Below are 72089 nucleotides of genomic sequence, written 5' to 3' on the forward strand. Positions count from 1 at the left end.
TATGATTTTGGTCACTTTCTGGATGGTTTTATTGTACTAAATGTTGACTGTGATGATGTCAATATGTTATTCCCTTGTTTCACGTCTTCTACTTTATATGATAATGATGTGAATATGGTGGCATGCTAGACTTGGTCATATGGGCCAACAACATATGAAAAGACTAGCCAAAGAGGGCTTGTTGGGCAATATTGAAAAAGTCGATTTGCTCATATGTAAGCATTGCCTAGAAGGGAAAACGACAAGGAAACCATTTGAAAAAGGTAAAAGAGCTGAATTTCCTCTGCATTTAATCCATTCGACGTCGTGGTTCAATGAATGTGAGAGGAAGGCATGGGGCTGTTTATTTCATCACTTTTATAAATGATTCTACTCGATTCGGATATGTCTATTTGATTTCTCATAAATCTGAAGCATAAGTTGTTTCAAAATGTTTATGAACTTGGTAGAAAATCAATTAGACAAGAAAATAAAAGTATTTAGATCCGATCGAGGTTGAGAATATTTATCTGATGAGTTCAGAAAATTATGTGATGAAAAAGGAATAGAAAGACAATTATCTATTTTATATACTCCTCAACAAAATGGTGTTGTAGAGAGAAGAAACGAGAACCCTACCGGAAATGGTTAGGTCCATGATGGCGCATGCTAACTTACATATCACTTTTTTGGAGTGATGCGTTGTTAACTACGCCTATATACTTAACCGGGTGCCTTCCAAATCGTTAGTTCCACTCCATATGAGTTATGGACAGGTAGAAAAACCGGACTTAGGTTTTCTTAAATCATGGGGTTGTGCTGCCTATAATGAATCCTCTCACAAATTTGGGAAATATGGTCCCAAATGAAAGAAGAGTATTTTCATGAGATACTCCGAACACTCGAAAGGGTATGTGTTCGTAGGTGAGCAGGAAAGTGGGAGTATAACTAAATTTGAATCACGGGATGTCATATTCTTACTGGATGAATTTCCTAAGAAGGGCGAAATAAGGGAATATTACTCCTTATTTGAAACCTTGGATCAAGATAATGATATTAGTGGAGTTTGTCCAAGTGGGAGTAATATGAGAAGTGATGAATTGAATTCAACTCATTCTCAATTACAACCACATGATGAGATGATATCGTCATTATCTAATCCGAGTGGGAGCATAATTGGGAATGATGTGCTAAGTGTACTATCTCCCATACGGCGAACAAGTCGCCACTTTTATAATTGCTCCACAAGATGAGGATGAGCCAAGAAATATTAATGAGGCTCTGAATTGCTCTAGTAAGGAAAAATGGATTTATGCAATGAAAGAGGAGATTGAGTCAATGAAATCAAACCAAGTCTGGGAACTGGTTGATCTTCCAAAAAGGACGCAGAGCTATTGGGAACAAGTGGGTCCTCAAAATAAAGCAAAAGGCTGATGGCTCGATAGAAAGGCATAAGGCTCGCCTTGTGGCGAAGAGGTATAATCAATAGGAATGAATTGATTATTAAGATACATTTTCTCCTGTAGTAAGATTTACCTAGATTCGCATTATTTTGGCAATAATGGTTAGTATGGATCTTGAGTTACATCATATGGATGTAAAGACTGCTTTCCTCAATGGAGAATTAGAGGAAGAAATATATATGGAACAACCTGCTGGTTTCATAGTGAAAGGCCAAGAAGAAAAGGTATGTCGACTTTGGGGTCGATATATGGCCTTAACGATCGTCAAGACAATGGTATATACGTTTTCATAATGCCATAATGGCATATGACTTTACAATGATAGACAAAGGATCATTGTGTATATATCAAAAGATCCAATGATCAATTTGTGATCATATCATTATATGTTGATGATATACTGATTGCCGGAAGCAATATGGAGTTTGTTAATACTGTGAAGAATTGGTTATCTTCCAACTTTGATATTGTTGGAGAAATCTTTCCAGAATATTTTGAAGCTGACAAAACATTTCTATCGCCGGTCTAAGTCGGATATCGATAGTTAAAGTCTCAAGACTTTATAGTCTCAAGACTTTGTAATCTCAAGACTCAAGACTCAAGACTCAAGATTATTCTCACCGACGGTCTTTCTAATCCCAAGAGCGAAGGATATCCGGCCGAAGTATATGGTTGGGGATTCGATCCAATCCTCCGGAAAAGATCCCTTGGTTGGATAATCACTTGGATTTTTTGATTCTTATCTAAGAACAATAGAAGATCCGATGGTCGACGAAACATTCTTGGAATGTTCTATTCTTGGAAACCAAAATCCTGATTGTATGGGCGAACGGGATTGATGGGCTATCATCGATTCCTTAAATAGCTCGGATGATCTTCTTAATTGATTCCGTCCAACGGGTAGATTGGAGGAATTCCTTTGGTAAGTGCCAACGGCTATGATGGCATAAAGGAGTATAAAAGGAAGACGTTCTAGTTGTTTTATGTGTGTGATTGATAGAAAAATTCCAGTCCGAAGAACCTTGATTGTTAGTCAATACGGTTCGAGCGAAATTGTACACACAGAGTGTTTATACTTGGTGATACCTTGAGCGAGTGTAGTAGATCATCTACATCGAGAAATCAAGGAAGATCAACACCTGTAACATCTCTTTGTTCATAGTGGAATCCAGCCAATCGTTTGTCGGTGCGAAGAGTGGACGTAGGCTTGAATCAAGCCGAACCACTATAAACCTCGTGTTTAATTCTCTCTTTCCTTTACTTAGTCTTACGATTGATTTTTATCTGTTTAAGTATTGTGCAATCTTCAAGAAACTTTATAAACCTATTCACCCCCTCTAGGTACTCGTACTAGCATTATCAATTGGTATCGAGCCCGTGTTCTCACTTTATTTGAAGTGTTTTACTTCAGTAAAAGATCCATGGCTAGTATGCTAGCACCGGGGGCTGGTGGAAGGGCAAAGCAATACCGAGACCACCCTACTTTGATGGAAAGGATTACAACATCTGGAAAAACAAGATGAAAGCTTTTCTACGATCAAAGGATCCTCGGAATGGGATGTGGTGGAAAGAGGAATTACTCCTTGCTGCATCAGCATCCGAAAGAGGGAAAGAAACGTTGAAACCGGCGGAATGTCTCAAGAAGAGATAAACAAGAGACAAGCACTTGATGCAAAAGCAATTTACTCTTTATATTGTGCTTTATCACCAACTGAATATAACAGAATATCTTCTTGTGATACAGCAAAAGAAGTCTGGGACATATTACATATCACTTATGAAGGGACGGACCGAGTGAAGGAGACCAATTAACATTCTCCTTGGTCAATATGAAGCCTTCAAAATGAAACAAGGAGAATCTATAAGCGACATGTTTAGCCGTTTACGAGATATTGTCAATGGTCTTGAGAATCAAGGACAGAAAATTTCTGATCCTATGAAGGTGAACAAGCTCTACGTGGACTCTCCAAGGATTGGAATCATATAAAGACTTCAATAAGAGAGACGCAAAGAATTATGCCATTATCTCGTAGACTAGCTGATTGGAACTCTTGATCTTATGAAGTGGAACGAATTAATGAAGACGAAGATCCAAGAGGTAAGAAATCCATTGCATTAAAATCTAACGATGATTCTGATGATGAGACTCGAAGAAGATCTCGGACGATGAGGAGCTTGCTCTTATGATTAGAAGGTTCGAAAGCTGAATAGAAAAGGGAGAAGGTTCAACTCAAGGAAACAAAGTTTTCGAAACAGCAAACCAAGTTTGTTGATAATGAGGAACCAAACAAAGATGTAGTTTGTTTGAATGTAAGAAAAAGGGACACATCGACAAATTGTCCTCTCCGAAGAAGAAAAGAGGAAAAGCTGAAAAGTCTCGTAAAAGCTCTCAAAGCCGAAACTTGGAGCGATACGAGTGTGAAGAAAGTGATGAGGAATATGCCAACCTTTGTCTAATGGCACAATCGGACTCGGATTCCGGATCGACTCGACGGTGAATTTGAGGTAAGTGATTATAAAATCCCTGTCAAAGTCTCTAAATACATTGATGAACTATGTTTTAGTCTTAAAACTTCTCTAAAAAGGATTTCCGAACTTAAAAAGGAAAACTCAGTCTTAAAACAAAAGGAAAATATTTTAGAAGAAAAAGTGAAAAGTTTAGACTTGAATGTTTCTACTCTTAAGGAGAATGAAGATAAACTTTCAAAAGAAAATGCTTTCTTAAAAACTGACTTATCAAATATTTCAAAGAAATTTTCAATAGGGTCGAAAAACTTGAAAAAGTTCTTTCAGTCCAAAGACCTTACTTTAACAAGTGGTTTGGGTATGACAGCAGAAACAATTCCTTTGATTGATTTTCCAAAAGTAAAAGAAAGAATTAAGAAAAGACCGTCAAAAGAGGCTTACAAAAATCATTTCAAGAAAGTCTTTGTAAAGTCCGTAGGTCGAAGTGCTCTAAGATGTTCAAAGTGTAAAATCGGGATCATTTTGAAAAGAGTGTTCTATGGTTTGGAAGCCTGTCAAGAAAGTATGGCCTAGTAATGCTTATTCTACTAACGTGAAAGGACCCAAGAAAATTTGGGTACCAAAGAAAGCTTGAGACTCTCTTTTGAATGCAGGTCTCTGTCAAAAAGAAAATTAAGTGGTATCTTGACAGCGGATGTTCAAGACACATGACAGAAGACTCAAAATGCTTCATAAAGCTTGTTCAAGTGAATGGTGGAAAAGTTTCATTTGGAGGAAACAGCAAAGGAAGCATTGTGGGATTTGGAACTGTGAAAATTGGAAATCTCACAATAAGCAATGTCTCTCTAGTGGAAGGACTCAACTACAATCTTCTAAGTATTAGCCAATTGTGTGATACTGGTTTCAAGATCTCCTTTCAAGAAGGCATATGTTCTGGAATTAGCAAAGACTCAACTCAGTCTTTCATGGGTCGAAGGCATGGAAATATCTACCTCCTTGATGTAAAACCAAATGAAGCACAATGTCTAATCTCAATTCAAGATGAAGCAGTCTTATGGCACGAAAGCTTGGCCATGTCAACATGAAACAATTAGCCAAAATCTCATCAAAGAAGCTTGTTCGAGGTCTACCTAAATTGCCATACCAAAAGTCTGATTCATGCACTCCATGCATTCTGGGAAAGCAAGTAAGAAATTCATTTAAGCAAATAAACCATGTCTCTACTAATCATGTACTACAGTTGCTTCATATGGATCTTTTCGGACCAACCAGAACCCAGAGCATTGGAGGTAAGAAATATTGCCTAGTAATTGTGGATGATTACTCCCGCTTTACTTGGGTATACTTTCTTACAAGTAAGTTAGAAACCTTTTCGTATTTTGAAAAATTTGCCAAAAAGGTTCAAAATGAAAAAGGATGTGCAATCTCAAGCATAAGAACAGATCATGGAAGTGAATTTGAAAATCAAGATTTTACGAAATTTTGTGATAAATCTGGTTTTAATCATATGTTTTCCTCTCCATATACTCCGAGCAAAATGGAGTTGTGGAAAGAAAGAATAGATCTCTTCAAGAAATGGCTAGAACACTTTTAATTGAAAGCAAAATTTCTTCACGATTTTGGGCTGAAGTGTTTCAACAAAGATGCTATATTATAAATAGAGTCTTTTAAGACCTATTTTAGAGAAAACCCCTATGAATTGTTCAAAGGAAAAAAGCCTATTGTTTCATACTTTCATGTGTTTGGTTGCAAATGCTTTATGTTGAAAAATGCAAATGATCGAGTTGGTAAGTTTGAAGAAAGATCAGATGAAGGCATCTTCCTTGGATATTCTACATCAAGCAAAGCCTACAGAGTCTATAACAAGAAAAGCCAGTCGGTGGAGGAATCAACGAATGTTAAATTCCAAGACTCAATGCAAGATGAATCCAGCCAGACTCAGTATGAAGAGTCTGAACCTACCTGCACCTTCCAATGCTTACAACTCAAGAAGCATCTCGGTCTCCGGAAGTCCAACATCAAGAAGCACATGAAGATTCAAACAAAGAAAGAGATCATCAACCGGGCGGAACAACCAAGTAACTAGAAGCATAAATCCGGTCATCCTAAAGATCTCATTATTGGCGAAATCAATGAAGGAATCCGCACCGAGATCAAAAAGGCATGAAGAATCTAGTGCTGTGGCTCTCATTCTGAAATTGAACCAAAAAGCATAGAAGAAGCTTTATCGATGAAAGCTGGATCGAAGCTATGCAAGAAGAACTCGACAATTCAACATCAATGATGTCCGGGAATTGACATCTAAACCAAAAGGTAAAACCGTTATTGGAACCAAATGGGTATTCGGGAACAAGATGAATGAAGAAGGAAAAGTCGTACGAAACAAAGCAAGACTCGTGGCCAAAGGATATACGCAAGAAGAAGGAATAGACTATGATGAGACTTACGCTCCAAAAAGCAAGGTTAGAAGCTATTCGTCTATTACTTGCGTTTGCTTGTTATAAAAATTTCAGGTTATTCCAAATGGACGTCAAAAGTGCATTCCTAAATGGATTCATCCATGAGGAAGTTTATGTGGAACAACCACCTGGGTTTGAAGACCCAAAGAAGCGGACTCGGTCTTGATCGAAAAAGGCCTTGTATGGTTTAAAGCAAGCACCTCGAGCTTGGTACGACGGACTAAGTAAGTTCTTATTACAGAATGGTTTTGTCAAAGGTAAAGTAGATACTACTTTGTTTATCAAAAAGGAAAGCAAAATCTTTTACTTGTTCAAATATATGTGGACGATATTATTTTTGGATCACCTAATGAAAGTCTATGCAAGAAATTTTCTAAGTCTATGCAGATGAGTTTGAAATGAGTATGATGGGAGAGTTAACATTCTTTCTTGGACTTCAAGTGAAACAAATGAAGGAAGGAACTTTTATCCATCAAGAAAAATATGCGAATGATCTTGTCAAAAGGTTTGGATTGGAAAAGTGTAAAAGACCGACATACCAATGTCATGTTCTCGAGAAGATAGACAAGGATGAAGAAGGGAAGAAAGTAGATCAAAAGCTGCACGGGAGCATGATCGGTTCACTTCTTTATCTTACTGCTTCTAGACCTGATATTTTGTTGAGTGTTTGTATTTGTGCTAGGTTTCAATCGGATCCTAGAGAATCCCATCTCGGTCTTGTAAAACGTGTTATCAAATATGTTGCCTCATCTTCAAGCATCGGTCTCTGGTATCCCAAGAAGGGAGACTTTAATCTTCTAGGATACTCAGATGCAGATCTGGCCGGTTGCAGAATCGATAGAAAAAGCACCTCTGGAACTTGTCAACTACTTGGAAACGAACGGTGTCTTGGTTTTCGAGGAAGCAAAGCACCGTAGCTCTTTCAACGATAGAAGCGAGTATGTAGCTCTTGGAAGTCTTTGTTCGCAAATTCTATGGATAAAACAACAGCTACAAGACTTTGGGATTGAAGACTCATGCACGTAAATCAGATGTGACAACACCGGTGCGATTAATCTCACCAAAAATCCAATCCTTCATTCAAGAGCAAAGCATATTGAGATTCGACATCACTTCATTAGAGATCATATTCAAAATGGAGAAATCTCGATTCAATTTGTTGATTCAAAGAGTCAACTAGCGGATATATTCACAAAGCCTTTGGAGAAAAATCAATTCGACTTTATCCGTTCAAGACTCAACATTTTGAAGCCTGAAGAAGTTAAAGTCTAGAGACTCACCAACTCTAAGACTCTAATCTTTGGACTTTAAATCCTCGAGACTTCGAGACATTCGTGGCTATAGACTCGTAAGTTGTATTTCATCTAAAAGGTACTAATTGTCATTTAGTTATATTAACTCGAAAATGTACGATCTTTCGTTTAATAATTTTGGCAGTTATTGATTTTGAAAAGAAGTGATCGTTCACTTTCCTTGCACCGATTGAACTTCCTTTGCAAAACCGAGTTATATATATACAGTTTTTCTTTTCCCCAATCTTCAAAACCCTAAAAGGCACTCTCCTCCCGATACCTTTTTACTGCTTATTCGTCGTCGAGAAAGTGGTCATTTTTCTTGGGAAAGCAAGTGAAGGAATCTTCCAAACGACAAAGAAAGATGTCTTCTTCGAGGAAATCATCAAGAATCGCAAGTAGGGGACCACAAAGAATGGAGAAGGGACCGACTCATTTCGATCTCACCGAGGAAGAAGACTTAACAAGTCGCGACAAAGTCCGATTCGCTCTCATCAACGTCATTCATCGCCTCTTGCCCCACAAGGTGCAAGTCATAATCTGGAAGAAGAGATAATCGAGGATGCCGACCAGCAAGAGTTCAAAAGCCCTCCTTTTTGTATAAACTTTATCGTGCGTTGAAAAGCACGGGTACTCCATTGAATTATATAGATGACTTCCTTAAGGACAAAAATTATGGGAATGAGTATCTTTTCTGAAGAAAATGGAGGAATGGGGAATTGCCCCGAAAGGAAAAAGGAGGAAGCACTTGCGAACATTCCAAGTGATCCTCGTATGCAGACAAAATTTAATTGAAGGGAACGATGATGACAGAATGTTCCTTGAATTTCAATCGAAAATGGGAGTGGCAGCAAAGGTGAAAGGAAATCGGATGGATTTGTTCAAATCCAAGGATCAAGAAAAAGTGTATTCCAGGCTGTTGAAAAGAGGGGTGATAAACCCTAGAAGTGTCGATTTTGACTTCCTGGACGCCATCAACATAAACTTAAGAGAAAAGTTGAATTTGTTTCAACTTGAGAATTTTTGCTCTGACTCTACGGACGGGTATGCTCATTTGACTGCTTATTTCTATTCAAATCTTAGCTTTCTGGATGCGAATAGAATATCATTTAGTGTTCGAGACAAAGTCTACGTGGTAGATGTGAATATGTTGGCTGATATAGTTGGAGTTGAACGAGGACGCTATCTACCAATCAAAGTCTCACTGCTTTCGCACTACTGGAACCGGTCAAAGATAGGGACGCAGAGAAGAAAGTTACCTATTCGGGATGAATGCCATCAACATTGTGCTTCATAAGATTGTGATCAACCTGTCTTAGACCAAAGTCTACGTCAAAGACTTCGTGTCTCTTTCTGAAGCAAAGTTGATGTATGCGATCAACATAGGACGGAAGTTCTCTCTCCCGCACACTATTCTCTTCCATATGTACAGAGCAATGTCGAAAGACAAAGGACAATTGCCTTATCCTGGTCTGGTGACCAAGATCTTCAGACACATGAATATTGAACCACCTCAAACTCTTTGTGTTCAACTGTGTGATAAGATGGTGGTAGGTTTGAAGATGTTAACGAAGATGCATCTGCAAGAACTTTCCAAGGCAATGGAGAAATTCAAAGTGAAATCTCCCGTTGCCCGCTTCAAAGAGAAAAGGAAAGGAGGTCGTTGGAGCCTCATCGAAAAAGAAGAGAAGAACTCTCATCCTGGAGGATGAAGATGAAGAGGATGAAGATCCTACGATCCATGCACTGATAAGAACCAGACGTTCTGTGTCTCAGCCGAGAGAATTTCAGAAGAACCAGAGAGAAGAAGAAGAACTGAGAGAGAAGGAGAAGGAAGTGAAGAAGAGAAAGAAAAGTCCGCTGGCCAATGCGGAGAGAAGGGAAATGCGGAGCATGATCATCACTCTTCCCTTTGGATGTCCTAGAGACGGGGAGTTGGCGAGCAAGAAAGGTCTACACCTCATGCCGAGATAGTGAAGGTCCAAGACAATCTCCAGCGGACCCGGAAAGACTTTCGGGCTTCTCAATTGCTCGAAGAAGGTGATACGTCGACACCAAATCTGCAAGACTATACAGAAGTGCCATCATCTGAAAAAGCTCATGCCAGTGTGCAGACAGACAATTTTGCAGATTTTCATCGAATCATGGATATTCTTCTGGAAATGCGTGGCCAAATATATGCTCTGGAATGTGAAATTCAAGCAATGAAGAATGCTGGACAAGCATCTTGATCCAGCTGGAGGACAAGATGAAAGACCTCGCTCCGCAAATTCAAGCCAATGCCAAAGGAGAGGAGGTAGCTCATCTAAGGGAGGACTTGAAGAGGCTGGAAGGCGTAGTCCAGTCAATGGGAGAATTCCAGATCGTGCGCATTCCCAAGCAAACATGACTCCTTTCTCACCCTCTTTTTAATGATGACAAAAAGGGGGAGAACCAATTTGAACAAACAAACATCATTTTAAAACTTTATTTGACTTTTGTGTTTATTTTTGAGTATGACTTGAAAACTTGAGTGTTAGACTGAATTGGCTGTGGATTTTGATGCTTGACTGGTTGCATTTATATCAAGTATTGTTATATGGTATTACTCATGAAAGACTAACCAATTTGCTGTGGATGCAGAGTCCGGTTGTTTATTAATCTTTATGAGTTAGCCATATTGCTTGAGAAATGTTTTTGCAGGTCAAGGTTGTTCAAATCTACAAGAAAGTTTTGTCACCATCAAAAAGGGGAGATTGTTGGAGAAATCTTTCGAGAATATTTTGAAGGCGACAAAACATTTCTATCGGTCTAAGTCTGGATATCGATAGTTAAAGTCTCAAGACTTTGTAATCTCAAGACTCAAGACTCAAGACTCAAGATTATTCTCACTTGACAGTCTTTCTAATCCGATGCGAAGGATATCCGGCCGAAGTATATGGTTGGGGATTCGATCCAATCCTCCGGAAAAGATCCCTTGGTTGGATAATCACTTCGGATTTTTTGATTCTTATCTAAGAACAATAGAAGATCCGATGGTCGACGAAACATTCTTGGAATGTTCTATTCTTGAAACCAAAATCCTGATTGTATGGGCGAACGGGATTGATGGGCTATCATCGATTCCTTAAATAGCTCGGATGATCTTCTTAATTGATTCCGTCCAACGGGTAGATTGGAGGAATTCCTTTGGTAAGTGCCAACGGCTATGATGGCATAAAGGAGTATAAAAGGAAGACGTTCTAGTTGTTTTATGTGTGTGATTGATAGAAAAATTCCAGTCCGAAGAACCTTGATTGTTAGTCAATACGGTTCGAGCGAAATTGTACACACAAAAGAGAGTGTTTATACTTGGTGATACCTTGAGCGAGTGTAGTAGATCATCTACATCGAGAAATCAAGGAAGATCAACACTGTAACATCTCTTTGTTCATAGTGGAATCCAGCCAATCGGCTGTCAATGCAGAAGAGTGGACGTAGGCTTGAATCAAGCCGAACCACTATAAACCTCGTGTTTAATTCTCTCTTTCCTTTACTTAGTCTTACGATTGATTTTTTATCTGTTTAAGTATTGTGCAATCTTCAAGAAACTTTATAAACCTATTCACCCCCCTCTAGGTACTCGTACTAGCATTATCAGATATAAAAGACATGGGTGATGTTGCATACATTCTTGGAGTTAATATTTCAAGATTGCGAACCCATAGACACTCTTATTGCAAAATGTGAAGGATTGAGCCATAGGCGTGTCCAAGGTCTCCAAAAGAGAAGGAACAAATGAATGATGTTCCTTATGCTAGTGTGTTGGAAGCTTGATGTACACTATGATGTGTACAAGACCGACATATGTTTTGCAGTTGGAATGGTGAAAAGATACCAATCCAATCCATGTCAAGCACATTGGAAAGCCGTTAAAAGAATACTATGGTATCTAAAGGGAACTGCTGATTATATGCTGAGTTATTAAGGAAAGGATCTGCGACTCAAAGGCTATTTTGATACTGATTGGGAAGGAGATTTAGATGAAAGAAAATCTATCTCTAGGTTTGTTTTCTTACCGAATAATGGCACCATATGTTGGAGCAGTAAGAAACAAAAGTGTATAGCCTTGTTCACGATGTAAGTTGAGTTCGTGGCATTATCAGCAGTAGTATAAGAAGGTGTTTGGCTTAAGAGATTTTTTGGATCATTTAGGTGTTATTGGAAGTGCTGCAGATTCATTATTGGTTAATTGTGATAGCCAAGCAGCAAAAGTGTACACCAAAGATCCAAAATATCATGGCAAGACTAAACATATAGATACCAAGTATAATTTCGTCAAAGATATGGTTGCACGAAAAGATGTGAACTTATAGTACATACTACGCATAGAATGGTAGCAGATCCTATGACAAAGCCAATACCTAAAGATGTGTTTTGTGGCTGTATGAAATCTCTAGGATTGCGTAGAGGTTGATGTACTGAATATTGTAATTTCCCTAAGTGTTCACAATTTGATGAATTTATGTTTTTCATCATTAATGCCTATGAATCTTTGTTTGATCTTTATGCATCTTAATGCTCAGTGCATTACTTTAAGTTAGGAAAGTATGTCGGACAGATATGAGATTAGCTCACTCACACGGGTAATCGCCTCTATTTCTGTGTGATAAATAGAGATGAGACTGTTTTTAAGCTTATTATCTAGGTGATAATCGAGAGCTCAAGCTTAAAACACGTATATCGCCTTAATCGGGTGTTAAGACGAGGACATAATACTTACTATGTCCGAGAGTAAAATACCCCACATATTTTACTTTATCCGTCTATGATGCCGATGTGAGTTACGATGAATTTAGTGAATGAGTAGATACGTGAACTTAAGTTAGACATTGGGTATGTCTGAACTATCATCTGTACGGTATTGAAAGGTGTAGACATACGCTCCATGGGAAATGAGTTAATACCGTAATACATATTTCATACTACGTATGCATGAGACGACCAATAAGAGTGGCAAAAGTTTGATCTCAACTTTTTATGTCGTGTGAGACTCTTGAGGAAAAGAGTTCCTCAATTTTTAGTCCCCTCATGACTCTTACTTATTCTCAAGATTTCTATTTAGTGTTTACTATCTTAGGATGTTGCCAATGGTCATGAGTTTGATTCGATCTAATGGGGCATTTCTAGAAAAGCAAGCTGAACTGAAATTGAGAGTTTGAAGGAAAGAGAAAGATCGATTTTGGAGAATCACATTGTAGTTTTGTATTCATCGGTTAACCAATTATGAATGTCTCTGGGATAATCATAATTGTGAATACAATATATATATCATTGTTTAAAAGAGATCAAGAAAGATATAAATGTGATCAATCGATCTAGGGTACTGCATACTAAATCTACTCGGAGTGTGATGCTCATTATGAGCTGCTATATATTCCTAACAGATGTATAGCAACGAGCTCTCAAAGTATGCTGGTCGCACGGATTATTCACCGGTATGAATGTTGAAGAGAGGTAAAGAGAATCCTGTTCAGCCCACCATGTGCGAGTGGGAGATGATAGTTTTATATGTATTGGGCTCAAGGCCCGTCTGCCCATGCTGGGCCCAAAAGGCCCGGCCCACGGGAATAGGGCCCGTGGAGGGGGAAGGTATAAAAGGGAGGAGAGAGAGAGAGAGAAGACAACTCTTGGAATTAGAACGTACGTACGTTCTCTCCCTCACTCTCTCTCCAACAACAAAAAGGACAAGTAAGCACAAGGCCTTGTTTTCTCCCCTTCAAGCGTCATCGGATCGAACAAAGGACAAATTTCTCTTCCTCTATCGGCATTGGTGTCTAATCTGTGGCTAACAAGGTACGCTCGACTCCGTGGTGTTTACGATCGGTGATACGTGTTTTCCTGGGTTTCGTCTTCCGCATTGATTTAGGGGTTCGATTTAGTGTCGAATCCGGTTTTCGGGGATCCGTTATTCCCAACAGGAAGTTTAAGCTATAACCGCGTTAGGTGGTTTGCTTCTTTATCTCTATTTAGACCAAAAATATACGTTAAGAGATTTTACATAATCACATAAGATATCACGAATAATGCCTTTTGTCTTGTCTTTCTAAGTACTTCTTGCTTTATTCTCCAATTTTTTAAAATCCGAAGGAGACATTGTTGGGTGAGGTTGGAGACTATGAACAGTGATGATGAACATAGCCCTAAATCCACTCAACAGGGGTGAGCAAAAGGAACCGTCTAAACCAGCCGGTTCTAAGTGATACTCTCGTTGTCTTATCCTGAATTTTGAGTCTCAACTCTCTCTCTAGATTTGTTTTTGGCCAATTGTGATCACACAGAGACCTCCGCAACAGTGGATAATTGCTTCAACCTCCGAAGCTTCCATTTTTACTCTTCTTCGAGAATGTAAGTAGCACACAATGTTTTTGTACTTACTGGTTTTAGCAAAGAGAAAATGTAAGGTTCCATTCAAGCAGAACTGAATTTTGCTTTCTCTTACTCTCCATCAATCTTGATTCAATTTCCTTTCCTCTTGAACAAAAAAGAAAAAAAGGATTCGTTGCTGGTTCCATGGACCCACTTGGAAACTAAAGCAAATTGGTCAGCCTACTCCCAAGATTAGGTGTGACGTTCCAGGTACCTTAAGTGCTACATGTGTCATATTAAATTTCTTTCCCATTGATTTATTTGTAAGCAGAAGCACGATTAAATAATTAACAAGTCATATCATTATCTCACATACTTAATAATGAACATAGGCATCACTTACAAAATGCCTCATAATAGAGATCACGTGAAGGTTTTGATTACTCCTATCTTCACTACCATACCCTCGCTCTCACAAGCCTGCCTATACAATACTCCAAAGTTTAAGGATCAATAACCTCCCCCAATACCAGTTCTTGGCAACATAACTAGGAGGACCATCAAAACTTCTAAGCAGTTCCATCCAATCACCACCAAAGATCGAGTATCAGGCTACAAACCGATGGGAAACCCATTCGGCAAGTCCTACTTTGACCCACTATGGTAGTAAACTTGATATATGTAAAAATCATATTAGGTAACGCAACCTTCTTATACTCATACTCTATGTGTGCTGGGGCTCCAAAAAGTAGTGGCGATGGAAGGGCCATCCTACATGTCTTAAAAATAAAAGAATGAGCCTAAATCCAGCAAGTGAAATCTCTAAGTCTAAAATAGGAGTTTACCTTCGCACTTGCCTTGGCATAACAATCAAAAGCATTCGGAGTAATGTAATTAATGCATGAGTACACATCTTACTTTTTTGGCAAGTGCCTTATATGAATGAATAGTATTATCTACTCAATGTAGACGCAAGTTATATAATTTCTTGATATATCAGTATCATTTGGTGCTTTATCAATAAGCATATATGTATACTTGTTAGCATGCACAATCTTTTTCACTTCTCCTTTCGAACACTCCTAGGACATCTCGATACACGAGGTCTCCCACAATGTATCCATAGGAAATCCCGCCATACTTATACATAATCTTAAACATAGGGCATCTTGACTTTCGAAGCATCTTGAAACACTTTCAGTGGCATCCCGAGACATGGGGCGATGTCATCACCCTCATGTGAACAACAACACTTTTTTTTTCAATATTCAATGTTATCAATTGACATTAATGCACGTGAAGATGATTAAGGTCAACATTCAATGCACCACATTATTTCTTTTTTTTTTTTTGGTCAGTCCTACATTACACTCACTCTCAAACTTTTGCCTTGCCTCTTGCAGGGCGTGGGAGTCGAAACCCACTCCTGAAACTTACGCGTCCCCATCCCATCCTCCCTTGGGAAGGTGGGGATTTGAACCCCTCACCTCCCCCTTCCATGTTAGAAGAGTGGCCACTGGGGCGAATCCCAGTGGTTACCACATTATTTCACTTAACCATATTCCACATCAACATTTTATGCATTACGTCATTTTACATAACTATGGTTAAATGAACATGTTTAACATCAACATTCTATGTATACTTTCCTCAAATATAATGAATATGCATTTATTAAATATGATGCTTAAAAGTACATGAAAGACTAGATAATAGAAAGCATGAGAAAAGATTTTTTTTTTTTTGAATTTTGATAACCTTTAAAATCAATAACTTTCCTGATTTAGTAACTTGCTAAAATTGGCAATTCCACATTCAGTAACTTTTTTGATTCGGTAATTGGTAACTCCACCAATTAGTAACTTTCCTAATGCGATAATCAGTAACTTGCCTGATCGGTAACTTGTCGGATTTGGTAACTTATTCGATTTGGTAATTTTCTCATTTCTTGCCATTTTTACACTAATTTTACCAAAATACCACAAATCATCAAAGAATTAACTTATACTTCTTATTATAACAAATTAAATCATCAACACACAACTCAATATACCATCATCAAAATTTACACAAGTGTTGAAGGAACCCAACATGCTATTACCAAACTTACTCACATGTTCATAAAACTTAATTAAAATAAACACACATCGAACAACTAAGTCAAGTACTTATTAAAACAACCTAATTTAGCACCTAGAGTTTTTACTTATCTTGATAATAGCTTGCATAAAGACAAAGCATTAGTTTTCCTTCAAAGTAAAACAAAAACCAAAATTAATGATTTTTCTCTTGAAAGCGACAAACCCATTTAAGAAGAGTGGAGGAAATTAATGAGTTTTTCTCGTTCAAACCCGGAAACGAACTTAAGACTTTAATAAAATATGTACATGGGATCTTTTGCTTTTACTCTTGGAAATGAAAGTGAAAATTGAAAGGGAAGTGGAGAGTGATTGGTGAAGTAATGGAGTGGGGCATTCTCTTGGGAATTCTCTCTCCCTTTTTGATTTATACATGGTCAGTACAAAGAATGAAAGGAGATGAGTTAACCATGGTTAGTTAATCTAATGCTCATAGGTCGAAATTCATTGAATAAAAGAATAAAGAGGGTAAGTGTTACAATAGAATTTCTTCATGTGACTCCTAGGTGAATAACTTAGGCATGTAACGCATTCTCTTAAGCTAAGAGGAGATATTTAGGAGGGATTCATCTCCTTTAGCCAAGTAAAGAAGGGAGTCATCCCCAGTACTAATGAATTAGAAGTTAATATAAATGAAATAATCATGATATCAACAAAGGCTAAGTTTAATGTCTCAACTTGATGATGGAGGAAAACTAGAAATACAAGTTCAGAGTGAGACTTAGCGATGGAAGAGGGAGCCAAAAGAATAACTTTCCAAGTAGCTTTTTCGGTTGAAAAATTAAGAATCAAGGAAATCAGTTTATAAATAAGAAAACCAATATCGCTTTTAAATACCAATAAATCCGAAAAATATTTTGAATTTGTCAAAACATTTAGTAAAACTTTCCAAATATAAGGAAATAATTAACTTAGTAAATTTTTAACCCATTGCTCAAACGTAATAGTTACATTAATTGGTTGCCAAATTTTCTCATGTACAACATCAATCGCAACCAAATTCCTACGTATTAATAAATGTAGGAATGTCTCGGATGTTACACCAGGTGGGTTGTAATTCTATTCCACAACTGGAAATTGGCTCATCTAGTTTAGTTCGTGGTTCCAGGGTGAGAATCGGCCCACCTCGAAACCCATCACTCCTACCACTTGTATGTGATGTGGATTTATTTAACATAGAATTGTCATGTACGAAGTAAAAGTTGATGAAAGTTCAGGCCAAAATTAAGTTTCAATATGAAATTGGCATTTTTTAAAGGGAATTGGGTTGCGAAGAAAATGATTTAATGCTTGTCTTTAGCAATGGATTCTTTTTGGAAAATAGTTTTATTTATCAACAAAAATGGAGGGAAATAAAGATTCTTCCTTGGCTTGAATGAAGTTGCAGTAGTATCTCCTTCACTTTAGCATAGAAAGCATCCAGACTCCGTTTGTTTCATGAAAAATAAAAAAAAATTGAAAAATGTTTTCTAAAAATGATCAATTGAAATAATTAATTAAGGTAAAATGTTTTCAGTATTAGTAGCAATTTATATTTTTCATTTATTCATTTTTATGAGCGATACATGCAATTATTTTAAAGAAAATATTTACGAAAATTTTAACATATCGCAAGTCAACGGACCCTAACAATGAAATTGTCATTAGGAGCCTTTTGTGGGTTTAGTACCGAAGTCTTCAAATGGAGAGGGACGTACAAATGAATTGTGCTATCGAAAGTGGCCGTCTTGCTTGATGATCAGCTAAAGCCCAACTTCCCGCGCAAGATATGGGCCTGACTTCCTAAGGGGCTCGACTTTATTTGTTTTTCCAAATGAGGAAAAACCTCTACGAAATTTACCTTTAATCAGACTTAGAAGGGAAAAAGGGCACTCGTTTACTTTCATGGCAAAATTTAGGATATTACTCAAATCCTAATATGGAATAATTATATGCAGGCTTAAGTATCAATAATTATATAGTTTAAAAGGTTTTAAGCGTGCTAAAAGACAAATTGCATATAATGAAAATCTTCCCAAAAAAGGGCAATTACTCGAAACAAATCATAGCAGCAACAGATAACGACTGCAAAAACTTCTTTCATATTGAAAAGAAAATGGCACGCATTCACCCTATGAGCGCCCGAGTGTTTTCATCCCATGTTGCCGGTCGGATCATTTGACTCCTATCTGGGCGCTCACATGATCCGCCAGCTAAGGTCTAGCCGGCTGAATTGAACTCACGCGCCGGGTGCATGTAGGAGAATTTTCGGAACAACAGATAGCCAAAAAAGATGTTGGAAATGTTCAACTTATAAGCCAATTAGAGAAGGAGAACTTGCTCTCTAGATTGATCAATAAATCACTGATGAAAAAAGGACACCTGAAAGACCAAAAAGAATTCAGCCTAGACATGATCTTCTACATCTCAGCCCAGCAGCAGCCCAAACTCAAAAGCATGGACTAAAAGTCCCGCCAAATCAATGTTGATATCCCAAGTGGACAAGCAAAGGGACAAACAAAAGACAGTGGTGAACATATTGTATCTACAAGCAAACCTCAAAAAACGTAATAATCTTTTCAGAATCTACAGCAGAGAAGTCCATGCCTCCAGCCCCTGTGCCTCCGGAAGATCCTCCGATCGGCTTTTGCCATTCTCACAGGACTGCTGTTCCATTCGTTGTGCAATCTGCGCCCAACAATCATGATCCGTTAAGAAGATTAGAGACTCATGGCTCTAGTAATGAGCCAAAAGAAGAACAAAACAAATCGTTTAACTTGTAGGCTATGTTTACACAGGGAAGGCGAAGGATCTGGTGCTGGTTGTGCTGCCGTCGGATCTTAGTGAAAGGTTGCCTGAATATGCGATGGGCCCAGAGTAAGTTATGAGGCTGGATACGGGGCCTGCCATTGAGAAACTCGATTCCCCGCTAAAAGTATCAGCCAGACGCTCTGTTTGACTATCGGAAACCCCGTCATGTTTCATCTTATTTCGAGTCTCCGTGGTAAGAATTTCCTCTCCACTCGTCGATGCAGGGGCTGAAGCATTGGAGTCGGAGGGAGTGCTTCTGCGTTCTGCCTTGTTAGCTTGGCGAGCGTCCTTGGTTCCTCTGGAAACGGGAGGGCAAGACATTTGGTTGGCTTTGCAATTATCCGGCACTTTCTCGATGTGGCTGTGGTTCAGAGAATCTTTTGAATTAGAAGCTGAAGAGGGGTAGCCAGAGGTTGCACTTGCATCTTCCAAGCTACCTTGAATTACTTCACTTGCCGATGTCAAAGCGGCGGCATCTGTCATCTGTTCTGAGTATGACTCCTGCAGAAGTGCCGGCCTAACTGTTATAATTAGATCACTTGACATAGGACAACTATAACTAAAAGGTAAGGTGCCGAATTTCTGGTTACGAGATTATCATATCATGACATATAAATAAGTCACATCGGTGTTGAACAGGCTTCCACATCGAAATATTTCTGATGCCAAGATACTCAGAGGAAGGTTCTATTTAAAGATCCGACCAGTGGCAGCCACAGGCCCAGGCCTGAGAAAGTATAAATATTTTAGCAGATGAGAGTCGTTTACACCGCGTAATAGGACCAGAATAATTTGCTTTCGTTTTGCAGAGAGTCTTCAGATCCGAGCACTGTCAGTGAAGATACTGCAGTAGTCTTCTCCAAGGAGTACAGGACTACATACCTTAGAAGAAGGAAGTCCGATTCCGTTGCAGACATTATCAGATGAATTGCAGAGTAGAATTTCCGAGGCTACATCTTTCGCTTTGGACTTGGCATCCGCAACGTCATCTGCCGTTATTTCAGTCGGTACTAAATTTGCTGGAACACGTGGCTTAACAGCATTCTCAAAGTAATGATATTCTGAACAGTTCAAACAGTTTGCAGTGGAGAAATGATCATCGATCCGTCCATATGATAAATTGCTCTCCTTATCCTTGCCACCAAGAAAATTGTTACCGGGGCCTTTGTGCCTGTCAGTTTCAGACATGAGATTTTCATGAGAATCAACGCCTTCATCAATGCAGATGTCCTTGACTTTAAGGAAAGAGCTCTCCCCGTAGCAGATCATCAACTCAGGGACTCGTAAATCTTCGTCATTTCTATCCACGAGATGATCCATGTCCTTCTTCGCCAACCTTGTTTCTGCAAAGGAAGGGCCACTCAGCTGACTCCTATTTAGGATGTCGAATTTCTCCGTGTCACGAGATTTCAATACTGACCAGCAGCTGTACCCGTTGCTCTCAATACTCTGACAAACCGGAGCCTCTTTCACTGCCCTCGACATCACGTGGGACTTCTCAAGGGCTTGCCACCGTGATTTACTTTTCCTGGCTCATCTTCTTTTCAGTATAGGCTCTCAAGAGAAGGCCAACTGGATGCAGGACAACACATCATGTTCAGAACGAATTAAGATACCCAATATCAGGAACGCATTGAGTAAGAGGGTGTCGATCTTAGGCAATGGACAAGGCAGAAAAAAGAAAACCAGAGCGAGAATGAACAAAGTAAAACAACAGACTTCATGGTTCAAATAGGCAATGAAATTCTGGAAGAATCGTGCGGAGCATCAAAAGATATTGCGACTCTGTTGATCACCCATGAAGGCAGGTTAGAGCCACAGGGGCCATAAAATTGGGTGAACTTTCGAACCCAACGAAAGGCACTGTTGAATTAAGTATGTTTTAATACTATCTTTTAAAAAAAGAACACACGATGTGCAGGAGTTTCTCTTTTTTTAAATTGCAAATAAGTAGATGATGCCAAATCGTGAAGCCATCACCTCGCAGACTTGCACTCCAACGAAGAGCACATACTGCTCTAGAACTCCAAACTCAGCTGTAATACAAGAGGGAACATCCACTACATGGGAAGAGAGAGAGAGAGAGAGAGAGCACATCATGTGATACCGCATTGTCTCCTGACCTTTTCTTTGGGTTGTGCAGGTTGACACTAAACAATTGGTATATTAGAAAAGGCATATTGCAGGGAGTTTTTCAGAAAAGCAAAAAGAATAAAGGGTCCAACCAATTTCCAGCAACTGTGTCTGAAATAAACTATAAAAAGATCCATTACCCTGAAAATTTAGTGGTGGTCAAAGGAATGTTAGGGCTTAAACTGATCATCACTATTACAAATCGAACCGCGATGCATGAATACACGTTCGTAGACTATAACTGGTTTTTTAGACTTAAACAGGACAAAGGAATGACGGTTTTGGTAGCTTTCCCAAAAGCAACCTAAGCGGGTCAAAAAAGAACGAAAAGGAAAACAGAGTTCAAAAGCTATCCCCAAACAAACTTTCAAAGAGCATAATCACGGGCTCTGTACTGATTTTCCGAAAGGAAAAGTAACCCGACAGCTATCCTTCGATTTTAATCCACAAGTACGATACTTCCATTGAAAATATGAAGTAGAATGAGTACAAAGAAAGCTCCAGGACAAGCAGAATCTGATGATTCAGATATGTGAATGATGAGATCCAACATCAGTGCAAATCATGTCTTCCCTTTTTCCTTTTCCTTTTTTTCATTTCTTTCCTGGGCTGTATGCGTTCCCAATGCTCAAGATATGCAGTATACCCAAAAAATAAGCCAGAACAGAATTATCCAGAAACCGAAAAGAAGCCAAAGAGTGGCTGCAGAGAGAGCGAAAGAGAGACCTTAGAAGGAGGAGCAGATGTGCTGGTTGATGATCCACCGAGGGAGGATTTGATTTGACCGAGAGACGGCTCCTTGTCTGGTGCTCTCTGATCCATCTTCTACGTGAGTCTAGGCCGTTCTTGTAGCATGGAGGAGAGAAAAGAGGATGGCGGTAACGAGGGACAAAGCAGAGAGTGCACCGCCAAGAAAGAGGAAGTGGGTTTGGAGACGAAGTAATAAATGCCCGAAGGACAGATGGCTAGTTGCCAAATAATCTTTCCCTCATGAATCAGCAACAGCTCTTCTTAACTTGCACCTTCCCATAGATTGATTAAAGTATGTTTATGGAGAATTGTTTCGATATTTGAAAAGTTGAGAAGATTCTTTTAATAAGTGCATCGAGACGCTCATTGCATCCTAGAAAGTCAACAACCGGGTTTCTTCTTCTGTTGTCTTAAGGGACCGAAATCACAATGAACCTAACAAAACAACAGATTATATGGCTATTGAATTTTTAATTTATTCAATATGATCTATAAATTTTAGTTTAATGTGTAATATAGTCTATGAACTTTTCAATTTGTTTATATCATCATATAAAAATGTTTAATGTTATCCTAAAATTTGAATTAACAGAAGGATACTATTAAACATTTGATACTGATTTAAGGATTAAGTTGAATATGTACCAAAAGTTGAAGGATTAAATTAAAAGTTCAGAGAACACATTACATTTAGCTAAAGTTTGTAGACCTTATTTAATAAATTAAAAATTTAAAAATTATATTATATATTAAGCCAAACTTTAAAATCATTTATGTCACATTATCCTCATTATATAATATATCCCCTACCACATCCTCCCGTTTACTTTTTCGTCTCCCCCTTCCTCGTGTTCGCAAAACTTCACCGTCCACTTCTGGCGCTTTCCACGCCCTTTGCCAACCCCGTTTCATGGTTCCCCTCACGTCGGATTTTCCCAGCTGGGTTCCCGGTCACAGCGCCCTAGATTAAGCACCAACCATCATCATTTCCATTAGCCGGTGGAAGTGCCACTTTGAGTGGGGTTCCATTGACATTTGATTACTTCCACTTTCCAGAGAATTATTTCCCTCGCGACAGAACCACGAAGGGCGTTGACCCTCCAATCCACAAGACAAGAACATCGCAGAGAGAGAGAGAGAGAGAGGGAGAGAGGGAGAGAGAGAGGGGGAGCATGTTCATACTTCATAGCTGTCGATCATTTCTTCTTTTCCCCTTTTTTCAGGGGTCATTAATTGGTATTTACTGGCATATGATTCTCTCTCTCTTCCTCTCGACGTTAATTGAGAGACAGTAAAGTCGCAGAAACAGAGCCATGTGAATGAGGCAGACGAGAGGGCAAAGAGTAATTGTAGTTGGTGTGCTGCAACAGGAAAAAGCAACAGCAAACGATGATGGAGAGCAGTAACTATTCGTCCGTGTGGAGGCTTGAATCGTGTAAGAAGAATGACACTCTCTTGACTACTTGTCAAGGTCTGGCCGACTAAATGAATCACGACCATTGGTTTCCTCAATCTCACCTCACCATGAAATCAATGGTTGTAATAAACTTAGCAAAATTTTTATCATCCTCGGAAAAATTTCCAATTTCTCCTACTATTAATTCTTTTTTTTTTTAATTATTAATTTCTCCTTTTCACAAAGGTATGACGCAAATTTAAAGGTGGATATTTGATGAACTTGATTATGATTATAAATCAATGCAGATTTGAAATGAATCACTTCATTAGAATATTTGATGAACATGTAATATCTTTCAATAACTCAAATCCATTACATGAACAAATAGATGAATTGGCAGCCATACCAAGGCTTAAATCAATTGATTACTTTATCTTTTCGATTTTACATGTCAAATGAGGCTCATCGTAAATTGTTCTCCCAAATAAAAATGAAGGCCCAAGGCTTGCATTGTAAAATGTTGAGGAAAAAGAACGGTGAATTTCCATAAGTAACCGTTTTGTTTAAGGACCCTCGTCTTCAATATACATGCTTACTCATGAACAAAATTTTTGCACATTCAAAATTATATTAGAAGTGGATTGGTATCCAATAGGCTTAGGATTGATTGGACAATTTCCTCCTTAAATTGTCCATGCCATGTGATCTCTAATACCCAATTTGTCTTAGCAATTTTGTAGAAAAGGGTCAACGAGGCAAAAGCAGGCGTCGTGTCCAGCCTGCATCTACTCGGGTTTGTTTCGACCGTGGACAAATTGTGAAGAATGCTCCATGCAATATGCGTTATGCATAGTGCACACTGCACATCATCTCATGACCCGTAATATCTTTTTTTTTTCCCTTACCTTTTTCCACATTTCATGATATTTAAAAATTAAAAGCTGCCAATACAGAATTTTGGGCTGGCAGAATTCGGGCCTGCAGTTGCACGTTCGCCTCAGTCAATTTGGCTTTTTGAACATTTTTTTAATAAAGACACAAATGAACTCTAAACTAATGATATCGTCTTTAAAATTTTAATTTATTCAATATAATCACTAAGCTATTAATACATATTCAATATAATCATTGCGTTTACTCATACAACAAATCAAACGTGAGCTAATGACGGGGATTATTATATGTGAGATTGAATTTTTTAAATTGATAAGTCAATATAATCCATATTTTTATCCATTTACTTTAGAAAAAGAGAGAAGAATTAAGACATTTACTCAGCTATCATTATTTAATGATTTGGATTATTGTAACTTGATTTAAGATGAATATCTCACTTCGATAATCCACTTTAATTTTTACCTTTGTTGTCCACCATTCAAACTCAACGGGTTCAAAGTCATACAAGCAGATTCCTTTAACTTGAATCAATATAAGGGCCACATTAAACACTTTTAAAACAATCTACGGACTAAATTACATTTGTACTAATAGTTCAAGGATCATATTAAATAAATTAATAGTTTGAGAATGAAATTGCATATTATGCTATAATTCAGAGACCGTTTTTGTCTTTTTTCCTTTCCTCCTCCTCATTAGTCCGCCATGTCAACCATGAGAATTTATCAAAGAGTTCATAACGTGAGTTTCGTCTTGTCCATTACTTGAGTAACGTACATAACATTTTCATGTATTATAGATACTGCTAATTCCTTAAATCACTGATGGCTCATGAACACCATTAGTGAGTCCTATTTTCAACCCTTTCATAATTCACCCTGCTTTATTCAGCATCCATTGACAGCTTCTGGAGCTAAGTTCTCTGTACTTTATAATTACAGGATATCATTCGGCTTGCCGGTTTCGATGTTGTGGTCAGCTAAGAATGCTGTGATCATATTTTTCTGCCAGCTCTTAGAAATCCTGCAGACAACATTATAAGCAATGGTCAACACATGGCATGAATGTTACAAGAACTTTGCTAGAACTGAGTCTGTCGCTTTAATCCTTCCAGGATTTTGGTGCATAGGTTAATGCTTTTAAAATTGCTCGATGCTCTGTGTGCCCCGTTAGCTATATCGTTTAATCTACGCACATTAAAAAACTGTAAAATAGGCTGCTTGAACGTTTGACATATATGCCTGTTCGGATGACTTACTTATGATCAAGATGTGTCACCAACGTTGCGGCCGGCGGGAGGAGACTCAAAAGTCTTGATAACTGGTATTGACTGGAGAGGATCTTCCCCGAAATTATCGTGAAAATGCTATGTAACTTCAAACACCTTGAGCGCCTAAAATGCTTGGGACGTTCCAACTTGAAAATATCTTATCTTTCTTCTGTCTATATCTTTAATCAGAACAGGTAGCGCATTCAAGGATATGAACCACATGAAAACATAAGAGATTGTAGCATTAAGGACGATTGAAAAGTTCAAAGACATCTTATTGGACAATCTCCATATCCCAAGCAAGACTTTTTTCTAAGCAACATCCCTGAGACAGTATCAGAGGCAAATATATAATATCATGGTCTTAGCAAGAAAGGACTAATGTTTACAGTCATGAGCACTTGTGCTGTCTCAGTTTCCTGTACTCAGCATTTCACATCTAAGAGGGAGGTGAATATCTTTTGTAAAGAAACACAGAAGTTATACTGCTTCCTGAATAGTCTTCGATAGGAAAAAAACACATCTACAGAGTGTTGAATTCAGTCACAAAGTCATACAAACAGCCTCGAAATGATATTGCCAAAGAAAGGCTAATTTCTTGTAACATCAGTTGAAGCACGAGCGTATACCTGCTCCAGTTCCCAACTGCAGGCTCTCCTCCAAGCCCAAGACCTTTCCAGCCCAACTTCATCGGAACAAGTGATATGTCAGACCAAGGAATTAAAAAAAAATCTAAAAGGAGGATCGGATTCTGGGCCGCCATCTCATCGCATGGTATAAAATTACATGTACTTTACAAACATTTAAAAGAGGCGACCTAGAAGTTCAACAGGAAAGTTATCCTGTGAACGAAGTTCCTTCAGGAGCCAGATATTATATATATATATGTTTTGTTTTTTTTTGCTCTGATATTCAAGAGGAAGAAGATCAGTACTTCTACACACTACAGAAGGAATTGATGATAACACCCCCTGATACCCCAGTGTACACTTCCTCTTCCTAAAGTTTGAATACTGCCCTGATTGTTTTTCCAGTGTTATTGGGTCAACATAGAATTTCGCCACACCAAGAAGAATTAACTTTGCGTGAGAGTCATAAGAGGAGGGGTTGTCGCAGGATTTGTTCATACAGATCCGCAAACAATATATCAGTTAGTATAACATTGGTATGATGAAGGCACTTGTCATGATTCACTCTAGAAAAAAAAATTCATTTTGCATACAGTCAAACCATTATTGCACCATATCCACCGTGATAACTGCAAATGACGTACTGGAATGTGCAAACTAATCACAACAGGAGGCAAATTAAAAGCAGGGACATGCCACTCAATTGTACCCTATATATAAAAAGCTATGGACTCAACTTGAGCAATGACTTCAGCAGCATCCAGCCTCATCCAGTATTCTTCGGTACTGCCTAAATCAAGCACAAAAACACCACCATGGATCATATCTATTTCTCACAGGCAGGTACATCATCTATAGGCAACGAATGAGTGCAGCACTCAGACCACAAAGTCCATATTCCAAGCTAAACTCGACCAGAAGATTCCATAAGCATTTACATGGCTATCTACAAAACGAATTAGTTAAAGGAAAGCAGAAAGAACATACAAACTGTCAAGTAATTACAGATATTTGTACCCCAAAAAAGAAAGGAACTATTCGCTGTAAGCTTGGTTGCTTGATATGATGTGGAAATCAGATTGATAGTGTTGTCATATGGAACAGGACAGTTTAAAGAAACAGACTACAGGAAACATAATCAGATCACCTTTTAGGGGAGGGGCAACTATACTATGATATATTAGTCATATGAACGACAAGCTTTTGCACGTTAGATACTTTCCATCTATTGAACTGAAGTCCTTATGGAAAGAGATGGTACAAAAATATTTCATTTCACTTAAATCTCCATAACTTTGACAGAGAAGGTTTTATACATGATGGCAAGTCATTAATTGATGGATGACCAGAGGCAAATACACGAAAGTCTAGACGGTGAAAGCACAACCATCTTTAGTTAACGGGACATAACCAGTGTCCATCATGTGGAAATTGGAATAGGAGTAAAATGCTGGCCTTTCCATATTCGAGGACTCAATCGAATCATTACCATAGGCTTCCGATGTGGATTGAATAACACTAAAGCAGATCATCAGCAACAGGGACGATGCTGATCTAGTCTGAACAATACAATTGGAGAATGAAATGAAAAGAAAGTTGGATATACCGATCGTCACAAACGTTGCCAGCTTGTTGTTGGTCTCCGGTCTATGATTAATGCCCTCCAAGGTAATCTACTCATAATCCATGAAAACAATCAATTATCAATAACCATATGCAGGATCATCTCTTACAATGCAACACATACCGCGAAATAAATCAATCCAACATATTGACGAACAAGACATAATAAAAGGACCCTGAGAAACAAGAACGTACCTCAAACTCAGGAACCAAATTATAGGACTGAGCAATGTCGTGCAACAAACCCAGCCAGGGATTCTCTCTACGAACTCTTGGATGTGGCGGCGCAACCCACATCGGCTTTTCTCTTTGCCCTGTACTTTGCCTGTACTCACGTGAGGTCCGTCTACAACAACACACGCACACACCACGAGAAGTCAAAATCGCAACACTCTCTCTCCCGAAAGCAAAAACTTAACGTCCGCCCTCTGCAAAACTCGAAAACGAAGAGCAGAACAAAATTACAAGCTGGGTGGACAGTGAGAGCCGGGCAGTTGGGGACGGCGGTGCGCTTGCTGAAGAAGATGAGCTCTTCCACCGCCTCGCCGGTGGCTTCTTCCCAACGCACGTCTCGATGACCTTCTTCCACGATGCCTTTGTCATGTTGCAGCAGCCTCACTTGCTGGTTGGCGAAACTTTTTATACCCTTTAAAACCCATAATTCAGAATATCAGAACATTGCCAAAAAATAAAATAAAAAAAAAGCACCAGTCAAAATCAAACACAGTTCAACACGATGCAAGTTGAAGAAGAGAGGCTGAAAAAAGCGATCTTGACGTATCAATGGAGGCGTGGATGACCTGAAGGGAGGGACCAGGGGTCCAACCGTGCATGGCCAAGAGGGCATTGGTGGGATTGATGGACGCAAAGTCGGTGGTCGTGGCCACCAAAAGAATCACCATCTCTTGCTCTTCCCTTCTTCTTCTTCTTTGCCTGCGCTGTGCTCTACGGATGCGACTAAAATCAATAAAGCAAGCAATACGCCAAATGTCATGGTTTACTCACTCTAGAACACCCTTAAGGATAGCTATTTCATAAGTAAATAATCTATGATATATTACTAATTAACTAAACTGATATATCTTGTTTGGTTCCACGTGGAGTCATATTATCAAATGTGGAAAGAAGTTGTATTTTTGGCCATAACATTTCAAAAAAAAAAAGTCTAAATCTAAATGTATTACTTGTTTGGTTTAACGCGGAATCAGATTACTAAAAAATTAGGATAAGAACTATCAAACGTGGAAAGAAGTTTTGCTTTTGGCCATAATATTACGCAAGAAAACTAAATTTAAACATGCAAAAAAATAAATGATTCAGAGAGAGAAGCGGGAGCATGTTCATACTTCATAGCGGGCGGTCGTTTCTTCTTTTCCCCCCCTCTTTCAGGGGCCATTAATGGGTATTTACAGGCATATGATTCTCTCTACAGTAATGTCGCAGAAACAGAGCCGTGTGAATGAGGTAGACAAGAGGGCAAAGAGTAATTGTAGTTGGTGTGCTGCAACAGGAAAAAAGCAACAGCGAACGAGGAAGGAGAGCAGCAACAATTTGTCCGTGAAGGCTTGAACCGTGTAAGAGAACAAGACTCTCCAGTGTACCAAATGAATCATGACCATTTATTTTGTGGATCTTGCCTCAATTTCGATTGGGAGAACCGGACAACAATTCACTACGAACTATCCTCCCTGAAACTAAATCAATCAAAATCAATTTAGCCCCAACAACAACTGACCAATATGGCCTCAGAATAAGCAATATAACGTCAAATCGAGGAGGAAATAAAGCCAACAATAGCATCAAGGATTTAACGTGAAAACCCAATGTAGGAAAAATCATGGATTGTCCAAAAACTTTCATTAATTACTAATAATAATAGGATATACAAAATAATCTTCTCTAGTCACATATTAGAGGCTTCACATAAACATTATAAGCTCATTTTTCTTACCACAAACGTGGATAAATATAAATGGGGCAAGAAAACCCCAATTGGAATCGAAAAATTCAGAGGCGATTCTTGACGAACGAAAATGATCAATTTGTAGCCCTTGATCTCATGAACAACATATTCAAATTTGAGCCGATTCAATCATCGTTCATGGGGACCACAAAGATTCAACCCTCTTTCTTTTTCTTCTCCACTTGCTCTCGGTGAGACCCTGTTTCTCGCCCCTTCTCTCTCCGTTATTCTCTCTCCGTTTTGGCTCACGCTCAACTCGCGCGGCCACATCTCTTTCTTTTCACTTGCTTTTTGACTTTTCTTCTCTTTTGTTTTCCTTTTCTTTTGTTTTATGCTGGGCCGCACAAGAGGTGGACTTAGCCAACAATTTCTCGCGAGTCCCACGAAATCAACCACCGTAATAAACTCATCTAGTAATCTCGAGTCTTGGCAACAAATTATCATCCTCCAGAAAATTTCCGGTTTCTCTCTCACAATTAATCCTTTTATTTCCCAATCTCTCCTTTTCACAAAGGTATGTCACAAATTTAAAAGCAGATATTTCATAGACTTGAATAATGATTATACATCAATACAAATTTGAAATGAATCGCTTCGTAACATACTTGGCAAACATATAATATCTTTCAATAACTTAGATCTGATATGTGAACATATAAATGATTTGATGGCCATACCGAGGTTAAAATCAATTGATTACTTAATTTTTTCGATATTACCTTTAAGATGGGGTGCATCATGAATTGTTCTTTCACATAATAATGTAGCCCGTCTTTTTTAGTCAATGAAGTTAGAGGCAAAATAATGGTGGAAAAGATGACGGTTTCCATAAGTAACCGTTTTATTTTAGATTCATCGCCTTTGATATACATGCTTACTGACGAACAGCTTAGTTGATTCCTTTCACGTACTTATATTAGAAATTTCTGTATACTCAAAATTATATCAAGACTGAATTGGGATCCAATAGGCTTAGGATTGATTGGACATTATCCCCCCTGGTGGAATTGTCCATGCCATGTGATCTCTAATACCCAATTTGTCTTAGCAATTTTGTAGAAATGGGTCAACAAGGCAAAAGCAGGCGTTGTGTCCAGCCTGCATCTATTCGGGTTTGTTTGGCCGTGGACACATTGTGACGAATACTCCCATTCATTATGCATTATGCATATCAGCTCATGATCTGTATTATCTTTTTTCCTTTTTGCACATTTCGTAATAATTAAAAATTAAAGGCTGCCAATACAGAATTGGAGCCGGCATGATTCGGGCCTACACTTGCACGTTTGCCTTGGTCAACTCGCCTTTACATTCTCCTCATCAGTCCGTCTCGTCGATCATGAAAATTTGTTTAGTTAGCAGTTCATAGTTTAGACAGGACAGAACAGGACAGAACAGGACACAACTTCATAAAACTAAAGTAATATCAGAACTTTCCAGAATTCTTTCTTATGGAACAAACAAAAATTGCACAAAATTGGCGACAATAGTGCAGTTCTCTCATCATTCCGACACACCGGTGGTCCCATATGTTATTGATACTGTTAATCCATTCAATCATTGATGGCTCATGAACATCATGAGGGAGTCCTATTTTTACCCCTTACGAAATTCACTCGGGTTAAATCAGCATCCAGCGAAAGCTTCTGGAGCCAAGATCTGTATATTGCAAATAAATTCTATCTACTAGAACCCGGAGCGTTCTCAAGAGTCCAGAGAATTAATAAGGCATGGACGTCTGCCAAGATACCAACATAATAATTCAAAATTTCAAATTACAAGAAGTCCTTTGGCTTGCCAATTTTGATGTTCTGGTCAGCTAAATGATCGCATTTTTCTGCCGGCTCTTGAAACTCCTGCAGACAATATTATAAGCAATGGTCAACTCACGGCTTGAATTTTACCAGAACCTTGCTAGAACTAAGTCTATCGCTTTAATCCTTCCAGGATTTTGGTGTTTAGGTCAATGCTTTCAAAATTGCACATTAGGAAGCTGAAAAATAGGCTGTTTGAACTTTGACGTATATGTCTGTTTGGATGACTTCTGATCAAGATGCGCCATAATGTTGCCGCCGGGGAAAGCTGACTTTGTAGTCTTGAATGCCTCTTCGATTGCTTGCTTCCAGGTCCCCCCGATAACTGCCGTATTAGCTTCTGCTTTTGACTGGCTAGGATCTTCCCTAGGTAAGCAATATCCAGAAAGCAGGTGCCCGACCCACACATCATCTTTCCTGAAGTTATTGTGACAATGCTACATTACTTCGAACTTCTCAAGAGTACCTGATATTTAGACCCCCCAAAAAATTAAGAGCACCCAATAAACTTGGGGTGTTCCAACTTGAAAAGATCATTACCTTTCTTCTGTCTATAACTCTAATCAGAACAGCTAGCACACTCATAAACATCAACCACACGAAAAGACATGAGATTGTAGCGTTAAGGAGGATTAAAAAGTTAAAAGATGTCTTACAGGACAATGTCCACATGCCGAGGTGCGTAATGTCCGCCACCTATCCCAAGCAAGAATTTTTTTTTAGCGACATCCCTGAGACAGTATCAGAGGCAAATATATAATTCCATGATCCTGGGCAAGGATTAATTATTTGCAGTCATGAGCACTTGTTCAGTCTCAGTTTCCTGTACTCAGCGTTTCACATCTACGATGAAGGTGAATATCTTTGCAAAGAAAACAGAAGTTATACTGCTTGCCGAATTGTCTTTCGAATGGGCAAAAACACATCTACAGAGCGCTGAATTCAGCCACAAGTCATACAAATAGTCTTGAAATGACATTGCCAAAGAAAGGCTAATTTCTTATAACATCAGTTAAAGCATGAGTATATACCTGCTCCAGTTCCCAACTGCAGGCTCTCCTCCAAGCCCAAGATCTTCCCAGACCAACTTCATCAGAACAAAGTGATATGTCAGACTAAGGAATAAAAATAAACTAAAAAGAGGATCAGATTCCAGACCGCCATCTCATCAATGGTATAGATCACATGTCCTTTGCAAACATTTAAAAGAGGTGACCTAGAAGTTTAACAGGAAATTTATCCTGAGAAAAGAAGTTCCTTTTAGGTAAATTAAAGTCCCCATGAACTCAGGAGCCAGAGATAATTTTTTGCTCTGATATTCAGAAGCAAAGATCAGTACTTTACTTTTACACAAGTTCAGAAGGAATTAATAATAACACCCCCTGATACCCCAGTGTACACTTATTCTTCCTAAGGTTTGAAAAGATGTACCAATTGTTTTTCCAGTGTTATTGAATCGACACAGAATTTCGCCTCACCAATAAGAACTAATTTTGTGCAAGACTTACGAAAGGAGGGGTTGTCGTAGGATATGTTCATACAGATCTGCAAACAATATATCAGTTAGTATAAAATCAGTATGATGAAGGGCACTTGTCATCATGGTTTACTCTAGAAAAAAAAAAAATCCATCTTGCTTACGGTCAAACCACTATTGCACCATATCCACCTTCATAACTACAAATGACATACTGGAATGTGCAAACTAATCACTACAAGAGGCAAATTAAAATCAGGGACAAGCCACTCAATAGTACTCTATATATAAAAAGCTGTGAACTCAACTTGAGCCATGACCTTCACAGCATCCGACCTCATCCAGTATTCTTCGGTACTCCCTAAATCAAACACAAAAACACCACCATGGATCATATGTATTTCTCACAGCTAAGTACATCATCTATAGGCAGCGAAAGAGCGCAGCACACAGACTACAAAGTCCAGCCCACATTCTAAGGCAAAAGTCAACAATAAGATTCCGTGAGCATTTTCACGGCAATCTACAAAAATCATTAGTCAAAGGAAAGCAGAAAGAATATACATACTGTCAACCAATTACAGCTATTTGCAACCCAAAAAGAAAGGAGCTATTCGCTGTGAGCTTTCTTGCTTGATATGACGGGGAAATCAAATCGAAAGTTTTGTCATATGCAATAGGACAGTTTAGAGGAACAAGACTACATTGAAACACAATCGCATCATCTACTATGGGAGGGGCAACTGTACAATGATATAGCAGCTATATGAACGACAAGCCTTTGCACGTTAGATACTTTTCCTACTATTGAACTAAAGCAACAATGGAATGGGATGGTACAAAAAGGCTCCATTTTACTTAAATCTCCATAACTTTGAAAGAGAAGGTTTTGTACATGATGGCAAGTCATTAATTGATGGATGACCAAGGCAAATACATGGAAAAGTCTAGACGGTGAAAGTGCAACCATCTTTAGTTAACAGGACATAACCAGTGTCCATCGCATGGAAATTGGAAGATGAGTAACATGCTGGGATTTCCATGTTCGAGGAACTCAATCGAATCATTCCCATAGGCTTCCGATGTGGATTGACATAACACCAAAGCAAATGAACAGCAACAGGGACAACGCTGATCTAGTTTGAACAATACAATATGGAGAATGTAATGAAAAGAGAGTTGGACATACTAATCTCCACAAACATTGCTGGCTGGTTGGTCTCTGGTCCATGATGAGTGCCCTCCAAGGTAATCTACTCATAATCCATGGAAACAAACAACCATCGATAACCATATCCAGAATCATCTCTTACAACGCAACGACATGCCGCGAAATAGACCCCACATGTTGATGAACAAGACATCATAAAAGGACCGCCAGAAGCAAGAACGTACCTCGAACTCAGGAACCAAATTATGGGACTGAGCAATCTTCTTCAACAATGGTTCTGCAGACGGTTCCTCTGTTTTTGTGTATATCAGTATCTCTTATGTTCTCCTCTGTTTCTAACGCTGATCTTGTGCATATCTGCATCTCCTCTATTTTTTAACACTGGTATCAGAGCTGAGGTTAGGAAGAAAAGTGTGTTTGAGTGCTGTAAAAAGAGAGAACCAAAAGAGATTTTTTTATTGCAGCAAGTACTTTCATTTGCAGTAGTCAAAGGAGAGTATTGCAGCAGGTTATTTTCGTTTGTAGCAGTAGCAGGTTGCTTTTGTAGTGGTTCTGTTTTGCAACAGCAATAATGGCCTCGGAAACATTTGTACAACCAACTATTCCACACTTTGATGGTCACTATAATCATTGGAGTATGCTAATGGAGAATTTTCTCAAGTCCAAGGAGTATTGGGATGTTGTTTCTTCGGGAGTTGCCGAACCTGATGAAGGAGCCGTGTTAACGGCAGCGCAAAGAACGGCTTTGGATGCATTAAAATTGAAGGATCTCAAGGCCAAAAACTACATTTTCCAAGCAATTGATAGATCTATTTTTGAGACAATTCTTTGCAAGGATACCTCCAAGCAAATATGGGATTCCATGAAGAGAAAGTATCAAGGCTCAGCAAGAGCAAAGAGGTAGCAGCTTCAAACGCTTCATTCAGAGTTTGAAATGCTACGAATGAAGTCGGGAGAGACAATCATAGATTTCTTATCTCGGACAATGGCAATAGTTAATAAGATGCGGATTCATGGCGACAAGACGGAGGATGTTACCATCGTTGAAAAGATTCTTCGATCTTTGACACCAAAGTTCAACTTTATTGTTTGTTCCATAGAAGAAGCCAAGGACATTGAAGAACTTTCCATTGATGAGTTGCAAGGATCCTTGTTAGTTCATGAACCAAAACTCCTAGAACAAGAGACGGAAGAGCAAGCTTTGAAGGTCTCAACTGGAGATCATTCTTCATCAGCAGCAAGGGTGAATAAAGGAAGAGGCAGAGGAAGCGGGAACAACGATTTCAGTAGCTTCAACTTTGATCAAAAGTCTGAAAACTATTCCTATCGTGATTTCCAAGGGAGAGGAAGAGGTCGTGGAGGACGACATTCAACTGGTTTTAGGCCAAGGTCAATAGACAAATCCAAAGTGGAGTGTTTTAGATGCCATAGGTATGGGCATTACAAATCTGAATGTCGAACTAATTTGAATAGACAAAGTATGGAAAGAACTAACTTTGCTGAAAAAGAAGAAGAAGTATCTCTTTTGATGGTGTGCCATGAGAAGGAAGAAACTCAACCAAACATGTGGTATCTTGACACTGGTTGTAGCAATCACGTGTGGAGACAAGAAGATGTTTTCTGATCTAGACGAATTGTACCACAACACAGTGAAGTTTGGTGACAATTCTATTGTGTCGGTGATGGGGAAAGGAACAATGGCAATTCATCCAAAAGGGACTTCGGTACAAACCATCTCAAATGTATTGTATGTCCCTGAATTGAAGACTAATCTGTTAAGTGTTGGTCAGCTACAAGAGAAGGGATATGAAATCTCTATTAAAGGTGGGATTTGCAAAATCCAAGATGAGAAGTTGGGTTTAATTGCCGAAGTCAAAATGACGGGCAATCGGATGTTTCCATTGTATCTCCACAATACTACAAATTCATGTTTCTCTACAAGATTGAAGGAGGAAGCTTGGTTATGGCATTTTCGCTATGGGCATCTTAATTTCGGTGGGTTGCAAACACTATATAAAAAAGAGATGGTGGAGGGTCTTCCTCAAATCTCTACTCCTTTGGAAATTTGTGAAGATTGTGTTGTTAGCAAGTAACATCGTGCTCAATTTCCACAAAGAAAATCGTGGAGAGCAAAAAGCCCATTGGCGTTGGTTCATTCAGATATTTGCGGACCAATATCTCCAATTTCAATGGAGGTAAACGGTATATCATTACCTTCATCGATGATTTTAGCTGGAAGATTTGGGTGTATTTTTGCAAAAAAATCTGAAGCTTTTGCAGCTTTCAAGAACTTCAAAGCACTTGTTGAAAAGGATGGAGGAAATCAAATAAAGGTCTTTCGCACGGATCGTGGTGGAGAGTACAACTTACTTGAGTTTATAGATTTTTGTGTGAAGCATGGCATCAAGAGACAACTTACAGCAGCCTATACACCACAGCAAAATGGCATATGTGAGAGGAAAAATCGTACTATTCTGAATATGGTGCGAAGTCTCTTGAGGGGAAGTGGAATTCCAAAAAGTTTCTGGCCTGAAACAGTCAATTGGAGCATTCATATTTTAAATAGAAGTCCCACTCTAGCTGTTCAAAATATGACACTGAAAGAAGCATGGAGCGGCCAAAGACCTGCAGTAGATCACTTTAGAAATTTTGGGTGTATTGCCTACGCCTATGTTCTTGACTAGAAGAAGAAGAAGCTAGATGACAAGGGAGTCAAATATGTTTTTCTTGGCATTAGTGATCAATCAAAAGCCTATAAACTTTATGATCCTATGACCAAGAAAATCATTATTAGCCATGATGTGATTTTTGATGAAGAACAAACTTGGCCGTGGGGTGAGCAAGGTGTTGGTAAGCAAATTCCAACGAATTTTGAAGAAGAAGATGAGCTGGTGCAGCAACCCACAACAACCCAAATCGCCATAGGCAATGTCCAAAGTACAACAGTAGTTGCAGAACCTGAAGATCGACCTCATCGTGTTCGACAGAGACCTGTATAGATGAGTGACTATGAAGTAATAGGAGATATCAATATGAAGATCCACTTACCCATTTTGCTTTGTTTTCAGATTGTGATCCAACAACCTTTGATGAAGCAGTACAAAAAGAAAATTGGAGGATAGCAATGGATGAAGAAATTGCAGCTATTGAGAGAAATAACACTTGGGAGTTGACAGATCTTTCAAAAGAACACAAAACAATCGGAGTCAAGTGGGTGTACACGACAAAATCGAATAAGAATGGTGAAGTTGACAAGTATAAGGCGCGCTTGGTGGCGAAAGGCTACAAGCAAGAATTTGGAGTGGATTACAAAGAAGTATTTGCACCTGTAGCAAGACTTGACACAATCAAATTGGATATGAAGTCAGCATTCTTGCATGGTGATCTTCAAGAAAATGTATTTGTTGATCAACCTTCTGGTTATGTGAAGTTTGGTAGTGACCATAAAGTTTATAGATTAAAAAAGGCACTATATGGGTTAAAACAAGCTCCCCGAGCTTGGTATAGTTGCATTGATGCCTATTTTTTGAAGAAATGTTTTAGAAAATGTCCATATGAGCATACACTCTTTATTAAAATTGGTGATAGTGGAAAGTTGCTTCTTGTATGCTTATATGTGGATGATCTTATTTTTATTGGAAGTGACAGTGCCCATGTTTGACAAATTCAAGGAGTCTATGATGGATGAATTTGAGATGACTGATCTTGGATTGATGCATTATTTTCTGGGCATAAAAGTAATTCAATCTGTAGCTGGAATCTTTATGTCTCAAAAGAAGTATGTTCAAGAGATTTTGGACAGGTTTCAAATGAATAATTGTAACCCATGACTACTCAAACTGAAGTTGGATTGAAGCTCTTGAAAGATCCTAATGGAAGCAAGGTGGATAGCACTCTCTACAAGCAAATTATTGGAAGCCTGATGTATTTGATGGGGACAAGACTAGATATCATGCATGCTGTGAGCCTTATAAGCAGGTATATGGAGCACCCAACAGAGTTACATTTACAAGCTGCAAAAAGGATTTTTCGCTATTTGCAAGGAACTAAAAATTTTGGGTTGTTCTATAAAAAGGGAGAAAATTCAGATTTGTTTGGGTTTACAAATAGCGATTATGCTGGAGATGTTGATGATAGAAGAAGTACTTCAGGGTATGTATTCATGCTTGGTTCAAGGGCGGTTTCATGATCTTCAAAGAAGCAATCAATTGTTACTTTATCAACAACTGAAGCAGAATTTGTTGCTGCAACTTCATGCACCTGTCAAGCCATATGGTTACGGAAGATTCTTGGAGAGCTTCAGTTCAAACAACAAGAAGCAACTACAATCTATTGTGACAACAGCTCAGCTATCAAGCTGTCCAAAAATCCAGTTCTACATGGGAGGAGCAAGCATATAGATGTGAAGTACCACTTCTTAAGAGATCTTACAAAGGATGAAGTAGTTGAGCTAGTTTTTTGTAGTAGTGAAGATCAAGTGGCTGATATATTCACCAAGCCCCTAAAGTTGTTCATGTTTCAGAAGCTGATAAAGCTCCTTGGTGTTCGTTTGTTGGATATTCCAAATTGAGAGAAGGTCTTTTAAATCGATTGTTTGCAACATCAGTTTAAGGGAGGGAATGTTGAACGAGTTAATGTTTTTGGTTTGTTTTTTTATGTGTTAATAGTCTATTAAGCACTTCTATTATGTGGATTGGTTGCTGTACGTGTGAAGTTAGTGGGCTGTGGTGGTTATTTGTTTGTGTAAAGCTTATATAAAGGCTATGGCGTCAGTTTTTATGGGTGTGGTTCTGTAGACGGTTCCTCTGTTTTTGTGTATATCAGTATCTCCTCTGTTCTCCTCTGTTTTTAACGCAGCTCTTGTGCATATCTGTATCTCCTCTGTTTTTTAACAGGAACTTCGCCTTGATGCAGATGAGGTACACCTACAGCCACATCAACATCAACAACAACACACGCACACACCAAGAGAAGTCGAAATCACGAAATTCTCTCTCCCAAATGCAAAAATTTAACGTCCGCCGGCTGTGGTACTCGAAACTGAAGGGCAGAACAAAATTACCAATTGGGTGGACGGTGAGAGCCGGGCGGTTGGAGACAGCAGTGTGCTTGCTAAAGAAGATGAGCTCGTCCACCTCCTCGCCGGTGGCCTCTTCCCAACGCACGTCGAGATGATCTTCTTCCACGATGCCTTTGCCCTGTTGCAGCAGCCTCACTTGTTGATTGGCGAAACTTTTTATACCACCCTTCAAACCCCATGTCACAGAATATCATAACATCGCCAAAAAACGAAAAAACAAAAAGCACCAGTCAAAATCAAACACTGTTCAACAGCGATGCAAGTTGAAGAAGAGAGGCTGAAAAAAACTAATTATGACGAATCAATGGAGGCGTGGACGACCTGAATGGAGGCACCAGGGGTCCAACCGTGCATGGCCAAGAGCGCATTGGCGGGATTGGTGGACGCAGGGTCGGGGGTTGTCGCCCCCAGAAGAGTCACCATTTCTTGCTCTTCCTTTTTTCGTCTTTCTTCTTCTTTGCCTGCGTGCTCTACGAAATCGATCTCTACAAGTGCGACTTAAAATCAATAAAGCATAAGAATCTCGTCAAGCAAGGAAACCGCCAAATGTTGTGGGCAGCTTCATCCGGGGATCTTTAACCTAACCTACTCACTTTAGAATGACCCTTACAAGCAATTATTTTATGAGTAAATAATTTATTATATATTACTAATTAACTAAATTGATATGTCTTATTTGGTTCTGTGCGAAATTAGATTACTTAAAAAGTAGTTTAAGAACTATCAAATGTGGAAAGAATTTTTGCTTTTGGCCATAATGTAAATGTATTACTTGTTTTGCTTCACGCCGAATCACATTACTTAAAAAGTAGGATAAGAACTATCAAATGTGGAAAGAAGTTTTCCTTTGGGCCATAATGCTTGGAAAAATATTTAAATCTAAATGTATCACTTGTGGAATTGGATTCCTCAGAGACACGTGAAATTCACATAGTTACCGAAATTTGGTATCGACATTTCAATTTCCCTACTCTGTCGTCACAAAATTAGAAAAACCCAGCTCCACCACCTCGTGTTGTGTCGTTGGGTAAGCTAGGAAAGAAAGAACAGTAGGGGAAAATGACGGACAAACGAAGAAGGAAAAGAAAAGAGACAAAAAGGAAGACACGTTTCCGCCAATTTAGAGGGTCCATATCTTAAAATTTTTAGCTATTTAAACAATTGAAAAATAACATTTACAGGAAATTTAATTATTTGGAATGTGGATTCTTGTCTATAGAATCAAAGGAAGCCAAAAGCATTCTAAAATTCCGTTTATTTTGTGAAAAATGAATGATTTGAAAAATTCTTTGGAAAAAAAAAACAATTGCTTGTATTGCTTACATAGATGAATAAACAATAAATATTTTATTATCCATGAAAATATTTATACATAGATTGTTGTCAATAATAAAAAAACATTTTCTATTGACTAATTATTTCAAGCGATACACATGATCATTTTTTTGAAAAAATATTTTCCAAACCAATCGTTCTTCGCAAAAGCAGACAGAGCCTAAATTCATCCACTTTTTTCTCGGCTGTGAATTGTGATGAAAATCAAATACCCATTTTGTGATTTTAACGTGTCTTTTTTCCTATGTACTATAAACTTGTTGTAGATTCAAAGGCAGATCAATGAAAGGATACACATTTTAGTCTACTTAAATCATGCATGATGATTTGGTCTCACGTGATTAACGAGAGGTGACTAAGGGTGCGTTTGATAACCGTTTTGTTTCCGGGAACAATTTCTGATAAAAAATTTTTTTGATTTTTGTTTCTAGGAACAATTTCTAAATATTTTAAGGCATTTAATAACTGTTCGAAATTTTTACTCTCGGAATAGAATTGCGTTTGGTACCTGTTATCAAAATTTATATCCAAACCATTTTCTTTTAATTTTTAATATTTTTATTACTTTTTACTTTTTACTTTTTTCTTCTTTTCTTTTCTTTCTCTTCTTCTTCTTCTTCTTCAAGCTTTGGCTAGTTGCCGACTAGGGGATGATCGGCAATCAGCTAAATGAGGGTCGGCAATCTTGTCTCATTGGTAGCTAGGCGAGGTGAAGCTCACCAGTGGCCGGAGGAGGCTCGAGTAAGGCTTGCCTCGCCAGTGGCTTGGCGAGCCTGCAATGAGCTCGTTGGACCTTGCCCAACTAGTCGCCGTTGACCAGCGTTGTTAGACAGCAATGGCGGTGGCTGATGGCAGGGACAATGGAAGAAGAAGAGAGAGGGAAGAAGAATAAGAAGAAGGAAGAGAAAAGAGAAAAGAGAAAAAATGAGTTGGCTTTGATTATGGAATTAATCTTGGGAACAAAGAATCAACTTTTTCCTACTCCTCAATTTTATTCCAAATCTATTTCTAGGAATAAATTTGTTTTCGGGAACAAAAAATTTGCCAAATGGATTTTTTTTCCAAATTTACTCCCAAGAATAAAACAATAGAAATTTTTACTGTTTAACCGGTTGCCAAATGTGTCCTAAGTTATCATCCTTCGTCCACACCGTGTAAGTTCAAACAACTGCACCCCAACATGTCCAAGAATTTCTTGATCTCCATTAGAACTCGAGTCCCGAACCATGCCATTTCTCTTCAGTTATCAGATCAAGCCTCCAAGTCAATTGCTCACATAGTTCTTCTAATCTCCCACCTCGCGCTTTGCAACACAGCCTCGTTTTTCACCATGCTCCCATTCACTCCCAACTTCTTCAAACTCTTGAGGCTGCACAACCTCGGTGTCTTGTCTGCCATGCCACTGTCATTGTCGAGCAATTACAACCCAAAAACTCACTCAATCTTTTCATTGGGTTGCATGGCCTATCCTTTGCTTCCTCGCACCACAAGAAAAACCCCTGTTGGGGCACCTCCTAACTCGCCTTGTATTACTCTGTTATAACATGTCTTGAGTCGTTGAATGAACTCGATCCAAATTGAGTTGCAGATAAAGTTCAAGGACGTCTTAAAGATTATGGATATTATTTCCGTATTAAAGATGCATTCAAGAATGGAAAGTAATATTAGCTTGGACTTTGTATTGGATAAAATTTTGTTTTGAAATCACGGAAGTTATCTACAATGTAATGCAAGTCGGCCAAGAAGAAAAGAGAATAAAGAAAAAAAAGGAAACTTGAATATATTTGACCGGTTGATTGAGAATATCCTATTCCATGTTGCAGTCGGCTTCTGCTGGTTTTATTTGGCTATATATATATATTTAGATTAAGGAGAGGTTTTTTGGGCCGTTGGTTGATGTGTGTTTAGAGGGCGTTTGTGAATTGGCATCCAATTGGAGTTCTTTCTCCGAGGAATTGATTACATGTGTTGAAGCTGATTAAATCTTGTGGTAAGATTTGTGTATAATTCCTTCATGAGATTGAGAGATTATTTTGTGAGGAATTGTGGAGCTAAACACTATGTGTGTTATTGGATGTAATTGGGACTTGGGCAACACCGAGAGTGTGAAAGCTAGTATGAGCACCTAGAGGGGGGTGCATAGGTGTAAAAACAATTTTACGAGATAAGTGTGCAGCACTAATCAACAATAGATTATGAAAAGGAAATTCGTCTCTTGTAAACAAAACGAGTTACGATCAAGGTAAAAGAGCGTAGAGAAGAGAATATGAACACAAAGATTATAGTGGTTCGACTTAATCCAAGTTTACGTCCACTCTTCCGCATTGACAGCCCACCGACTGGATTTCACTATGAACAAAAGAGTTGTTTTAGAAAAGCTCTTCCTTGATTTCACAGTGTAGAGACTCTACTACACTTCCTCAAGGTCTCTCAAAGATATAGACTCTCTTTTGCGTACAAGATTTTGCTCAACAGTTTAATTGACAAAGAACAAGCAGTTTTAGACTTTGGAATTCTTCTATCGCGTACACACTTGAACAACTGGAATGTCTTCCTTATATACTCCTTTATGCCATCACACCCGTTGGCACTTACTAAAGGAATTCTTCTAATCTACCCGTTGGACATAATCAATTAGGAAGATCTTTGAGCTATTTAAGGAACATGACGATAGCCCATCAATCCTGTTTGCCATACAATCAGGATCTATGTTTCCATAAGTAGAACCTTCCAAGTATACTTCGCCAATCAACGGATCCATAATCCTTGAATCAATCTTGATTTGAATAATGAATTTTGGCATGCTATATTCAGCCAAGAGATCTTCTCTAGTCGATAAAGTCAAATCCTTAACGAAACATCTAGTTCTGGATAAGCCTTCTTCGACGGTCTAAAAACTGTCAATGAGGATAGACTTTGAGTCTTGAGTTTGGTAGTCCGGAGTCTTCAGACTTTAATGGAAGAGTCTGCAAGTCTTCAGACTAGATTGATGGAAACGTTTTGTCAGCTTCAAAACACTCAAGGAAGTTTTCTCCAACAGAGAGTGTTTGAGTGACTTGAGTCTGTAATCTCCGTTGTATTGCTTGATCTATAGTGAATTTGTCGTTGTTCTTCCTATGGATGTAGGTCTCTACGACCGAACCACATAAATCTAGTGTTCGATTTATTTTCTTATTATGTCTATTTTATTGTTCGATCACTCGCTTTCCGCAACAATTGGTATCAGAGCTAGACTTGGCTAAGTTGAAGCGAATCGATGACGATAGAAGAAGGAAAAGTGAAAATTGATGGATTTGATGGGGAAGATTTTGGTTTTTGGAATATGCAAATTGAAGATTATCTTTACAAAATGAAACTACACTTGCCCCTTGTCTGGGGAGAAACTAGAGATGACGAAGCAAGTTGATTGGGATTTGCTGGATAGATGAGCTATGGGTGTTATTCGGCTGACGTTGGCTCACAACGTTGCATTTAACATCGTAAAGGAAAAGACCATTGCTAATTTGATGAAAGTCTTGTCGGACACGTAAGAGAAGCCCTCTATGATTAATAAGGTCTGTTTAATGCAACATCTGTCTAACTTGAAAATGAGTGAAGATATGTTAGTTGCAGATCATATCAATGAATTCAACGTGATTGTTTGTCAATTGGGTTTGGTTGAGATTGACTTTGAAGATGAGTTACATGCTTTGATTCCATTATCCTCATTGCTTGATAGCTGTAATACTACTGTTACTGCCATTAATAATTCCTCTAGATCAACAAGCTTGACGTTTGATGGGGTTTGAGATTTGATTCTGAGCAAAAACATCCGTAGAAGAGAATCTGACGAATTTAGTAGGTGAAAATAGAGGAAGATCTATAATATGTGTTAGTAAGGGCGCGTTTGGTAATGATTTTATTCTTGGGAATAATTTTTGATCAAAAGTAGTTTTTTCTGATTTTATTCCTGAGTATAATTTTTGAGTAAAAGAACGTGTTTGGTAATTATACAAAATTATATTCTCGGGATAGAAATGCATTTAGTAGGATTATTATTAATTTTTTGTTTCTTTTAATTTTTTTAATACTTTTATTGTATTTTTCTTATTTTTTTTCTTTTTCTCTTCTTCTTCCTCTTTCTTTGTGGCCAGTCGCCAGCCACGGTGAGCCTCGGCCTCGCTAGATTTGGATGAGGCCGAGCCTCATCAATGGCCAAGCGAGGCTTGCTAGGCTACCGATAAGGCTCGATAGGCTATCGGCGAGGCTCGACCTTGCCTAGGTGGCGTGAGGTTAGCCTCGCCTAGCCATGGCGAGCCTTACTGTGGCTCTCCATCACCAGGGGCGATGATGTTCTGGTGAGGTCGTGGGCCCTCGTTTAGCTGGTTACTAGCCATGGTTGAGGCCGATGACCTACCAAAAGGAAGAAGAAGAAGAAATGAAAGAGATGAAGAGAAAAGAGAAGAAAAAAGAAGAAAAGAGAAAATAGAATTAAAAAATTAGAATTGATTCTAGAAATTGTTCCTGGGAATAAGAAGTAACTTTTTTATACTTTTTGATTCTGCTCCAAATTTGTTCTTGGGAACAAAAAAAAAATGGATATTTGCTATTAGGAATAAAAAATTTATCAAACGGATTTCTGTTTTTTTTTTACTCCTGGGAACACAAGAATAGAATCAGTTGTTCCCGGGAGTGTTACCAAATAGGCCCTAAGAGTAGTACTAATATGAATTGGTGTAGTCAGTCTAGGGCTGGTGATGCTGTCTGTTGGAGCTATGGCAAGAGGGGGCATCTTAGAAGGGATTGCCTTAAGCCGAAAAATGAGATGGGTAAGGGAATTATAATTGATTTTGTACTTGATGTTGTAGCTGTAGCTGATGGTGCTAATTATGTCTTGTCCGTCACTGATTATTCATCATTTGATGGATGAATTATGGATTCCGATTGTTCTTTTCATGCTACATCACATAGAAACTAGTTTACTACTTATTAGTGCACATATAATAGTAAAGTGTAGTTGGGGAACAACGTTGAATGTGATGTTGTCGGTGTTGGTAGTATTAAAATCAGAATACATGATGGTATTTTGAGGATATTGACTGGAGTGAGGCATGTTCTAGAGTTGAAGAAGAACTTAATTTCCTTGTTGGGTATCGATATATTTTAAAATGTAAAATTCTGAAAATTGTTTAAGGTGCTTTGATCATAATGAAAGGAATCAAGCACAATGGCCTGTATAAGTTTCAAGGTGAGATATTGACAAATTTCGCTGTAAAGACGTCGTTTGCATCTGTTCGAGAGTCTGAATTGTGGCATATGCATTTGGGACACATTGACGAGAGATGCCTAAAAGTTTTAAGTAAAAGAAATTTGTTATGCGATTATATTCCTAACGAATTGAATGTATGCAGGTGTTGTTTTTTAGATCAACAACAAAAAGTGTAGTTCAGTACAATTGTTAAAGAAACCGTGGAAATTGCAGAGTCAATTCACTTGAATGTTCGTAGGTTATAGCGATTTCCTTCGAGGAAGAGTGTTAGATATATGTTAATAGTTGTTGATGATTGCTCGATGAAGACGTGGGTGTTTGTGATGAGGCACAAGTTTGATGTTATTATCAGGATCATGCACTTGAGAGCTTTGATCGAAAAGGAGACTAGTAAGACGATCAAGCATGCGTAGACTAATAATAGTATGGAGTTTTGCTTAGAGCTGTTAAACGAATTCTGTATGAAGGAAAGCATAGTGAAACACCACACTTATGCCAATAAACCACAACATGTTGCAGAATTGATGAGCAAAACATTACTAGAGATGGCCTATAAAGCTCTTGAATACTGGTATGGTTAGGAGATTCCTGGTAGATGTGCTTAGTACGACGAGCTACCTAGTGAATGGATCCCTATCGACTGCAATTGGATATTGGACTCCCAAAGAAGTGTGGTTACGTAGCCTTGCTGATTATTCTGTTCTTAAAATATTTGGTTGCTCATGTTATGTTTGAGTTAGTGATGGTAAGCTCAATGAAAGGATAAGAAAGTGCATATTCCTAGGCTATGCACAAGGTGAATGGGGTTATCGATTGTGGTGCCTGGAGTTAAATTCACTTGTTATCAGCAGAGAAGTTACATTTGACGAGTCTCCAGTACTTTTGGCTAGGAGTGTTTATGGCGGTATTTATATGGATTTGAATGGTGTTTAGTTTGAAGTGGAGTTGCAACCAGAAAGACTTGAGGTAGTGGGTACGAGTACTAGCGGAGTAATTGTTGGAGAAATTTTCTTGAAGTGTTTTGAAGTTGACAAAACGTTTCCATCAGTCTAGTCGAAGGCTTGCAGACTCGCTGTTTAAAGTCCGAAGACCTCCGGACAGCCGACTCAAGACTCAAAGTCTATCCTCATTGATAGTCTCTAATCCGTTGAAGAAAGGTTATCCAGAACTGGATGTTTCGTTAAGGATTTAACCTTATCAACTGGAGAAGATCTCGTGGCTGGAAAAGACATAATAGAGTCCTTTGATTGATCGAAGATTGACTCGATAATTGAAGATCCGGTGATTGCTTAAATATTATTGGAAGGTTCTACTTATGGAAACCAAGATCCTGATTGTATGGGCGAACATGATTGATGGGCTATCGACACGTTCCTTTAATAGCTCGAACAATCTTCCTAATTGATTCCGTCCAACGGGTAGATTGGAGGAATTCATTTGGTAAGTGCCAACGGGTATGATGGCATAAAGGAGTATATAAGGAAGACGGTCTTAGTTGTTCAAGGTGTGCGCGATAGAAGAATTCCAAAGTCTGAAGCTCCTTTTTGTTTAGACAATTCCTTTGAGCGAATACTTGTATACAAAAGAGAGTCTATATTTGTGAGAAATCTTGAGGAGGTGTGGTAGAACATCTACACTTTGTGGAATCAAGGCAAAGCTGTGCTGTAACTTCTCTTTTGTTCATAGTGGAATCCAGCCAATAGGCTGTCGGTGAAGAAGAGTGGACGTAGGCTTGATATAAGCCGAACCACTATAAACCGCGTGTTCAATTTTCTCTTCTCTCTCGTCTTACTTTGATTATCGTTTGTCTTAAATCCATCAACTGTCTAGTATTGTGCAATTGCTGAAGAAAAATCTTTTATATACCTATTCACCCCCTCTAGGTACTCATACTAGCAACATCAATTGGTATCGAGCTGTGTACTTACTTTATTTGAAGTGTTTTACTTCGTAGTAAAAGATCCATGGCTAGTATGCTAGCACTAGGGCTGATGGAAGGGCAAAGCAATACCATACCACCCTACTTTGATGGAAAGGATTACAACATCTGGAATAACAAGATGAAAGCTTTCCTACGATCAAAGGATCCTTTGGAATGGGACGTTGTAGAAAAAGGAATTACTCCTACCACTGCATCAGTCTCTGAAAGAGGGAAAGAAACTGATGAGACCAGCAAAATGACTCAGGAAGAGATAATCAAGAGACAAGCACTCGATGCAAAAGCAATTTACTCCTTATATTGTGCTTTGTCACTAACTGAATATAATAGAATATCTTCTTGTGTTACAGCAAAAGAAGTTTGGGACAGATTGCATATCACTTATGAAGGAACAGATCGAGTGAAGGAAACAAGAATCAACATTCTTCTCGGTCAATACGAAGCCTTCAGAATGAAACCAGGAGAATCTATAACTGATATGTTTAGTCGTTTTACAGATATTGTGAATGGTCTTGAAAATCAAGGTCAACCAATTTCTGATCCCATGAAGGTAAACAAGCTCTTTGCGTGGACTCTCCAAGGATTGGAATCACATAAAGACTTCGATAAGAGAGACGCAAAGAATTATGCCACTATCTGTCGACGAGCTGATTGGAACTCTTTAGTCTTATGAAGTGGAACGGATCAATAAAGATGAAGATCCAAAAGGTAAGAAATCCATTGCATTAAAATCAAATGATGATTATGATGATACAGATTCTGAAGATGATATGGACGATGAGGAGCTTGCTCTCATGATAAGAAGATTCAGAAAACTGAATAGAAAAGGAAGAAGGTTCAACTCAAAGAAACAAAGCTTTCAAAGACAGCAGACCAAGTCTGTTGATGATGAGGAACCAAACAAAGATGTAGTCTGCTTTGAATGTAAGAAAAATGGACACATCGGACCCAACTGTCCTCTTCTGAAGAAGAAGAAAGGAAAAGCTGAAAAATTTCGAAAAGCTCTCAAAGCCAAAACCTGGAGTGATACGAGTGTGAAGAAAGTGATAATGAATATGCCAATCTATGTCCGATGGCACAATCGGACTCGGACTGGATCGGACTCGCATGACGGTGAATTTGAGGCAAGTAATTTTAAAATTCTGTCAAAGTTTCTAAAAACATTGATGAACTGTGTTTTAGTCTTAAGACTTCTCTCAAAAGAATTTCCGAACTGAAAAAGGAAAACTCAGCTCTAAAACAAAAGGAAAATGTTTTAGTAGAAAGAGTTAAAAGTCTAGACTTGGTTGTTTCCACTCTTAAAGAAAATGAAGATAATCTTTTAAAAGAAAATGCTCTTTTAAAAACAGACTTATCAAATATTTCAAAGAAATTTTCAATAGGGTCTGAAAAACTTGAAAAAATTCTTTCAGCTCAAAGACCTTACTTCAATAAGTCCGGTCTAGGTATGACAGCGAAACAATTCCCTTGATTGATTTTCCTAAAGTAAAAGAAATAATTAAGAAAAGACTCTCAAGAGAGACTTACAAAAATCATTTCAAGAAAGTTTTTGTAAAATCTGTAGGTTGAAATGCTCTTAGATGTTCAAAATGCAACAGTTCGGATCACTTTGAAAAAGAGTGTCTAAGGTTTGGAAACCCGTTAAGAAAATATGGGCAAATCGCTTATGTTACTAACACCAAAGGACCCAAGAAAGTTTGGGTACCAAAGAAAGCTTGAGACTTTATTTTAAATGCAGGTCTCCGTCAAGAAACAGGTAAAGTGGTATCTTGACTGCGGATGCTCAAGACACATGACAGGAGACTCAAATTGTTTTATAAAACTTGCTCAAGTAAATGGTGGAAAAGTTTCATTTGGAGGAAACAACAAAGGAAGTATTGTGGGATTTGGAACTGTGAAAATTGGAAATCTCACAATAAGTAATGTTTCCTTAGTGGAAGGACTCAATTACAATCTTCTCAGCATTAGTCAATTGTGTGATACTGGTTTCAAGATCTTCTTTCAAGAAGGAATATGTTCGGAATCGGTAAAGACTCTACTCGATCTTTCATGGGTCGAAGACATGGAAACATCTATCTTCCGGATGTGAAACCAAATGAATCGCAATATTTTATCTCAATTCAAGACAAAGCAAGCTTATGGCACAGAAAGCTTGGTCATGTCAACATGAAGCAATTAGCCAAAATCTCATCAAAGCAGCTTGTTCGAGGACTACCCAAATTACCTTATCAAAAGACTGATCCATGCACTCCATGTATTTTGGGAAAGCAGGTAAGAAATTCATTTAAGCCAATAAATCATGTCTCTACTAATCATGTACTACAGTTGCTGCATATGGATCTCTTCGGACCAACCAGAACACAGAGTATTGGAGGTAAGAAATATTGTCAAGTAATTGTGGACGATTACTCCCGTTTTACTTGGGTATATTTCCTTGCAAGTAAGTCCGAAACCTTCTTGTATTTTGAAAAATTTGCTAAAAAGGTTCAAAATGAAAAATGATGTGTTATCTCAAGTATAAGAACAGATCATGGAGGTGAATTTGAAAATCAAGATTTTACAAAATTTTGTGATGAATCGGCTTTAAGCATGTGTTCTCCTCTCCATATACTCCTCAAAGCAAAATGGAGTTGTGGAAAGAAAGAACAGATCTCTTCAAGAAATGGCTAGAACTCTTTTAATTGAAAGTAAGATTTCTTCACGATTTTGGGCTGAAGCTATTTCAACAGCATGCTATATCATCAATAGTCTTCTTAAGACCTATTCTAGAGAAAACCCCTTATGAGTTATTCAAAGATAAGAAGCCTATTGTTTCATACTTTCATGTATTCGGTTGCAAATGTTTTATATTGAAAAATGCAAAAGATCGAGTTGGTAAGTTTGAAGAAAGATCAGATGAAGGTATCTTCCTTGGATATTCTACATCAAGCAAAGCCTTGAGTCTATAACAAGAAGAGCCGATCGTGGAGGAGTCAATGAATGTCAAATTTCAAGACTCAACGCAAGATGAATCAAGTCGACTCATCAAGAAGAGTCCGAACACGCTCCAGCACCTTCCAAAGCTTACAACTCAAGAAGCATCTCGAGACTTTGGAAAACCAGCATCGGGTTGTTCGTGAAGATCCAAATAAAGAGAGAGATCATCAACCAGACAAATCAACAAGTAATTGGAAGCATAAGTCCAGTCATCCCAAAGATCTTATAATCGGCGAAATTAATGAAGGAATTCGCACCAGATCCAAAAGGGGAGAAGAGTCTAGTCTTTGTGGCTCTCGTTTCTGAAATTGAACCAAAGAGCATAGAAGAGGTTTTATCGATGAAAGCTGGATTGAAGCTATGCAAGAAGAGCTCGAGCAGTTCAACATTAATGATGTCCGGGAATTGACATCCAAACCAAAAGGTAAAACTGTTATTGGAGCTAAATGGGTGTTCGAAACAAGATGAATGAGAAAGGAAAAGTCGTACGAAACAAAGCAAGACTCGTAGCCAAGGGATATACGCAAGAAGAAGGAATAGACTATGATGAGACTTACGCTCCAAAAGTAGCAAGGTTAGAAGCTATTCGACTATTACTTGCGTTTGCTTGTTATAAGAATTTCAGGTTATTCCAAATGGACGTCAAAAGCGCCTTCCTAAATGGATTTATCCATGAGGAAGTTTATGTGGAACAACCACCAGGGTTTGAAGACCCAAAGAAGCCGAGACTTAGTCTTGATCGAAAAAGGCTTTGTATGGTTTAAAGCAAGCACCTCGAGCTTGGTACGACAGATTAAGTAAGTTCTTAATACAAAATGGTTTTGTCAAAGGTAAAGTAGATACGACTTTATTTATCAAAAAGGAAAACAAAAGTTTCTTACTTGTTCAAATATATGTGGATGACATTATTTTCGGATCCTCTAATGAAAATCTGTGCAAGAAATTTTCTAAGTCTATGCGGGATGAGTTTGAAATGAGTATGATGGGAGAGTTAACATTCTTTCTTGGTCTTCAAGTAAAACAATTGAAGGAAGGAACTTTTATTTATCAAGAAAAATATGTTAATGATCTTGTCAAAAGGTTTGGACTGGAAAAGTGCAAAAAGACCGACATACCGATGTCAAGTTCTTTGAAGATAGACAAAGATGAAGAAGGGAAGAAAGTTGATCAAAAGCTGTACAGAGCATCATTGGATCACTTCTTTATCTTACCGCTTCTAGACCGACATTTTGTTGAGTGTTTGCATCTCGTGCTAGGTTTCAATCGATCCTAGAGAATCCCATCTCGGTGCTGCGAAACGTATCATTAAATATGTTGCTTCATCATCAAGCATCGGTCTTTGGTATCCTAAGAAGGAGACTTTAATCTTGGGGATATTGACGCAGATCTGGCCGGTTGCGAGTTGATAGAAAGAGCACTTCGGGAACTTGCCAGTTGCTTGGAAGCAGGACAGTGTCTTGGTTTTCATGGAAACAAAGCACTGTGTCTCTTTCAACAACATAAGCAGAGTATGTAGCCCTTGGAAGTTGCTGTTTGCAAATTCTATGGATAAAACAACAGCTAAGAGACTTTGAAATTGAAGACTCATGCACGGAGATTAATTGCGACAACACCAGCGCTATCAACCTCACCAAAAATCCAATTCTCCATTCAAGAGCAAATCATATAGAGATTCGACATCACTTTATTAGAGACCATGTTCAAAATGGAGATGTTTCAATTCAATTTGTTGACTCAAAGAATCAACTGGCGGATATATTCACAAAGCCGTTGGAGAAAAATCAATTTGAATCTATCCATTCCAGACTCAACATTTTGAGGTATGAGGATATCAAAGTCTAAAGACTTTCAGACTCAGACTTACAAGACTTTATCTTTAAGATAGTCTTGGTACGACCGTCAGACTGTAAGTCTTTCTCTTGAATCTCATCTTGAAAAGGTACGATCGTCAGACTGTGTTTAAATTCTTGCTATATTTAATTGACGTAATTATTGCATCGTTTCATTTTCAAAAAGGAAGTTATTTTTGAAATGGCTATTTTTGCGGAAAAAGACAGTTATTTTGAAAAGGCATTTTTTATTTCCTTTGTGACGGTTCGTTTATCCCTCTTTTTAACCGATCAAGCACTGTCGATTCCTCTTCACTTTACTCTAAAAAACCCTAGAAAGCATCGATCCTCCATTCCCGTTTGTCTTCTTTTTTTAATCTTCAAAAAGTTGTCATCTTTCTTGGGAAAGTCAAGCAAGGGAACTTCCAAAAACTGAGAAAGATGTCATCTTCAAGAAAGTCTTCAAGAATCGCAAGCAGGGGACCACGGCGAATGAGTGAGGGGCTTACACACTTCGATCTTACTGAAGAAGAAGTGTCTCCAGAACAGCAAGCGAGCCCACAACATTCTCAGCAGCGTCATTCTCCTCCATCTAGTCCTCAAGGCGTTGATCATCAACATCAGGAAGAAATCATTGAGGATGCAGACCCTGTAAGAGTTCAAAAGCCTGCTTATATTTACCAGCTATATCGTGCCTTAAAAGGAATTTGTACTCCTTTGAACTACATTGATGATTTTCTTAAAGACAAAGGACATGGGAACGAATATATCTTTCTGCGAAAAATGGAAAGTTTGGGAATTACTCGTAAATGGGTGGCTGAAGAAACCCTTGCGAATATCCCAAGTGATCCTCGTGACTGGGGGCCGAATCCTGTAGATGGGAATGGTGATGACAAATTGTACAGCCAATTTCAACCGAAAATGGGTGTTGCGGTTGAAAATCAAGGAAAAAGGGGAGATTTGTTCAAATCAAAGGAACAAAAGGATCTGTACTCGAAATTGCTGAAGCGTGGGGTAATAAACCTTAGGAGTGTGAATTTGACTTTCTGGATGCTGTGAACGTGAACTTGAGGGAAAAGTTCAGTTATCTTCAACTTGAAAAATTCTGCTCTGACACTACAGAGGCCTATGCTGAATTAACTGCATATTTCTATTCAAATCTTAGCTTTTTGGATGCGAATAGATTCTCTTTCGGCGTTAAAGACCAAACTATGTTGTGGATATGAATATGCTAGCGAGATGTGTTAGAAGTTGAAAGAGGAAGATATCAACCAATCAAAGTTTCCATTGCTCGGGCCACACTTGAACTGGTGAAGGACAGGAGAACAGATGAAAAGATCACCTACTTAAGGATGGGTGCATTCAACATCTTGCTTCACAAGATTGTGATTAATTGCCTCCGATCGAAATCAACTTCCAAGACTGATGTTTCAAGTTCAGAGGCCAAGCTGATGTATGCCATTCTATTTGGAAAAAGAAAGAATCGGAACAAATGATGAAAGAAGCAGAGGAGAAGAAGAAGAAGAAGAAAGAGAAGCTGAAAAAGAAGCAGAGGAGGAAAGACCGAGAAGAAGAAAGAAGAGAAGAAGGAGAACCTCGGGAACACTCTTCTCCACCCGTAGGCATGGAAACGGGGAGATCGGGAGAAAGGAGTGAAGTCTTCATATCCCGATGCAAGTGAAGGAGTTAGTCGCTCACTGCGGACCTGAGAGGATGTTTATGCCTCTCGGTTTCCAGAGGAAGGTCATGAAGTTTCATCGCCAAACCTGCGAGATTATGCCGATCTACCATCGTCTACATTTACTCCATCAGATCGAGCCGAAGCAAGTACTCAGACTGATAATGGAGCAGATTTTCGCAGAATCATGGATATTCTCTTGGAGATGCGAGGTCAAATTTATGCCTTGGGATGCGAAGTTCAAAGCTTGAAGAATGAAGGTCAAGCTTCTTCCTGTTCATTGAATGATAAGATGTAAGCCCTCTCTGTTCAGAATCAGGCTAATGCCAAAAGTGAGGAGATTGCACAACTAAAGGAAGACTTTAAAAGGCTGGAAGGCATCGTTCAGTCTATGGAAGATTTCCAGCTTGTCCGCGTTCCCAAGCAATCTTGACTTCATCTCATCCTTTTTTAATGATGACAAAAAGGGGGAGAGATGCAAGATTTGAACAAACTTTCAATCATTAAACTTTTAACTGTTTGTTGGATTGTTTTGTTGTTTGAACTCTGTTTTACTTTGTTTTGTGTCTGGATGAGAACTGAACTAGACTTGGACTTGACTACTTCTATTAACTAGTATTGATATCTTATGGATGGCTTTATCATATACTAGACTAACCTATTTTCTGTGGTTGCAGATTCTAGTGTTATTCTCTTAGCCATTTATTTCTATAAGATATGCATATGTGTTTGAGAAATGTTTTGTAGGTCAAAGTTATCCAAATCTGCAGGAAAGTTTTGTCACTATCAAAAAGGGGAAGATTGTTGGAGAAATCTTCTTGAAGTGTTTTGAAGTTGACAAAACGTTTCCATCGATCTAGTCTCGAAGGCTTGCGAGACTCGTTGTTTAAAGTCCGAAGACCTCCGGACAGCCAGACTCAAGACTCAAAGTCTATCCTCATTGATAGTCTCTAATCCGTTGAAGAAAGGTTATCAGAACTGGATGTTTCGTTAAGGATTTAACCTTATCAAGCGGAGAAGATCTCGTGGCTGGAAAAGACATAACAGAGTCCTTTGATTGATCGAAGATTGACTCGATAATTGAAGATCCGGTGATTGCTTAAATATTATTGGAAGGTTCTACTTATGGAAACCAAGATCCTGATTGTATGGGCGAACATGATTGATGGGCTATCGACACGTTCCTTTAATAGCTCGAACAATCTTCCTAATTGATTCCGTCCAACGGGTAGATTGGAGGAATTCATTTGGTAAGTGCCAACGGGTATGATGGCATAAAGGAGTATATAAGGAAGACGGTCTTAGTTGTTCAAGGTGTGCGCGATAGAAGAATTCCAAAGTCTCGAAGCTCCTTTTTGTTTAGACAATTCCTTTGAGCGAATACTTGTATACAAAAGAGAGTCTATATTTGTGAGAAATCTTGAGGAGGTGTGGTAGAACATCTACACTGTGGAATCAAGGCAAAGCTGTGCTGTAACTTCTCTTTTGTTCATAGTGGAATCCAGCCAATAGGCTGTCAGTGAAGAAGAGTGGACGTAGGCTTGATATAAGCCGAACCACTATAAACCGCGTGTTCAATTTTCTCTTCTCTCAGTCTTACTTTGATTATCGTTTGTCTTAAATCCATCAACTGTCTAGTATTGTGCAATTGCTGAAGAAAAACCTTTTATATACCTATTCACCCCCCTCTAGGTACTCATACTAGCAACATCAGTAATCGACACAGATGGTGCTTGTAGTGAGGTGGAGCCTATAGAGCCAATGACTGTTGTAACTATTGAAATTGACAAGGTATGTAGTCAATCTCCTGATAGATATGGATGCAATAATGTTTTATCTGCAGTTAAGGAGGTTGCGTCTGAAAATCTTTGTGGAGTAGTTAAAGGTGCATGTGGAGTTGGTATTTTAATGAGGTCCTTGGTTCTAATGAAGTTCAAGCGCGGCTTGGACTTGGAAAATATCTATGGCTGTTGAGCTCATTAGGGGCTATGGGAGAGTAACGACAGAGTTTGAATTTTTGCGAAGTGATTGTGGCTTAACTCGAATGTCGAGCCAATATGGAGATTGTTATAATATGTCACAAGTTTGAGCCGTTGAACGAACTTGATCCAAATTGAGTTGCTAATAAAGTTCAAGGGCGTCTTAAAGATTACGGATATTATTTCCGTATTAAAGATGCAGTCAAGAATGGAAAATAATATTAGCCTCGGCTTTGTATTAGATAAAGTTTTGTTTTGAAATCACGGAAGTTATCTGCAATGTAATTCAAGTCGGCCAAGAAGAAAAGAGAATAAATTAAAAAAGGAAACTTGAATATGGTTGACCAGTTGATCGAGATTATCCCACTCCATGTTGCAGTCGGCTTCTGCTGGTTTTATTTGGCTATATATAGAGCTTTCTTGGGCCGTTGGTTGATGTGCGTTCAGAGGGCGTTTGTGAATTTTCTTAACGTCCAATTGGAGTTCTTTCTCGAAGGATTTGGTCTAAGGAGTTGATTACATGTGTTGAAGCCGATTAAATCTTGTGATAAGACTTGCGTATAATTCCTTCATGAGATTGAGGGATTACTTCGTAAGGAATTATGGGGCTAAACACTGCGTGGGTTATTAGATGTAATTGGGGCGTGGGAAACACCGAGAGTGTTTGAGTGACTCAAGTTTGTAATCTCCATTGTATCACTTGATCTATAGTGAATTCATCGCTACTCTCTCCGTGGATGTAGATCTCTCTAATTGAATCATGCAATTTGGTGTCTGATTTATTTTCTTATTTAATCTATTTTATTATTTGATCGCTCGCTTTCCACAACATACTCCAAACAAAAAAAAAATTTGGGGTAAAATTGAGATTTGACCTAAAGTTAGGGTTTTTTTTTTTTTAAAAAAAAAAAAAGGGAATTATGCTATAAATCTTGTGGAATCATTTATGAATTCTTTTGCGAGATTGAGAAATTGTTCCGTGAGTAAATGTAAGAGTTAAATAGCTTGTGAGTTATTGGATGTAATTGTGGGCTATGAAACACTAAGAGTGTTTGAATGACTCAAAAGTGATTATAATCTCTGTTCCATTGCTTAATCTATATTGGAATCCTAGCTTACTCTTCTCATGGAGTAGGTCCCAACGACCAAATTGTGATATCCCAAAATTTGGCCCATATTTCGAAATATATTAAATGATTATATCATCGATGCACTTATAGTTATTTTACTCTGAATTGATTACTCACGAATTAACTAATCTATTAGGTAATGCCGTAAATGGTTAAAATGTGAAAGACCAAAGAATTAGATCGAGAATCGACTACTCAACCATAAGGGTCAACAATGGTCAATACTACACTATTATAAGTCAATTAGCAAATGCATATAAATTGATTCGATGGAAGTACGTAGTCGATTCGCCAGTGATTCTGTACGATTACGATATTTGCGTTGAACGACGATAAACCGATTTTTCTATTGATCTTATATTTAGTGTTCATAATTGAACCATCACGATTACATGACAACCAATGGTCATTCATGATTCAAAGAGGCACAAATGTGGATTGAAAATTATCTACCACGGGTCAACCGCGTGAGAACTCCTAAAACTCACCTGATAGTTTAGGTTGTACTGAAGTCACACTCGATCGATTTTTAACCATGAAATTTAATTTGATTTAGGGTATCGAACTTTCGAGGGTTTCAAGACTAATTTATTGGATGCTCCCTCATCGTCCGTTGAATTATCGGCAAGTTCGAAATTTGGGAAAATGAATTATTAGATGGAAATGGAGACTAGAAAAGGAAAAATCGGACCCAGTGGCAAAGTTGTAATTTATGGGCCAAGATTATGGTTTTAAAGAAAAGTGGCTATAAGAAGATAATTTTGGGACGATATGCTAGGCCATGAGGGTTTTAAGGAGGTGGTTGAGGGGAAAATCTTGGGGATTTTAGAAGAAATCTTGGGAAATTTTTTTGCTTTTTTTTTCTTCTCTCTCCCTCCCCCTCCCCTCTTTTCTCTCTTCTTCCCTCACGCCGTTCCCTCCTTGCAGCAGTCCATCTCTCTCTCTCTCTCTCTCTCTCTCTTATTTCTCTCTTGGTTTTCTTGTTCTTTTTCTTTGTGTTCTTCTCCTTCTTCATTTCTTGTTCATCATCATTGCCACTCGCCATTGCCATTTTCACCGCCCGTCCTTTGCGTCCACCACCACCATCACCGCCGCTCATCCACCATCCTTTGCGCTGTCCCTCAAACCACCACAAGCGACCACTGAGTCATCACCATTTTTGAGCCTCCCACAACCGAACCACTATTCTTGCCGCCACCATCATCTGCGGCTGAATGTCGTGCCAACCATGTCACCGCTGCCGTCCACTCAAGTCGCCACCGTTGGCTCACCATCACCAAACCCTCTCTTTGTGGCCGTGAGCCTTGAGAGGCATCGCTACCGCTGTTTGAGTTCCTGTTCAAGTCGAGAGTGCCATATTCTCGATGTCGTCGCACCGCCATTGACGCAAACTAGCCATAGTTGGAAAACCCGTTAGTTAACTCCTAATCCTTGATTATATAGTTAATTACATTTATAGGGTAGGTTAGTTTAAGGTTAATGAGGTTAGTATTAGTTAATTTGAGTTTATCCTTAATTGTGATTAAGGACAGTTCAGATTAAAGTTAAGTGCGATTAGTTTAAGTAATTACGGTTAGTCTTAATTAATTGTGATTTATTTGATTAATCGTAATTATGTTAATTAATGATGATTAATTTTTAATTAATTATAGTTAGATTAATTAATCGAGTTTAGCTTAATTAATCAAGTTTAGCCTAATTAATTGCACTTAGCTTAATTAATTGTGATTAGCTTAATAAGTCGTGATTAGTGTAATTTAATGACGGATTAGCCGTTAAGTAGAATTTTATTCTTATTTTATTGGATGGACCTATGCATGATTCCGATTATTTGAGCTTGTTGTGTCGTGTTATTGGTTGTTTAATGTATATGCTTTGATTACTATTTTCAAAGAAGGTTTTATGGGCAAGAAAATAGAGAATTTTGAGTTGTTGGGTTGAGACACCGAGTTTTACGTGGGAAATGGAGCAATGCGGTTTTAAAATACAAGTGAGCAAAGTTTGACAGATCATTTTCAAATATGTGACCATGTACGAAAAATTGCCAAAGATGATTATTTGAAAACGAACTTTTTTGTTCTGGGCTAATTAATGGCAATGAAAATTGGCTTGATTGTTGGTGTGCCTAATGGTTATTTAATCGAACCCGTCACCCAATGGGAGTTTGGGGGTGATGCTCGATTTTTATCGAATGCTTGGCGAGGGTCTGGATGTCGAGTTGCGGTTGAGGTTGGATTGATGCTTCTTTATGGAATGCCATTTAGGCCGGGGTTCTAGCTGATGCCATGTCTAATGGGGCGGGACGATGCTCGGTCACACTGGAAGACCACCGACTCTTATGTTGGCCATGGCTCAAAGGGTTGTAATAATTGGAACACATGTGTTGGATATGCACATGAAATTTATAAAATGTGCTGAGGTTATTATCTATGCTTGTTGCATTAATATTGCCATGTGAGATGTGCTAATATGCATGAGTGTGCCAATGTGAGGTAAGTTTGTATGTGTTGTATGTTTAGGCTGCCTCTAATATGAATATAGGTACCGATCAAGGCTTAGGCTGTTAATTCAATGAGATTTATATCTCACCTTGTTGTTGTTAATTATTTTCAAGGCAGTAGCATGGAAAACTGCCAGCTGCGGTTGTGGTGGTTACGAGATGCGACATCTTTTTGGCTGGTCCTGGCATTAGTGAAGTTTAGGTTAACCTTAACTCCTGAAGGTTTTTGAGATGGTCGATAGGAGGTGGCCATAGAAAGGCTTGTAATTATTAAACTTTCTAAGGGTAATAGTGGATATATAAATGTATTGTTTTTTGAAATATTTGTTGAGTTTTACTATCCTGGTTTTGTTGGTTGACTGGGTATTTATATTAAGTGCTTCCACATGCGTTAATCGAAAGATAAAAACAACGAGTCAGTGACGTGTCCTAGGATGTCGCATAATTAATTGATTGCTATGGGATGTTCGCGCGTTCGAGGTTGGGGGTGTGACACAAACCATGTAAATCTTGTGGTCGATTTATTTTCTTGTTATATTTATTTTATTATTTGATTGTTTATTTTTTGCAACAATTGGTATTAGAGCCATGTTTGATTGAGTTGAAGTGAATCGATTGTGATAAAATATGGAAAAGTGAAAATCAATAAATTTGATGGGAAGAATATTATTTTATGGAAGATGCAAAAGGAGTATACACTTATCCTTGTGTGGGAAGAAGCCGAAATCAAGGAAATGGAGTTGCTAGAAAAATAGACGTTGGGTGTCATTTAGCTAACATTGGCTAGTATTGTTATGTTTAATATTATGAAAAAAAAAGAACATTGTGAAATTGATGTATGCCTTGTCCAACATGCATGAGAAGCCCTTTGTGGTCGATAAGGTCTACTTGATACGGCGTCTCTTTCACTTGACGATGAGTGAAGGTGTGTCGCTTGCTGATCATATCAATGAATGCAATGTAATCATCAGTCACTTGAATTCGGTTGAAATCGACTTAATTGATGAGGTATATGCTTTGATTTTATTATCATCATTGTTTGATAGTTAAAATACTAATGCTAGTACTTTCTCTAAGTCAATAAACTTAGCTTTTAATGAGGTTCATTATTTGATTTTAAGTGAAGACATTCATAAAAAGAGAATCTAGTGAATTTGCCGCCTTAATAACTGAAGGCAGAAGAATAACTAGTACTCATGTTAGCATTAGTGGTGCGAACTTGAACATATGTAATTAGTCTAGGGATGGTGGTGTTGTCTATTAGAATGGTAGCAAGATGGAGCATTTTAGAAAGGATTATCTTAAGCTAAAGAACGAGAAATGTTACAAATTTGGAGTTCAATTTACTAATGATATTACTACAATTGTTGATAGTATCTTGGATAGTAATAAGTATGCCTTGTTTGTTATTATGGATTTGTCATTTGACAGATAAAATATAGGGGTGATCGGTTCCCAGTTTAGTCCGGTTTCAAGGTGGAACCGGGAATCGGACCGGGAGAATCGGTTCCCAAAATTGGGAACCGTGGACCGGACCGTTTGGTCCTAGGACCAAGAATTGGACCGGACCATCGGTTCTAGTTCCGGTCCGGTTTGGTCCAACAGAATCGGTACTTTCTTTTTTCACTAAAGAACGACCATTTACTAAAGAACGATCATGCTCTGGACCAATCAATCCAATTCGGTTCCTGGGCAATTTAATAAAACTAGTCACGCATGTTTCCACGTGCAAAATATTCAAATTTCACTTGCATAAATATCAATCATGGTTTATGTGTTTCACGCTTAATTTTAAGCATAAAAGCCATGAACAATGTGATTAAAGGTTGTGCTTGGCTTAGGTTTTATAGACAATCTCTCTTCAATGCTTTGAATGTTTAGTTGATATGGGACTCTTTGAGGCTTGAAGTGCCTTGTCGTTTGCAAGTGAGGGGAGCAAGAGAGAGAGTGTGAGCATGAGGAACTCCTAGAGCCTTGTCCCACATCGAGTAGAAAATGAAACTAACAAGTAAGTATTCTCTATAAATAAAGAGTAATAACAAGAGCTTTGGTGGTCTCTTGGCCACATAAGAGGTTGTTACCTAAAATGTAATTCCGATTGGAATAAGTTTCATATATAATATTCATATATTATGTATTTATATATTATATGTATATAAATTATATATAAAAATTTGGTCTGGTCAGGTCGGTCCAGTCCCACCTTGGAACTGGGAACGGGACCAACCAGCCATCGGTTCCAAGATTAGGAACCGGGAATCGGACTGCCGACTGTGGGAACTGCCCAAAACCGACCGGTCCAGTCCGGTCCAATCCCGGTTCGGGCGGTTTCTATTGCACACCCCTAATAAAATATGGATTATAGTTGTTCATTTCACGCTACAACAAATATGAATTAATTTATTACTTATTGATGTACGAATTGTGGTAAGGTGCAGTTAGGGAACAATGCTAAGTGCGATGTGGTGAGTATTGGTGATATAAAAATCAAAATGCCTGATGATATTGTGAGGACATTGACTAAAGTGAGGTATGCCCTGGAAATGAAGATGACCTAACTTTCTCCGGTTTCTTGGATCAAGTATCAGTATCACCTCATGTGATTTTTTACACTCTCAATTCTTTTAAATGACGGCTTTTAATGCTCTTCATGTCTCTCGCAAGTTTCCACACATATTTTAGTACACTCACTATTCATCGGAGACCATAACTCTTGAAGACCAAACTCAACAAAAGAACATTCATATGCCAACGAAATGAACTTCATCTTCAATAAAGATTAGAAGTCTCGTGAGAAAATATTTCCATTTTCACAGTCCTGTTCACAAGAGTCCATTTGGACTTTTCTAACTGGCGCAGACTTTCTTGCAATTCAATTATAGATTGGATTTCAAATCAATTTGAATTAATTTCGAGCCACGGTCAACAATTTTAATCAAACATATCATACGTGAGAACAAGCATGGTTCCTTCTTCTAAATAACCTAGTGGATAAACAGGGATTATTCATCCCTTAAAGCCTCAACCAAAACCGCGCAGCTTCTCTTCCACGACGTTGTCAATCCTAGAGGCCATCTCAGTACTCAAGTAATTTGCCCAATCCCCAACCTCGCCTCTCCTATAGAACGCCTTGTTCTCTTCCCCTGAAGCCAACTTGCCGCTATTGTCCACCTCCAACGCCCTCAAACTGTCAAAACTACAGAGCCTCAGTATTTCGTTCACGGTCCCATCTTTCATCTCTTCTTCACTGAAAGGACACTCCAAGAAACCGGCCAGCCTTCTCAGGTGAGCGCACGGGTCCTCCTTCATGTCCTCGTACTTTAGAAGCAACACCTCTTCGGGTGTCTTCGAGCTCGCCTTGTGGTACCCCAGCACGTGGTCCCAGTAAGGCCCGAACAAGCTCACTCACGATGCGGCAGAACTTGTTGAGCCACTCCTGCAGCGAGCTATCCCCCTTGTGCTTGGGTCTCAGCTTGTGGTGAAGTGCCAGAGTGAGATGCAAATTTGGTTCTTTGGGGTATTTGTCTTTGGTTCACTATAAGAATAATAACCTGCCGTGTACCACAAATTTTTAAAGGAGTGGATCTCACAATAATTTATAATTATTTTTTAGTTGGTTTTTCGTCATCCCAAATAAATTGCTATACTCACAATAGATTAAAAATTGTCACATAATCATTTTTTTTTGCATTGTCCGTACAACCACCAAAAGAGCAAAAAATCCAATATAACCAAAGTGGAATCCATTTGTAGATGAGTTTCTTTTTTGCGTGAATCGTATCTTTGGAAAAAATTCGTTATATATGCCTGGCAAGAACTGATGGCGAAATTAGTAAATTTTGTAGGAATTTCTGTTTTTTATGATCAAGACATGAGAGATTCGGATCTTGGTTGTGTGCATAATAAGACTACATATCGGGAAAAGAAATTTTGTAGAAATTTTTGTTGTTTACGATCAACCTGAGAATTCAACCCCGGTCATTTTAATTATTATTTTAATATTAAAAATATTTTAATAATAAAAAATCGAAAATAGAAAAAAATAGTTTTTATTCTTCAAAAATAAAAAAATCCGAAAAATACTTTTTATTTTCCTAAAATAGAAAAAGACAAAAAAATATGGCTTTTTTTTTAAAAATTAGTTTTCTCCATAAATGTATGGAAAATACTTAAAAAATCCAAAAAAACTTAGGATTTAAACAATATTAGGTATTGGAAGAGCATTAATGATTAGCTAGTGTAATCAAGTCCAAAATCATAATTTCTTTAATTGCGTAGGAGTGAAATATTTCTTCAATATTTCGCTTGGGTTTTTAATCGATCTACCCCAAATCGATTAGTAGCGACTCCTATTTGAAATTGACTTGCAGGTTAAAAACTTGGACCATAAGTCGTGAATTGGTGAGCTTGGGAGAGCCCAGGCTAAGCCTAATACTTAGCGAGCCATTAGCCTCCGCACGCACCCTCGTGTAAGTGGGCGCTCGAAAAAAGGACGCCGTGATAGTTTGGCAACTCTGTTGGGGACAATCTTTTGTGGACTTAGGCCTTTTTATCTTGTTTAAATGCTTCGCTAACTTGGGTTTTTAATTTTTATTTTTGGCATATTAGTAGCTTAAAGATTAATTTTAATAAAAAAATGTTTGTGATTATAAATTGCTATGCATGTTTTAATATTTTAGCACTACACGTGGCACACACAACCCGGCCGTCGGACCTAGGCCGCTATAAGATTTTTATGATGGTGTTAAGAAAGGTAAGGCCTTGAACGCGAGACTACGATGTAGATGTTGCATTTCTTTTCCTCGAATTTCTTTAGGTAAAGTCGAGGTTAAGAAGATAGGATGCCAATGCGAGACTGCAATGGGCAGACACCCTCTTTAATTCTCTAAAAACTTCTTAGTTACACATCGAGCCACACGTATCATGCTCATGTTTATGTGTTTGCCATTTTCTTTAAAAGTAAAATGATTTCTTTATCTTTTTTTACTTAGTCTTTTTACTTTATTGGCCCATGGCAATTTAGGTTGGTTTTTAGCGTCCCAATTTTTATGCGATGGGAAGAAACGATATCAAGTTTATTCTCGCCCCCAAAGCAGAGCTTTTTAGATGGTGGGGTCAATTGGACCAATTTGCACAAAAGCGCGTGAAAGCCAAAATCTTCATCTTCTATCATTGTTCCAAATCTTTGTTCATCCCGAAGTCCTATAGGCAATAGCACATTTTTGGTGCCCTAGAACATCCACTTTTATGTTTGGTAGGTTTGAGCTAACCCTAACTTTGGAAGAATACAACATCACTATTGGAATGCCTCTCGAGGGTAAGCTTGTCGGGCCATCAACAAGTATTGACTTGTTGCGTGGGTTAGCATGACTTTTAAGAACTGAAGTTCATGTTATAAGGCAAATTCTTGAAACCAACCATAATACCTGCCCACTACTGTTTTTGATTGATTGTTTTGAAAATCAACCGATGATTAAAATAAGTGAGATTTTCCTCCTAACCTTTTTTGAGTTCATTATTTTCCCCCATAAAAAAGATGCCATAAGCTCCTTGATGGCATGGGTGGTTGATCAGGTCTTAATGGGGCAAAATTATGTCAATATGATTTTAGTCGAAACATTCCTGTCTCTTATTCGTTTTAAAGAAAATATGGAAAAAATCATGCGAGCCTCCACGTAAATTTTATAGGTCTGGTTCTTTTCTCACTCAAGCGAATTTGGATGCCTCATGCAATTGTCTGAAATAAATGATTTTGAAAATCCACTATAGAGATTTGTGATTCTAAGACCACACATTCCCAACCAAAACTGCTTTAACTAGATAAATTCCCTAAAAGACCTTGCTCTTGAGGCATTCTTGTGATGTGTTGGTTGGTTCCATGAAAAGAGAACTTGCTTTGCTTACAAATGTTGCAATCCGATCCCATTGCTCGGTCTCACCGGTACCACTCCCTATTACCCATATAGGGTGGCACGTTCGTATGGAGCCCTTCAGGAGATTCCGCCACCTCTCAAGATGAAGATCTCTCCATTCTTTTACACCCATAAAAGCCGTGATTATGCATTCCAGATTCACATTATTAAGGATACATGGAGCAAGTGCCATAGTAAAAGGATCGTGTTGCCTGAAAGGCTTGAGGGATAGGAAAAGGCTCATCACACCTCTGAATCCTACATCTACAACCATCGTATCCTAATAAGACTACGACCATTGGTCCTTGACCTAGCCAGAAAAATTAGTCAACATGAGCAAATTAAGCATATGCGAAAGGGTTTGGGAATAAGTTGGGTACATGTCTTAGAGCCAGTCCAAGAAAGCAAACAGCTTTACAAGATCAAGGCTCACCCGTCACATATAAAATAGCAGTCACGTGTCCCTTAATGTCAATATTATGAAAGTTTTGTTCCTAGTCCCATTATTTAGGGACTTTTGTTTAATGTATAGTATTTCATTCTGTCATTTTAATTCCAAGTTTAGAGGTCAGAAATATGCTATCTACGAAATCCTCTTTTGATAAATAAAAACAACTGGACCATTGCCATGGGTCAATCTTTATTTACTCTTGTGCTCATTCATTTTTTTTTTTGCATCGTCGGGTGATTATGAATTGCCGACCACCAGTCACTCGCGAATGGCCTCAAGCAATAGTGGGTGATTGGAGTGATGTAAAAAACCACCTCGCTATTATTGAAGATGGCGTAGGACAAATGTCCATTGTCTTTCGACAACTCTCAAGGCAAATGGAGTCCAACCCCGTAACTGCTTTAAACACACTTATGACACTTGAGAACTTGCCAAAGGATGACCAACATGATAGAAACTTTGTGAGGATCATGAAGAAGCTGAGCTAGCTGCAGGGTCAAGATCCCACTGATCTATTGAACTATGTCATTGTTAGAATTCCAAAAGAGCTCAAAGTGTCTAAATGTGAGGGGTACACCAATAACACTTAGCTAGATGCATATTTGCAGGCCTACCTAGTTTGAAGGATGATTCAATTATACCAATCAAATCTGATTGGCCCCGCCTTGCACAAGTACATTGTAAGGAGGATTAGTCTCCTTAAGACTTGGGGGGAATTGACTAATGCTTTCCGCCAAGAATATAATGTTGACATTAACATTGACATAACCCTACCTCACGAAGAGCCGATAGTCGTAGAGATGAAGGAGGATTAGTCTCCTTAAGACTTGGGGGGAATTAACTAATGCTTTTCGTCAAGAATATAATGATGACATTGACATCGACATCACCCTACCTCACGAAGAGCCAATAGTTGTAGAGATGAAGGATAATAAGTTTTTAAGAACACATGTTGCTTCAGGGAGGAGCCCGACTACCCAGCTTGACTTGCAACCTACAAAAGAAGGATCGATCGAAGAAAATATCGATGTAGCATTGCATGATAAAGGGACGACCGCACAATATCCTATTATTAAGAAGCTTCCCACTATAAAAGGCAAGGAGCTTGCAAAAGAGGTCAACACTATAAAACTTATTCAGAATTGGAGCATGGCAGTACAGCTTCCCAAGCTTAACGCAAGAGCTAGGGTCCAAAGAGTGCCAACCCCCATCGATCTAGGAAGCAAAACTCCACCTTCTCTCAGTCCCCTTGACAAACTCAAGTTGGCAAAATAAAGGGCTTTAATCAAAAGGTCAAGATCAGGCATCAAGAAAAGAAAGCCTAAGTAATCCGAGCCAATGCTTGCCACTGAATATAGGCAAAGTCTGATAGCCAATGAGCTACCACGCCAAGGCTCCGAACATCACTCATGGTACAGTCCCAAGAGCTACTGGTGTTATATAGATGAGGTCGACCATTCATCGAATAACTGCCTCTCACTCGCGCACAAGGTTCAAAGCCTATTAGAAGGAGGAACACTCACCTTTCAGGGCTTAACTCCCAATGAGCTTCTAAATTTGTCACTCGACTATGAGAGTGACGTGGACGTTTCATCCTCATTTGGAAATTTCAATCCAGAAGAAAGTAATGAAATAATCTCGGAAGAGTCTAGCTTCCTTAAAGTAGCAGAATTCATCACCGTAATGAATGGAATGTCGATGCATTGGGAGGACTAGTCACCAAACCAAGACATGGTAGGTCCATCTTGCCTTCATAGGATTACGCTTTCCAGAGAAATGAGAATACCTAATCTCTGTAAATATAACATCATGACTTGTCCTAGACCCACTTGCAATATTTATAGGTTGAAATGAGTCGACACTGCAATTGGACGCCATTTATAACTTAAGCCTTCCGAGAAAGTCTCATAGGGCCCGCATTGTAGTGGTTCTTCATGGCAAGGATCTACCTCATGAGGGATTGAAGTGAGCTGTCTTTTGCATTCCTGCATCAATACCAAAGCAAGATTGGAATTGAATTGCTCGGCAAGGATTTGGTTCACATCTGAAGAAGACCAATGGAGATTTCCGAGCATATGTAGAAAGGCGAGAGGCTTTCGTGATAAAACTAACCCTCAACTGGCCGATGAGGAAATGATGAAGCTATTAATAAAAGCCTTACCCCGCCAGCATCACTTTTGGTTGCATGGATTCCGCTTTTGTAACTTCAATGAAGTGGTCCTTTCATGTGAATACTTCGAGTCTACTAAGGGCAAAGGCACTTGATTTTATGGCTAATAGTGTCAACTATCAAAATGCTCCATTCCATAAGAGTTTTCATGGGTTTTGGTTGTTTTAATAACCTCATGTTTTCTATCCTGTCTACTATGTTAGTGTTGCACTTTCCATTCTAGTAATTTAATTTGTTTTCACTCAATGAATATATAGTTCTAATATTTTGTTTTGAGAGCATGAGGTGGTATTTCAAACTAGTCCGATGATGCTCTCCAACCATGAAAAGAAATATCATCCAAGGAGAATACTGAGGGCTAGGCTTCCTCATGCTTCCTCTCCCCAAAAAGAAAAAGAAAAACATTTTTTTGAAAAAAATATTTCATTACCAAAAACTTTTTCAAAGCAAGATGTCAAATTTAACCTTGTTTATTTTTCTAACTTACTTACTTCGTATTTGAAAACATCATCCCCTTGACTTAGCATGACAGGGGACATTTGAAAATGGCATGTCATGTGGACTTGTCAGATTCTAAAACACACTTTCAAGAAAGCAGGGACAAACAAAAAAGATCACCCCGTTTCAAAAAAATGGTACGTCTTGTTCCCTGAACATAATTTTGGGAATGACACACTCTCTCTCTTATATTTACAAGAGACGAAAGATAGGACATAATAGACACAGGTACATGGTTGAACTTGAAGCATGCATATCAAGGTAGCTTAGGGTAGGGCAACCTGGGAATCATCCCCCATGCTGCTCTTGGCCTCCCCCATTTTGCGAGCCGTCCCTAGGGCTCTGTACACTCCACCTCACACTTTGCCTCAAGTCTCAGCAGTGTTTCCTTTGCACGATGTACCCCAAGAGGCTAGACATTGTAGTTTCATTGATGGGATGTTTAGCTTCGACAAGCCAAGGAATACAGGGAAGGAATTCCTTCTCTTCCATTGAATTGGCTACTGTCAATAGGGAGAAAATCTAGATAGTCGAGGCGATCTCTAGCCCCCAGTTTTAGATGATGACTTCAAAATCTAGAAGCCTCACTTCTTGTTCCAAACATATACTCTCCTGAGAAGTGATTGCTATTAGAAAACTAGAGGTTTTGACTGTCCATCTCAAATTCTATGGAAGCTTGAGGTACATAACTTTGCCCAATGTTGCTAATGTTCATATGATCAAAGGCAGAAGAAAAAATTCCACAGAAGGAAGGCGTTGAAGATGGATCAACATCCATTGGCCGCACATACGTGACCACAATGAGAAAAGCCAATCAAAAGGGATGCTGAACCATGATAAGACAAAATAGCTATCACCAACATTCGAGACATTATGAGAAAGTCATCGACTACAAACTCTGAGGAATGATAATTTGGTATCATTTCCAATATTCTCTCCTCTAACTTCGCTTTTGATATAGTTTCTCTATTTGACAAAAAAGCATTGGGATTCAAGGAACAAACTTAATGGGTTAATTCGAGAAAATCGATACTGGCCAGGCAATCACGTGGGAGTGACCTATATCAAATTCACCTAACTTAGTGTGAAAAGACATGTCGTCTCGGAGCCAATTTGATTAAATGAAAAAAGAAGCATCCCATAAACACTACTAGCGCCTTGGCCTGGTGGTATGAGGGATGCAATGGTCTAGGAACGACCAGGGTTCGATCCTCGAGAACGGCAATAATGTTGCCATGTATGAAAAAAAAAACTATATATATATATATTTTGCTTTTCTTGGTTTTGCAAAAACAAGAAGGTACTTGACCTAACAAAACTAAAGTGCAGGATTTCACATCCTCCTCAAGATTTAGGATCGTAGCTCCATTCAGTTGTTTACAAACTGATGAGTCGTTTGCAAATCAACGAAGGGAAATGTTGTATCGCTCCTCGTTTTTGAACTTTTGAAAATTCATACATTGACACATTTCCTCTTGTCCGTTGTAAGATCACTTGATTGCCACAGATATGGATAACAAATCAAAGAGAGGCATATCAGACTCTAATCAACTCTCCAAAGCGAAATGGCATCTCAAATATCACCAAAACAAATCCCAAGAAGATTGCGAGCCTCAATTTGCATTTTTTGCTTTCAACCATACTTATTGATCTATTTCTACAGCAGGCGCATCCATCGAATCAAAGATCAGCCCTGATTAATTGTTTGTGTGTTATTTCCCCTTTTGAATAGGGGCAATCCGTGAGCATTCATTTTTTTGTTTTTGAATAATCCCTATTGTGTTTAGGAGTTAACACGTTTGTAGGGTTAATTTTGTTAGATTTTTTTGATGAAATTTTTAGAGTAAAATCAATTATTTGTTTTAGAAATACAAAATCCCTCATATTTGAAATACTCCATGCCTTTTCCAAACGGATTTTGCATGATTATTTGTTCTGTCTAAGTCATTGATTCCATTGAGGATTATCAAAGTAGACGGCTGAATGAATGACGTGGGAACAATTGAGTATGCTGAATGAGATGCATCAGGATGATGAAAGGCAAGCCATATCCTATACAAAGTCCTTTGTTTATACACTCATGAGATGTGCATAGAAAGCTCAATGTTTGCAGGGTAAAGGTTTCTCTTGCGAATGGTACGATAACCAAAGTAATAAGGGGCATTTCATTTCTCTACCATAAACACTACAGGTTATCCATTACTTATCCCCTTTGAGTGTGGCATCCAAAAATTTAGATGATCCTCGGATAGGTGACAGTCACCGAACTGTGGCATTAACATTATTTACAGGCATTAAATTGTATTTGTTCATTTGAATTTATATTTTATTTTATTTTGAACCGAAAGGACGGAATTCGGTCTTGCGTAAGAAATATGCGTGCTAAAATTAAAGAATTAGAACTTTGAGGATGTTGGACGGCACGCAAGAATTTTGAGCATATACTTGTATAGGAAGCAATTTAATTTTTGGGATATTAAATTAAATTTGGTAGAAATAAAATGCTTAATAAAAAATAATAATAATAATAATTTTGGGCTTTATTTTAAGGACTCTTGGGCCCAAGATTTCGGGCCCAAGCAAGCCCAAAGACCCCCATGGGTGTCGACCGGACCAAGAAGGGGAGGGGGGAGTGCATGTCCTCCAACACTTGTCTTCAATTTTGCCTCCACTTGTTCTCTCCTTTTAGCCACTTGTCCTCCTCATGAGAACACTTGTCTCTTACATGCAAAAATAGAGATAAATTGTTAATCAAAGAGCAAAAAGGAAGGGGGTTTCGGAAGTGAGAGGGAAAGAGAGAAAGGGAGGTGAGCCGAGGGAGAGAGAGAGGGTTCGTGGGTGCTTCGGCGAGGGAAGAGGAAGACTAAGCCCCGCCGTGCATGCGCCTAGCTACTGTCGTCGAGCCTGCCTTGCTCCGCTGTTGTGTTTGCTGTGTTTTGCTTGGATTAGAGGCAAGTAGAGTCCATTGATCTACCCTTTGCTTGTTGTGTTTGGTGTGTCATGAATGGTGAATCTCGGATGTGGATGAAGTGTGAAATTTCGAAGTTGTGTTCTAGCCTAGTATTCTATTTCTGGGAAAAACAGTCCGACCTTTGGTGATTTCATGACTTACATGCGATGTTCTAGTTGGAATCTAACTTCGACTTCTTGATGAAAGTTGTAAAGGACTTCTTGGAGAGTAACATATCAAAATTTGAGAGGAAATGAACAAGTATAGGTCACTGAAACCATTTTTCTTTGAAGAAAGTAGATCTGGAAACAGTTATGCTGATCTAGTGCGATTCTATGAATTTTATAAAATTATCTGGTTGAAATTTGATCTTG

At 38.5% G+C, this 72089-nt stretch overlaps 2 protein-coding genes and 1 pseudogene across 5 annotated transcripts; all 3 read right to left on the minus strand.

Moving 5' to 3' along the window:
- Positions 1 to 18425: 18425 nt before the first annotated feature.
- On the minus strand, positions 18426 to 22077 carry LOC104433356. Of its 4 annotated transcripts, XM_018869045.2 has the most exons (5): positions 21774 to 22076; positions 20335 to 20486; positions 19797 to 20257; positions 18898 to 19415; positions 18426 to 18791 (listed from the first exon to the last, which is right to left on the minus strand). In XM_018869045.2, exons 3-5 carry the CDS (start codon positions 20232 to 20234, stop codon positions 18683 to 18685), a joined length of 1065 nt encoding a protein of 354 aa, XP_018724590.2. In that variant the 5' UTR covers positions 20235 to 20257; positions 20335 to 20486; positions 21774 to 22076; the 3' UTR covers positions 18426 to 18682. The 4 variants fall into 4 exon arrangements, with proteins under 4 accessions (XP_018724590.2, XP_010044371.2, XP_010044366.2 ...); XM_010046069.3 differs by having other exon boundaries at positions 18881 to 19415; positions 19797 to 20486; positions 21774 to 22077; XM_010046064.3 differs by having other exon boundaries at positions 19797 to 20486.
- A 2724-nt stretch (positions 22078 to 24801) lies between these two features.
- LOC104435583 (D-aminoacyl-tRNA deacylase) lies at positions 24802 to 28218 on the minus strand. Its single transcript, XM_039307861.1, has 6 exons — positions 28081 to 28218; positions 27811 to 27961; positions 27599 to 27665; positions 26730 to 26782; positions 25352 to 26048; positions 24802 to 25116 (listed from the first exon to the last, which is right to left on the minus strand). The coding sequence occupies exons 2-5, from the start codon at positions 27910 to 27912 to the stop codon at positions 25887 to 25889; spliced, it is 384 nt and encodes a 127-aa protein (XP_039163795.1). The 5' UTR covers positions 27913 to 27961; positions 28081 to 28218; the 3' UTR covers positions 24802 to 25116; positions 25352 to 25886.
- A 3135-nt stretch (positions 28219 to 31353) lies between these two features.
- Positions 31354 to 39543, minus strand: LOC104435584 (annotated as a pseudogene).
- Between the last annotated feature and the right edge of the window lie 32546 nt (positions 39544 to 72089).

Source organism: Eucalyptus grandis, chromosome 2 (assembly GCF_016545825.1).
Source record: "Eucalyptus grandis isolate ANBG69807.140 chromosome 2, ASM1654582v1, whole genome shotgun sequence".
NCBI classification, from domain to species: domain Eukaryota; kingdom Viridiplantae; phylum Streptophyta; class Magnoliopsida; order Myrtales; family Myrtaceae; genus Eucalyptus; species Eucalyptus grandis.

Excerpts from the sequence above, each read along its gene's own strand:
- LOC104433356 (XM_010046064.3), bottom strand. The coding sequence starts at position 20,399 with ATGTCGAGGGCAGTGAAAGAGGCTCCGGTTTGTCAGAGTATTGAGAGC. Across the intron at positions 19,416-19,796 it reads TCGGACTTCCTTCTTCTAAG|GAGTCATACTCAGAACAGAT; the intron begins GTATGTAGTCCT and ends GCACTTCTGCAG. Across the intron at positions 18,792-18,897 it reads AGATCCTTCGCCTTCCCTGT|ATTGCACAACGAATGGAACA; the intron begins GTAAACATAGCC and ends TGTTGGGCGCAG.
- LOC104435583 (XM_039307861.1), bottom strand. The coding sequence starts at position 27,912 with ATGTGGGTTGCGCCGCCACATCCAAGAGTTCGTAGAGAGAATCCCTGG. Across the intron at positions 27,666-27,810 it reads ATTTGGTTCCTGAGTTTGAG|ATTACCTTGGAGGGCATTAA; the intron begins GTACGTTCTTGT and ends GATTATGAGTAG. Across the intron at positions 26,783-27,598 it reads GGCAACGTTTGTGACGATCG|GCAGTACCGAAGAATACTGG; the intron begins GTATATCCAACT and ends TGCTTGATTTAG.